This window comes from Puccinia triticina, chromosome 10A (assembly GCF_026914185.1).
Source record: "Puccinia triticina chromosome 10A, complete sequence".
Classification (NCBI taxonomy): domain Eukaryota; kingdom Fungi; phylum Basidiomycota; class Pucciniomycetes; order Pucciniales; family Pucciniaceae; genus Puccinia; species Puccinia triticina.
Window position 1 is genome coordinate 6,043,363 of NC_070567.1, and position 66,087 is coordinate 6,109,449.

At 46.7% G+C, this 66,087-nt stretch overlaps 5 protein-coding genes across 5 annotated transcripts in view; 2 read left to right on the forward strand and 3 right to left on the reverse strand.

Moving 5' to 3' along the window:
* Positions 1-20,849: 20,849 nt before the first annotated feature.
* Positions 20,850-21,340, reverse strand: PtA15_10A624 (uncharacterized protein; the record flags this gene model as incomplete). Its single annotated transcript, XM_053160819.1, has 2 exons — positions 20,850-21,224; positions 21,293-21,340. 2 exons carry the CDS (start codon positions 21,338-21,340, stop codon positions 20,850-20,852), a joined length of 423 nt encoding a protein of 140 aa, XP_053024755.1.
* Positions 21,341-29,913: 8,573 nt separating this feature from the next.
* Positions 29,914-31,013, reverse strand: PtA15_10A625 (uncharacterized protein; the record flags this gene model as incomplete). The annotated part of the gene is made up of 2 exons (XM_053160820.1): positions 29,914-29,964; positions 30,888-31,013. The coding sequence occupies 2 exons, from the start codon at positions 31,011-31,013 to the stop codon at positions 29,914-29,916; spliced, it is 177 nt and encodes a 58-aa protein (XP_053024756.1).
* Positions 31,014-48,711: 17,698 nt separating this feature from the next.
* Positions 48,712-49,867, reverse strand: PtA15_10A626 (uncharacterized protein; the record flags this gene model as incomplete). Its single annotated transcript, XM_053160821.1, has 3 exons — positions 48,712-48,845; positions 48,999-49,286; positions 49,438-49,867. The coding sequence occupies 3 exons, from the start codon at positions 49,865-49,867 to the stop codon at positions 48,712-48,714; spliced, it is 852 nt and encodes a 283-aa protein (XP_053024757.1).
* A 1,013-nt stretch (positions 49,868-50,880) lies between these two features.
* Positions 50,881-53,427, forward strand: PtA15_10A627 (uncharacterized protein; the record flags this gene model as incomplete). Its single annotated transcript, XM_053160822.1, has 13 exons — positions 50,881-51,204; positions 51,304-51,372; positions 51,445-51,542; positions 51,634-51,650; positions 51,731-51,747; positions 51,817-51,861; positions 51,972-52,181; positions 52,272-52,505; positions 52,596-52,619; positions 52,693-52,769; positions 52,872-53,042; positions 53,128-53,207; positions 53,354-53,427. 13 exons carry the CDS (start codon positions 50,881-50,883, stop codon positions 53,425-53,427), a joined length of 1,440 nt encoding a protein of 479 aa, XP_053024758.1.
* Positions 53,428-60,225: 6,798 nt separating this feature from the next.
* The window catches only part of PtA15_10A628 (uncharacterized protein), a gene marked incomplete at both ends in the record, with an annotated part of 7,267 nt that continues 1,405 nt past the window's right edge, over positions 60,226-66,087 (forward strand). Inside the window, 24 exons of the mRNA XM_053160823.1 lie at positions 60,226-60,785; positions 60,868-61,777; positions 61,845-61,985; positions 62,075-62,087; positions 62,153-62,415; positions 62,496-62,512; positions 62,592-62,664; positions 62,727-62,856; positions 62,923-62,999; positions 63,064-63,135; positions 63,193-63,375; positions 63,461-63,473; positions 63,679-63,755; positions 63,877-64,049; positions 64,114-64,148; positions 64,225-64,279; positions 64,349-64,487; positions 64,554-64,626; positions 64,695-64,787; positions 64,885-65,105; positions 65,187-65,316; positions 65,383-65,469; positions 65,536-65,660; positions 65,723-66,087. The exon at positions 65,723-66,087 is cut by the window's right edge and continues 169 nt beyond it. Of these exons, the coding sequence (XP_053024759.1) occupies positions 60,226-60,785; positions 60,868-61,777; positions 61,845-61,985; positions 62,075-62,087; positions 62,153-62,415; positions 62,496-62,512; positions 62,592-62,664; positions 62,727-62,856; positions 62,923-62,999; positions 63,064-63,135; positions 63,193-63,375; positions 63,461-63,473; positions 63,679-63,755; positions 63,877-64,049; positions 64,114-64,148; positions 64,225-64,279; positions 64,349-64,487; positions 64,554-64,626; positions 64,695-64,787; positions 64,885-65,105; positions 65,187-65,316; positions 65,383-65,469; positions 65,536-65,660; positions 65,723-66,087 (4,025 nt within the window). The remainder of the gene's footprint in view (positions 60,786-60,867; positions 61,778-61,844; positions 61,986-62,074; positions 62,088-62,152; positions 62,416-62,495; positions 62,513-62,591; positions 62,665-62,726; positions 62,857-62,922; positions 63,000-63,063; positions 63,136-63,192; positions 63,376-63,460; positions 63,474-63,678; positions 63,756-63,876; positions 64,050-64,113; positions 64,149-64,224; positions 64,280-64,348; positions 64,488-64,553; positions 64,627-64,694; positions 64,788-64,884; positions 65,106-65,186; positions 65,317-65,382; positions 65,470-65,535; positions 65,661-65,722) is intronic.

The window sequence follows — 66,087 nt, forward strand, 5'->3', positions numbered from 1 at the left end:
GGATGGAAGTAACAAGGCTCCTAAATGGGACGATTTACTGATAGCGGCAGAAACGGAAGTGCGAGTTGACGAGGGATACACGAATCTCTCAAATTTCTCGGAAGCAAACCGTACGATGCAGAAAGACTTGGACATAAAGAAAGGAGATGGGAAGCGACGAGATCAGATGTTAAAGGAAACACCAAACAATAAGATAGTGGAACAACGGATTCAAGACATGCAGCAAGAATTTGCAGCAATGAAACAGAAAATGCAGAGTATCTTACCAACAACATACAACCAACAAGGTGCCACAGATAGACAAGAATTTTCTCAAGAAGCGCCACGACCATCAACACCATTATACGAAACCATGGTCTGTTATTACTGCAAAAGAGAAGGGCACGCTACGGCAAGATGCCCAGAATTTCTGAAAGACGAGGAACAAGGATTGGTGAAACGAGTGGGGAAAGATTGGTTCTTACCCAATGGGGAACACATACCATGGATACCTTCAAGGCCAATTCGCTCGGTAGTTGCCACCTCATCAGCAAATCCTCAAATGCAGGACGCCATCAGAAGTTTGGCAGAATCTCGAAGAAATGGGAACGGGAATACTCCGCTTATGAAGTCTTCGGCGCAAACCATAGATTGGGACCCACCGTTGTTAGGAGCAGATAACTTTATGAAGAACCATGCTATTACGAGATCTGAAGGACAGAAGGGAAGTCGAAGCGTTAGGATTCAAGAACCAGAGAAGGATACTATGGATATTGACCAAGAAGACGGGGAGGAAGCTCCTGCTCCAAAAGAACTACCTAGGAGGACGTCTGAGAAAGTCTGGAGTAGGGAACGAATACCGACTATCAGCACGAAGGAATCCCCAGAGGAAGCTCTAATACATGACTTGGACAATGTTAAGATTCCTACAACTTTTGCGCAACTCACTGCAATATCACCTTCTTACACAGAACAGATCATAGCAAAGTTGCAGGGACGTCTTTCGGGGAAGAATACCTCAACCACCTACATTGCAACTAAAGAAGCTAAAGTAGCGGCGCCAATGACCACCCTACCAGAAGAAGAAGGTCCGTCTGACCCATGCTACTACAGTTGCGCCCTAGGATACATAACAGCGCAAATTGGCGGGGAAAAAGTCGACTTTATGGTGGATTCCGGTTCTATGGTCAATGTCATACCCCAATCAGTAGCCGAAGATTTGGAGCTAGAATCTGTGATAGTAAACATACCCATGCAAGGTGTTGGTGGGGCCAGATGCGACATAACCGGCGTAGTCGAAAATTGCCCAATACAGATTGGCCGATTTTCTGGGCCCGCTCACTTCTTTATATCACCAAAAGCTCAAGATTGCATTTTAGGACGGCCTTTCCTTTTCGACTACGACTGCACCTTGGAATACCACAAAACGGGGGAGACTCTCACGTTTGCAGGAACCAAGGGCCGGCGAATTTCAGTACCATTGGCTCAAACCGGGCAAGGTCAAGGATGGGATAATCGGAAGGACCTCAGCACCAATAGCGTGAAATCGGTTCCTGCATCAGAACATGTCCAGAGCGAAGAATATCGAATGTTCAAAAAGGCACCTAGTCAGCATTTTTTATAACTACCGGCATCCAGCTAGGGAGTAACTCGCTTCAGCTAGTCAAGCGGGTTATATCTCGGACGCCGGATTTCATCGACTGGCTCAAATCATTCCTCTTAAAACACTTCGGGAAAACATCAAAACAAATAAAAATATACCTCTTTAAATTTTTTTTGCTTAAAAAGAACATTCTTATCATTTTCCTTAAGCTATTAAAAATCTGTAACATAAAGAAGGACTCACCTACAAAACCAGATTCGGGCCCTTTCAATAAACCTAGGGGTCTTGGATTATCTCCTTCCGTCAACACCACGAGAATATTGCAAACAGACAACGACTTGCAACAGCCTATCAAATCTTTACTCTCTAATGGATTAGGGTCAACATTTCAAGACAGACTGTGCCAAAGCTGGAAAGACGGAAACCTATGGTGTATGACAAAATATAAACCAGTTGCCAAGAAGGTTCGACCAATCAACCAACCAATTCCGCAAACATTAAATCCTCCACTTCAGCGACCTCCACTTTCACAGGATCCATATAAAACACCACTCACGCCAAACCCTCCAGACTTCACCCCTACCTCCAGGATCACTGAAGAACGATTAAAGGTAGTTAACTTTGGGCCAGAAGGGTGGCTTTGGGAAGAAGAGTTGAAACTTTTTAAGCACCTGATTGTGATCCGGGAAAAAGCGGTCGCCTTCACGCCAGAAGAAAGAGGACTCTTGAAGCACTTGTATGGTTTACCTTATGTCATACCAGTAATCGACCACGTGCCGTGGCAGAAGAAACCCATTCCGATCCCAGCCGCCATTAAGGACGGATATGTGGAGCAAGTACGCGAACGGGTACAGAATAAACTCTATGAACAATTGACATCAAGTTATTCCAGTCCGGTGTTTTGCGTACTCAAGCATGACGGAAAGTTAAGGATAGTTCACGACCTGCAAGAAATGAATAAGGTTACCATTAAAGATGCAGGGTTACCACCCGCAACCGAAGAATTTGTCGAATCATTCGCCGGTCGTGCCTGTTATGGATTGGGGGATATTATGGGTGGTTACGACGAAAGAGAATTAGCTCCAGAATCCAGACCCCTTACCACCTTTGATACTCCTTTGGGCATATTTCAACTCACGAGACTTCCACAAGGCGCCACCAACTCGGTAGCAGTATATCAAGCACAAATGATGTGGATCCTTCAGGACGAAATACCAAAACACGCAGGAGTGTTTATCGACGATGGGGGTATTAAAGGACCAGGCACCACATACAATGACGAAGTTCTGGAAGAAAATTCAGGAATACGCCGTTTTATCTGGGAATACGCTCAAACACTGGAGCGAATATTATTTCGAATAGAAGAAGCAGGACTCACTATTTCAGGAAAGAAGTTTGCATGCTGTGTACCTGCTTTGGATATTGTGGGTCACGTGGTCTGTAAAGAAGGTCGGAGGGTATCGGATCAGAAAAAGAACAAAATAACAACATGGCCAACTCCCAACAACATTACGGAACTCCAAGGCTTCATGGGAATAGTAACTTACATCAGGATTTTTGTAAAAAATTTGTCTGAAATTGCGGCTCCCCTTTGAAAGTTAACTCGAAAAGACATAGAATGGCTCTGGGACGAAAGCTGTGACAATTCCTTCAACCAGTTGAGAAAGATAATTGGAGAAGACATCACCCTCAAGAATCTCGACTACTCTCCGGACGCAGGGCTGATCGTACTGGCTGTAGATTCCAGTTTCATTGCGGCTGGAGCAGTACTTTCACAACAGGAGCTTGAAACAGGACTAAACCGACCAGTATTATACGAATCAATAGTGTTTTCGCCGGTTGAGTCGAGATATTCGCAGGCGAAATTGGAACTCTGCGGTGTGGCGCGAATTTTGAAGAAATTACAGACACTTCTATGGGGCCAACACTTTGAACTCCAGGTAGACGCACAGTCCCTAATTCAGATGATCAACTCACCTTTGCTCCCAAATGCACCCATGACACGATGGGTAGCATTCATCCAACTCTTTTCGTTTGAGATGGCCCACAAGCCAGGAAAAACTTTCACAATGCCGGATGCACTTTCTAGACGACCAATAAGTGACGAAGAAGAAGAATTCTATAACAACACAGAGGATTTTGATGAAGATGGACCTGTAATCAAAGTCTGCTCACAATTTAATGGGACGTCCACCACCACAGAGGTCTTTGAATGGGAAGCCCCGGGATTCTGGACAGACTTGAAGGAATATCTCAGGACACTTCGTAAACCTCACTCTATGAACCCAGACAAATTCCAGAAACTCAAGCGAAAATCAGCAAACTATTTTATCCAAGAAGGACGACTCATGCGCAGGCACTCACCAATGTCACAACTAGTCATCTCCAAGACATCCTACCAATGTAAAATTTTACGAATGGTACATGAAGACCTTGGGCATCGTGGTCTTGAAGAGACATATCAGCAATTAGTGTGTAGATTCTGGTGGCCTAGTTTGAAGAAAAAAGTCAAGTTATGGGTACAGAGCTGCGAACCTTGTCAAAAGAGGGACCCACTAGTTCCACGAGAAATACGGCACCTGACAGGAGAGAGCAGCTTATTTGGGCGCGTAGCTTTGGATGTCTGTCATATCAAGGCTGGACGATATAAGTACTTACTAGTGGTGCGGGATGATTTATCCGGATGGGTCGAAGCGGCTCCTCTGGTGAAACTGACAGCCGCAACCATTGGAAAATTTCTCCTTGAAGAATGGGTCTATCGGTACGGCGTAATCAAGACGGTCACGGCAGACAATGGACCAGAATTCAAGAACGAGTTTATAAAGGCAGTAGAAAAGATTGGAGCTACTTTCAAACCACCTACACCCTACTACCCTGAGGCTAACAGCATGATTGAAAGAGGCCATCGACCCATTAAGGACACCCTGATCAAGATGTGCGGAGAATCTGGTGGTAAATGGCGAGAATATCTACCATTAGTTCTTTTTGCAGACAGAATCTCCACCAAGCGAACAACTGGATACTCACCATACGAGCTAGTATTTGGCCAAAAAGCAGTGCTACCCGTGGATATTGAGATGGACACTTTTCTTGGGATTGATTGGACCGAAATTCATACGACGGAGGAACTCCTGGAAGCCCAGACCAAGCAACTGGAGCGACGGGAAGAGATTCTGGGAATAGCTTATGAAAAATTGCTAAGAGCCAGGGAATCATCAGTCAGATATTGGGATCGGCGGATGGCGGCTAGGCTTAGGAGATCCTTGGATCCTGGTGAAATGGTTTTGGTTTACAACAAAAGCCTGGAGGACCAGTGGGGGAAACTTTTTGCGCACCGCTGGAATGGACCTTTTAGGATCAAGAAACAACTACCAAAACGAGCTTACATATTGGAAGAACTAGACGGGACGGAACTCAAGAGGGCCTATGCAGCTTCCCATATCAAACGGTTTTATCCTAGGGGAAGGGAGCTTTCTGAAATCAAAATCGACGAGGATCCCAATCAATCAGGTTCATCAGAAGAGCAGGAGTCAGAGGATGAGGAAGGAGAAGAGTTCTCCAGTGGTCACTCTTCTGATTCAGATTAGCCAGCAAAATTTTTAAGCTGGGGGAGGAAGACTTGCATTCATTTTTTTATTAGTCACTTCTTTTCCTCTACTACTTACCTTCCCCATTCTTAATTTTGGGATATGCATATTTTTTCAAAACCCCAGGAGGGTACACTCACTTAAAACATTCAGTCTGGGAACGTCACATTTTTCTTCAAGACCGCTCATCACGATGGACGGGTTTTTCTCACAAGTTCGCAACGGCTGAGGACAACCAAATAAGTTGGGGGAGGGGAGGAGGATAGATTGGCATCAAGACTAAAAAGATAAATAAAACAAACTAAAACATAAGTATAACAAGATAAAAGAACAAAAAAAAATCAGTTTTTTTTAGATTTAGGCAATTTTTTCAATTTTTTTTCGGATTTAGAAGTTATCTAGCAATTTTTCTTGTGGTTTTATGATTTCAAACCCCCGAATAGGCGTCGCTCAAGGACAGCCAAGTCCATCACACCATCAGCACAGCCGAGGGAACGAACAAGAAAACAAAAACTAAGGAAAATATATCAGCAAACAGTAAAAGAGGAAAATGAAGAAGAAAAATTGAGCTCACAGAAGCAAAGAAAGACTTGGTCGGATTCTGAAACAACATCAAAGAACAGGAAAGAAAGGCAATCAGTAATAATGAAAAAAAAAGAAGAAGTAGGAACGAAACACTTACCAGGAGGAGCGATCAGTAGGATGGGTTCGGACTCGAAGGCGGTGGTCGAGTTGCAGGTATCGACGGGTGACGAACTTGAAGAGGCGGACGCGTTCCATGTGTTGGAACGGATTGGAAGCCGGGCAAAGGTTGCAGTAATGAAAAAAGGCGTTCATGAAGCACTGGTACATCTGGTCGAGTTCAGCAGGGCCGGTGGCGTAGACATCAAATCGGTGAGGGTCGATATTGGCAGAAAGAAGATTTCCGATTTGACGGTCGTCAAGACGGTGGTATTCATCTGGGTCATAAAGGCCGGGTGGATTGGGTGAAGCAACACGCTCAAGATTCGCGTTCGGGTAGATATGAGCTCGACCGCTAGCCAAGAAAGGTGCACTGATAGAAGAACAACAAGATCGGGACTCATCAACACTGGTGGCGTTGGAAGCTGAAGACTTGGTAACAGGCGAGGAAGCTGGAGCAGCCGGGCTGGATATGGAAAGGAGACTAGCTGCGGTACTTGGAGTGTCCAGGTCACGAGGCCGAGGAGCAGCCGGAGGCGACCAGAATCCCGGGATGATAGCTCGGTTGGACTGGAGCATCTGTGGAATAAGCAACATCAAAGGTTTCATCAGTGGCAGCATACAAGAGAACGATCTACAAGGAAAACATACCTCATTCAAACGGTTCAGTGCAGGACTACTGACCACAAAGGGCCTGGACCCAGGCGATAACTGAGGACAGACAGGAGAGGAATGCTGAGTTCAATAGGCCGGGGATCAATCGAGTTCAGACTCAGGGTAAGCCTGATACATTGGGGATTGAAGATGCGGGCCTCCCAAACCGGGAGGAGTACGGGGACGAAGCGGGGTTGTCGGGGAATTAAACCCGGAAACCTCAGATGGGACGGCTGGCAAAGCATTCAGGATCGGGGTAAAGGAGCTCTCTCGAGAGGCTCCTCCATTCGGGCTGGTCGTCTAGAGAAGGAAAAAAGAATAAGTATTGAATCTAAGTACATATATATAACATAACTAGGAAGGCGCACTAAAAACGGGGAAGCAACGTTGGAAGGGCGCGAACGCAAAGCGTAGCGGACGGAGGGACGATTGGTTGGGCGATTTCGATGGGTACAACGGGTCATGATGAAGCTATGAGTGGGATAAAACTTGGGACTACGATGAATGAGGAGAAAACAGGCGGTGATTGGTCCACCTTTTAAAGTAAAGGAAGCAGCTACACAAGAATAAAAAGGGCTCGTAACTTCGGCACAAGAGTCAGGACGTGAATTCTTGAGGAAAAGAGGTTGCTTCCGGTTCTGACCAACCAGAAGACTTGACTCACCGATCTTCGGAACACCAAACAAGGCTAACTCATCAGCTCCAGGATCCTGACCAATGCGGTGGCAGGATCCAGGTTTACATGCAAGTGGTGGACCACGGTGGCTCGAGAATCGTACGAGGAATGATCGTTGGCTCCCCTATTTCGTCATCACACTAGAAAGAGAAGAGAAATGGAGAGTCAGCTGTCAAACATAAAAAAAAAGAAAGAAAAAAAAAAAAAAAGAGAGAAAAAGAAGAAAGAAGGAACTTACGTGCAATGGCGACCAATCTGCAAATCCAATCAAAGAACTCGGAAGACTGAGACCTAGGCGGCGAAAGAGATGTAGTGTTGACCGGCATATGTATATTGTAGGAGTGGGGCCGGTCGGGGAAACAATCAAGTCGAGTCCGGTTCGGATCAGCGCGCGCAACTAGGAAGCAGAGAGCTGCGCAAATCGCAGCGCAGGACCAGCGCGCTCTAGAATACTAGCACAACCACTGCGGACGCCATGGACACACGACGTCGACTGCTGCGCAACTGCGGGCTGCACGCAGCACCTCGACTCCCAGACATCAAATAAATTTAACCCCTCCAATAAAACCAAAAATAACAAAACCCACTGGTTTGAGTTCAATTTACCCCTCACTCAGCCTCTCAGGACACGCGCCGCAGAGACTCAAGGACAACTCTTCAAGTTTCAAACCTCTCAATTTGCAAGTTACCACACTTTTCACAGCAAAATTGTCTGGGGACAGACAATAAGTTGGGGGAGGATGTGGTAGATGGAAAGGTTCCACTACATCAAAAATAAAAAAATTCTCTGTTTTCTTTTATTTACATAGTATTCATCAGGAATCATGGACTATGGCGCAAGGACGGGACTTGACAGGACTAGAAGTTACATTCCAAGCTACATATACACCTCACCTCCTATTACAACCTCACGTTTACATACACAACCTAGCTGCTGGACAGCTACACATACTCATCTACACTGCATAGTATGTACATGCAGTCTAAATTAGTGGATCTTCACAACTGACAGCTGCAGGTGACATCATAGAAGTACCACATTAAATCCCTCATGTTCTGACCAATCATAGTCACTCATTCAGTTTCCCTGCAGCTAAAATCCCTCTTACATGGCCTCCTTGTAGCTAAATTCCCTCACATTTGTCTATATAAGGAGCTCTCTTCCCCCCCTCAGTGGTCTTTTCCTTAGTTCATTACTCACCAATTACAGTCAACCCAACATTTACATAAAAAACCTTACATACATTTAACAACCTACATACATAACAACCCTTACAATAACAATATCAACAAATTATTCAGTGTCATCAACAAGCTCATCTTGAACCAACCAACCCTATCACTTCATTAAAACTTGCCAAGCTTACCTTGGTGGGTCTTGTTTTCTGGTAGTATAGAAGGGCAGAGTTTGCACCTCCATCATCCCCTTCTCCATTCAGCAAAAGGTTCTCAGGAACACTTTTGAGTCGTACAGCGGTGGGCGCGGATGTGAATGGTGCAATTGGCGCAGGCACGGTTTTGGATTCTGGGGCGACCCACCACGTGAGCGGATCTTTTCACTTATTCTCATCTCTTCGTCCTATTCAACCGCCCATCAAACTGAATCTGGCATCTTCCACAGGTTCAATGTTGGCGACGCACAGTGGTCACCTGAAGATGGTCAATGGGGATGGTACCCTAACAATACCCCGGGTACTATTCAGCCCTGAAATGTTGGGCACCCTACTCAGCCTGGGACAACTCATTGACTCAGGTTTCCGGCCATTTTTCTTGCCTAACCACGACATCGTCTTAACCTCTTCCTTTGCTTCGATTACTGCCCACTACCACAATCGCACGTGGATTGTTCATCCCAACTCATTCAATTTCTTCCGTCCCAATGCATTCCAAGTATCCACTTGTTCTACTTCCAAAATTATCTCCCCGGCATACGAATGGCATTGCCGCCTAGGCCATGTGTCCAACAACATCGTAAAAGAATTTCTTCGCCGTTTTGTCCCGTCGTTCGACTTGAAGGCGTGGCAACCATTTTTGTGTGAAACATGCAAACAGACGAAAAGTGAACGCCGCCGTCAATCCCTACCGGAGGTTATTCCGCGCGAAAATCGACTGGATCTTCTTGTCACGGACGTCATGGGGCCCTTTGATCCTGACATATCCGGCCATTGTTTTCTTCTCACTGTTTGTGATCATGTGACCACTTATTCTTTCGTATTCCCGATGAAATCCCAGACGGAGGTCCCTCATATTCTCATTGCACTTGTCAAGAAAATAGTCTTGAATTTTGAAACGGCCCCAAAATTTATTCAATGCGACAACGCCAAGGAATACACCGTCCAACCACTATGTACTTATCTAGATTCTATTGGCAGCAAGTTAATTTTCACATCACCATACACTCCAGAACAAAACGGTGAAGCCAAGAGACTCAACAGAACCCTTGGCAACATTGCTAGATCCACTCTCGCACACTCAGAACTCCCGTCAAAATTATGGTCTTACGCATATCAATGCGCGTGTTTTCTCGTGAACCGGATCTCAAACCAACGTTGCAAAACCACACCTCTCAAGCTGTGGTCGGGCCGGTTCCCAGATGCGCAAACTTTCTATCCTTTCGGAGCTCGGGCGGCAGTTCATATCCCAAAGGAAAGACGCAGGAAACTGGACCAGAGGGGTTGGACAGGCTACCTGGTAGGGTACCAGGATGACGAGAGGGGCTGGTTTTTCTGGAACACAATATTGCAGAAGGTCGTTAACTCTGAGTGTGCAACGTTTCTTGACTTCCAGGGCAAACCTTTAATCCCTGTGCCATCTAATCTTGCTAACAACTCAATTGTTTGTAGAGTTCTGACCCTCGGACAAGAACGTACCAAGGAGATATGCAAAGAGCAAGACAGTCAAGTAGACACTATTCAAGCCATATCCAATGCAGAGGTACCAACAACTCTGAAGGCGGCACTCAAATCTCCAGCATCAGCCGAGTGGCGTGGAGCTTGCATGACAGAGTGGAAACAACTAGAAGAAATCAACACGTTTGAGGTAGAAGAGAAAGGTGATAAACATTTGATTGGCACACAATTTGTATTCGACATAAAACGGAACACAGATGGATCTATCAACAAACTCAAGGCTTGATTTGTGGTTCGTGGTTTCAAACAACAAATTGGGAAAGATTTTTGGTCAACATTTGCGCCAACGGCTTCGCTATTGACTCTGCGAATTCTACTCAATTTGTCCATCAGGAACGGCTGGGTTATCAATTCCTTCGATATTACAGGCGCCTTTGTACATAGTCCAATCGACGAAACCATTTACGTTGACCCACCGCTTGCACTTTTTCCCCACCTCTCCGGCAAAGTTCTTCGGCTCAAGAAAGCACTCTACGGTACTTGCCAGGCCAGTTGTTGCTGGTGGAAACACTTCAAGGGCTTATTACACGGATGGGGCTTTGATTGTGACGAGGTTGAGGAGTGTCTCTATCGGTACAGAAAGGGAGATTTGGTTATTATAGTCTGGATACATGTGGACGACGGGATTGTGTTTGGTAACCAACAATTGGACATTGACTTATTCCGGGGAAAGATGGAAGCAAGTCTCCGGGTGAAGTGGGACTCCAAACCTGAAAAACTAGTTGGTATCAAGCTCGACTATGAAGAAGACTTGATTTTCCTTAGACAACATGTGCTAATTGACCAGCTAGGAAAAAAATACAGGGATGAAGTAAACCCAAATTTGATACCGGTACACACGCCACTACCTGGCAAGACTCTTACAACGTCTTGGGGGGAGCCAGTATCACCGACGTTATATCAATCACTCATTGGTTCCATTAACTACCTCGCACTGGGGACTCGTCCTGACATCAGTCATGCGGTGAACTACTTGGCTTGATTCAGTTCCAATCCAAATGATTCACACTGGAATTCCTTGTTGCATTTGGTTCAATATATCAGCGCGACCAGATTGAAAAAACTTAGACTTCGTCCCGTTGGTGAACACTTGGACACCTGGGTAGACGCAAACTGGGGGGGAGAATTCCAGAGGTCAACTTCCGGTTTCATCATTACGCTGTTTGGCAGCCCGGTGGCTTGGGGATCACGTCGTCAGAAAGTGGTAGCCACATCAACATGTGCTGCGGAATTCATCTCGCTCGGCTCTTCGGTTGATTTTCTCCTGTTTCTCATTCCAATTCTACATTCTCTTGACATAAAACCTAAACTCAACATCAAGTGCAACAACCAAGCGGCAGTTCTTGTTTCCGATGACAACACTTCAAAAGGCCGCATGAAAAGTTTGGAGCGCAATTTCTTCTTTGTCAACGACGCAGTTAGGGAACACAACATCGAATTGCAATGGGTTGCAACATCAGACAACCTGGCAGATTTTTTCACCAAAACTCTCAGGGCAAATCTACATGCTATGGCGATGGGTAAAATATTTGGATAATTCAATTTTTCTTAATTTTTTTTTCTCCTTCAATTCTACGAGGCAATTTTTTTTCATCAATCTCTTTTTCTGTTTTCTTAAGTTTCTACGTGCTTGTATTTAGAGGCGTGGAGTTTGAGGGGGGATGTAGTGGAGTGCGGTGTACAAACTCCACAACTGGAGTACGGGGTAGTGATCAGGAGAGCGGGGAGGAGCAATACAACCTCAGAGATTCTAGTCACGTCAGAAAAGAGTATGTGTTTGGCTGGGGCTGAGTATGTGTATACCTGGGAAAGTTGATGACAACTCTGTTTATGAAGCTTAGGGCAAAAAACCCGTCAAAATAAGGGTTTTGGGCCCTAGCACTATAACTGTGCTGATGTAAACACTAGTAATGTAAATTGCTAAACTTGTTACGTGGTAATTTGGCCACTACAAGGGTTTTAAACACTCTTTAAAAAGAGGAAGATTTATTATGTAATTAATAATATATAATTATTAAGGGAATTGAAAAATCGACTCCCAGGAATTAATAAACGGACTTACTTCGCGCACTGTGCAGTGCGCGAAGTTTGCAAATACTTCGCGCACTGCGCGTGAAGGGCGCAACTTTTTCAAATTATTTTTTGACCAATCAATAGACAAGCTTATTATTGTCCTCTGTGAATTTATTTGGAGTTTTTTGAAGCTTCCTTGTATGCTTAAAAATCCCACCAATAAAAATAACAAGTACAGCCATTTGGGGACCTGGAATTCATATTCCCACAGGCCAAAAAATCCAATTAATTTATTGAATCATATTAAACATGTATTTAAAAGTTTTAGAACTTTTTGGCCACTTTGTACAAGGACAAGGCTTTCAAAAACCAGTAACTGTTTCTCAAGATATGCCAAAATGCGCCAGTAAGTGGTGAACTTTCCTAATTTTTGAAAGCCTTATTCTTGCACAAAGTGGCCAAAAAATTCTAAAAAGTTTGAATTCATATGTATCATTATTCACTAAATTATTTGGATTTTTTGACTGGTGGGAATATGAATTCCAGGTCCCCAAATGGCTGCACTTGTTTTTTTTATTGGTGGGATTTTTAAGCATACAAGGAAGCTTCAAAAAACTCCAAATAAATTCACAGAGGACAATAATAAGCTTTTCTATTGATTGGTCAAAAAATAATTTGAAAAAGTTGCGCCCTTCACGCGCAGTGCGCGAAGTGTTTGCAAACTTCGCGCACTGCACAGTGCGCGAAGAGCTTTTCGCAGTGCGCGAAGTAAGTCCGTTAATAAATCGACTCCCAAAAGTCGTTTAAGTCGCGCGGACCGTCTCGGGACGTCTCCCCTGGGTCCGCGCGACCTCGCGCGGCCCCAAAATCATTTTGGGAGTCGATTAATTAATTCCCCTCTCGAGGATGGGAGTCGATAAATTAATTTAACAAAAAATGACGGAATATACAAAAAAAATTATATCTTGTCACTGTTGTACCAAAACGCCCTAAAACCTTTACAGAAATATAAATACACTCTTTAGAGAATATTTTGAGCTTCACGGCATTAGTACTCCTCAGGGAGACCCTGTGTAGCCGGGGGCGTATTTGGCGGATTTCCTACTAAAGCAAACCCCCGAAACCTTATCTACAGTGCTCCAAATGGCCCCGAATTTTTTTGGCTATAGTTTTACACTCTTTAAAACATATGGTAAGCTTCAAGGAATTAGTACTCCTCAGGGAGACCCTGTGTAGCCGGGGGCGGATTTGGCGGATTTCCTACTAAGGCAAACCCCCGAAACCTTATCTACAGTGCTCCAAATGGCCCCAAATCGTTTTGGCTATAATTTTACACTCTTTAAAACATATGGTAAGCTTCAAGGCATTAGCACTCCTCAGGGAGACCCTGTGTAGCCGGGGGCGGATTTCCTACTAAGGCAAACCCACGAAACCTTATCTACGGTGCTCCAAATGGCCCCAAAATTTTTTATCTGTAAGATTACACTCTTTAAAACATATGGTAAGCTTCAAGGCATTAGTACTTCTCAGGAGGACCCTTTGTAGCTGGGGGCGGATTTGGCGGATTTCCTACTAAGGCAAACCCCCAAAACCTTATCTACGGTGCTAATATTTTTCTGCCATAAGAATACACTCCGTAGAAAAAATCATAAGCTCCAAGGAGGTATTACACATCAGGCACACCTTCTATCAGCCGTGGGTCAGCTACGCTAACCATAGCTGTCAGTGTAGCGCAGCGCTGTGCAAATGTGCTATTTTTTAGCGTAGTGTTAGTGCAATTGCGCAAATTGGCGCTCACGCTACGAGCACAGGGTGCAAAGCTATTCTAGGTCTTAGAGTAGCATTAGCGCAGATACGCGCAATTGCACTAACACCACAAAAGAGCGCGCGCTACGCTGCGCGAAAGCGCTTTTGGCGGCAAGAAAGACCTTTTTTTTTGCCAAAATAGCCTTAGCGCAAAAAGGAGCAAAGGAATAAACATTGTAAGAATGGAAAGTGATAAAATTTTTAATATTCATGTATGCATATGATGGGCAAAACCAAAAGACAACACAAACTAAAAATAATTAACTAAAAAAGATATAAAAATTGGATACAACTAGTAACGTGTAACAGGTTGCAAGAGCTTCCGGCCTACAGTACAATCAAAACAGACAGAAAACCTCTGCTCCCATCGCAGAGCATCAGGAGTAGCTTTGGGAGCCCAATCCTTACAAAGAAGCTGGGGAGCAGGAAAGAGGACGGCGGTTCGCATAACAAGGGGAACAAAATGATCGTTGACAAGAGCAATGAAGATGGGTGGGTTATTGTTTGGGGGGCAGAAATGTGGTAAGAAAGTCTGAGACCAGCCAGTGGAGAAGTAAAAAACCGCTGTCTCAAACGTGTTGGCCATCACATCACCCATTGTTGGAAAAGACATCCACTTACTCCTACCCACGGGGCCTTGAGTTGCAGTAAGTCGGTTCACTACGCTGTCGATATTGTGAAAAAATTTGTGGTTGATATACCATTGACAGCGGTTCTTGAGTTCGTCAATCATTTCTTCCCGGATCCGCATATAATCGCCCTGTCCACGTCCCAAAGCCCAAGCAACCGCTCGGAATCCACAGTGTCCATCCGCATCAACATTTAAGACCTTCAGGACACTTTGTTGAATTAAAATTGGAAGGGACAAAATGAACGAAGGAATTTCCGGAGGTTCTTGCTCAGCGGGGACTTCAGGAGCCGGTTCGACTGGCAGTGGAGGAGAGGTTACATCTGGCGTTGGAGGAGATGGAGATGGAGGGAGCCGGTGATCTTTCTTGATTGGGCGGAATTTCCTCTTGGGTACCGGTTGTTCTTCATCTTCAGAGACATCTTCCTGCTTTTTCGGTGGTGCGGGCTTTTGCTGGCGGGTTTTTGGCGGGGGCTGTTTTTCTAGAGGTTTCTTTGTTGGAAGCCGCGGCGATGGGTTGTCTAGAGGTTTTTTCTGGCGGGGGTGGGGATGATTCTGGCTCTTTTGGCGGGGCTGATTTGCTTTTGCGCGCGGGAAGTACCTTCTTCTTCAATGGTTCTTCTGCAACTGATTTTTTGATGGGGGGGCGTCCTCTCTTTGGTTTCTGATCTTCAATCATCTTTTCATCTTCTTTTTTCTTCGCGGCGGCCTTCTGTGGTTCAATCTTGGCTTTCTTGTTCTTCTGGACTTGTTTCTCTTCAATTTGTCGCTTTTTTTCGACATGTTCGAAGGCAGACGGGTCCCGGCGAGTTGTTTTGGGTTTGTTTGGCGCCCCTTTGGGTCTTCCGCGCGTTTTTTGGGCTTCAGTTGGCAGCTTGATGTCAATTACGGTCCCTGTGCCCTCAAGAATGCGGTTGATTGCGGCCAATTGAAGGTCAAGCTGGGCGGGGTTCATCGCAAGGAGTTTCTCTTTGATGGAGTCGATGGTTGAGAGGGCCTCTTCCTTTTTGTGTTTTGGGGTGGGGCGCATGCTCTAGATCAGAGGGAGGGACAGACAGTGAGAGTTAGCTCCAAAATATTCCCGACCCCCATGATTTTTCACCCGACTCCCAGGATTAATTTCCCGACTCCCATAATTAAATTCCCGACTCCCAGAATTAAAAATCCGACTCCCAGAATTAAAATGACGACGCCCAAGGCAAATGCGCGCTTCCGCGCGCCAAGACCGCAAATGACCAAAGAAGGAAAAAAGAGCGCAAGATTAAATAAGAAGCGTGGCTCACCTGAATATGCAATTGGGCATGAAACAACCCAGGGCTAAGCCTCTCGCCCGCGGCCATGATTTCAGCAATTTGGTGCTTGCAAGGGATCCCCATGCGATCCGAATAATCACCATGGCACCGATCCTTTTCTCCAAGGTTTTTGGCTTCCAAGAAATTGTTGAAGGCCTTGCGGAGTGCGTAATTTGTGATAACGCCTCGGCAGTCGTGGAACAACTTGGGAAGGTAGCGCAGCGTTGTGATCTTCTGCTGATGGAATTTTGCAGCTATTTCGTGGAATTGAGACTCCAGAGCGTTACTGATGAGCGTAATGACTGAGGAAAAGCTGTGCTGGGGGCCGAGAAGATGAGACTTGATGAATGCATGGGCCGATTCCATTCGAGATGTTGTTCGGTTGTCAAAATGCGCCAAATTTCGAGTCCAACCGTTTGAATAATGCTCCGCAACAGGGAGCCAGGTTTCTGTGACGTATTTTTGGAAAGCTGGACCGTATTTTGTTGAGAATCGGTTGAAAGACGAGCAGAAATCAGCCTGAGTTCGCAATTTTACCAAATTTGACCAATAACCAAGCATTTCCTTCTCTTGAGCTTGATCCTTGATTAATTTTGAGGCTTTGGCGAGGAGATTCTTCTGGATATGCCACGCGCAGAGCATGAGATCGGCGTTGGGGAAGGTAGCATGGAGGGAGTTCATCAGCGCTTGTTCTTGATCAGTAAGGACGACAGCCGGGAGAGGAATATTGTGGGATTGGAAGACCGCTAGCAAAGCTTTGAGAGCCCAATCGTAGAATATTTTGGTTTCCTCAGCCATGAAACAGAAAGCCACGCTGAAAGTCTTGTTCGCGCCGGTGATTCCTGACACATGCAGCAAGGGCATCCGGTATTTGTTTGTCTTGTACGTGCAATCAAGAAGGATGACGTGGTGGTAGGCCGTGAGCAATTCGACAGATTGTGCGTGACAAAAGAATAGCGCCTTGAGTGTGCCTTCATTGTTGACTTTTGTGTCCGTGGTGAAATCCGTGTTGCGTAAAGTTTGGTTGAGATGAGCCACGGGGCTGAGACCTTGGAGGAATTCTAGTTGAGCCTTCCTGCGGGCCGCGTAGATGGTACTGACAGTTGCTAGAATTTTTTCGTTGGGGTGAGTCTTCTTGAGTGCTTCTAGAATAGCTGCGGGTCTTAAGCCAGATTCACCAAGTTTCTTCATTTCTTTGTACAGTGACAGAGTCAGCTTTCTATTTGAAGTGTGGGCGGCAGCATACAAGGACGGCGGATGGTTGTGACACGGGTTCTTGATGGATAATTTCCAGACATTGGTCTTCTTCTGGAAGTAGGCCGCGGCGGCAAACGGGCAGTTGATTAATCTTGTTGATTCAGTCTTGGTGTGCGCTTCGCCAGGTTGTCTATTTTGATCTGGATGCCCGCCCCTAAAATTCAAAAAAATAGATGAATAATATCAGCCCACAGCTAAAGCCAATGGGAGTTGAAAAAAAATTGTGGGAGTTGGAAAATTAAACATGGGAGTTGGAAAATAAACTTTGGGAGTCGGGTAACAAAAAATGGGAGTCGGAAGATTAAAAATGGGAGTCGGGAAGTAAAAAACCGGAGTTGAGACAAAAATCGTGAAAAATTTGTAAGGTGAAGTTTTTTGCGGCAAAAGAAAGGTGCACACTGGCACAAGAGATCAAAAAATAACAAAAAAACTCACCTGTCACACTTCCAGGTCTTGCTTTTCCCCGCTACACTCCTCCTGGTAGCAATGCCATACCCGTGACGGACAGCGACATCTCTTAGCACAGCGGTTATCTCCTCCAGATTTGTGTAATCACCAGCAGGAGGCACGGGAAATGTGTAACGGGGATCGCCGGTCTCCGGATCAACCTCAAATTCGTCTTCATTGAAATTCACCACAAATTGTGCCGCAGGATCTTTGGCGTCTTCTTCTTCTGCATCCGTATGGTACTCCTCATTGTTGTCTCTCTTCTCAGTTTTCTCAGATATATCCTCAGAATTTTTTTGGGCTTTTTCTTTGTGATTTTTGATCTTTTTTTGGTTGATTTCTTCTTTTTCTTGATTTTTTTTTTGGTTTTTCTTCATTTTTCGCGGTTTTTTCATTTCTAGCAGGGGTTTCATCTAATGTAAAACTTTCACTAGTTTTTTCAAGGATATCTAAACAAGATTCTAACAATATTTCAGCTTTTAACTCATTATAAATTTGATCTTGAGTTTCTTCTTTCTCTTTGTTTTGATCATCATCTTCAGAGTCTTCTTTTTCTTCACTTTCTTTATCTTCATCGTCATTTTTTTGGGCTAGGAGTTCTTGGGTCAGTTTGAGCAGATCTGGGTCCAAGTTCGCGTCCGAGTGCGAGTGAGAGGCCGGGGAGGCTATTTCCGTGAGGGGGAGCGCGTTTTGCGACATTCTGAGCGTCTAGATCGTCTAGATAGGCGTGCGGTGAGCGTACGTTCGGGGGGATCAATCGATTGAGGCTAGTCGTCTCGTCTAGTCGGGTTGGCGGTTCGATCTGGGAGTCAGCGTGCACGGTTGTGGGTGCGCGAGATCCACGTCAACTCCCCCGGGATGGCTTTAGGGGGTCAACTCCCGCTTTGAAGCGGGGAATTAGTATTCCGACTCCCCGGTGGGGGGTCCGAAAAAATAATCTTGATTAATTAATCCAAGTTTAATAAATTCACAGAAACAAGCCAAGCAAGATCTAAGTTTTGGCATAAATTTTGCTAATTTACCATGCCAAGCCACTCAAAACTCCTTATGGGCCTGACACATCCACCTTTGACTCTCTCATACCCCCGAACACCATTGGTGCCATGGGTAGGCCCTCCAGCTTGTGCCACAGCAACAAGCAAAAAAGGACCGGCATTTTTTGTCTCAAGCAGGGGCCTAATCAAGCGAAGTAGGGGGCCTGCAGGGAGGGGCCGGGACGAAACCAGAACCCCTGGGGAAAAGTCGCTTCACCAGACCTACCCTCTATTTATGCCTCTCACAGGTTATTTCGGCCCACTACGCCTGCATTCGACATCGCCACGCCAACAAACAACCCGCCTAGGTACAGTCAACTATCCCCTGGCAACCTTCACCGCGCCGCCGCCCAGTCCAGCACACCTAATCAACCGCGCCCCCGCCACGTCTCCGCTGAATTGTGATAACAGTAACCTTGACCCTTCAGATATCCAGACGCCTCGTGCAGCTTCACCTCCCCTACAAGCCCAACCCGGCAAACAGGAACCATCCGTGTAGTACAATTCAACAGGCGCCACAGTCCCTTCCCCTTTTTCTTCCACAGCATGCGGCTTGACTCGAAATTCTGACTATTGACTTAGCCGCTCCAGCCCCCTTAATCCCCTTACCTTAACATCAGGCCTACACAGTGCTTGACAACGGAATTGCCTCCTTTGGGACCCTCGCCTCCGTGTTGATACCATAATATCGTCTCCGCGGCGCTGGTCAACTGATTGCTCTTACCTGAGCGCCCGATTTTTGGCCAGGTCAGTACGCTTGCGCATTCAACTGGCCGCACCCTTCCACAATACAAACTTTATACCGTTAGTCTTGTCCCTCTCGCCTGAATCCTCAGAAAACTTGAAACCAACTAGGCGTACTGACCTAATCATCTCGCTGCATTTGCCTGGATCTAGCAACCAACCCAGGCCACTTTGCTAATTACCTGAGCACCCGATTGTTGGCCGGGTCAGTACGCTCGCGCATTCAACTGGCCGCACCCTTCCACAATACAAACTTTATACCGTTAGTCTCGTCGCTCTTGCCCGAAGCCTCAGAAAACTCAAAACCAACTAGGCGCACTGACCTAATCATCTCGCTGCATTTGCCTGCGTACGTTTTGTCAAGTGTAATTGTAAGGTGTCTTGATTCCCCCTTGCGAACAATGCGCTCCATTGCAATGATAATCGGCGACTTTTGCTTTGGAGGGGGGGGGTTTTGGGGACTGAGGGTTTTGCCGGGGGGTGGCCTTGGCGGACGATGCAGGTGCTTAGTTGGGGCTGACGACTATCATAACTTGATTGGCGTGTGGGCTTATGAGATTTGATTTCAATACCCCACTGGCGAGTCGAAATCCGATGTCGGAGTCTACTCACCATGATAGGCCCTTGAGGTTAGTGACAATGAACACGCCGAGCGGACAATCGGCCCAGATTTTGGTTGAGGAGCTTCAACTACGGTACCGCGTACAAATCAACCATCTCGTCTTGGATGTCAGGACCGGAGTGGCAAAATCAAATGCATTCCTTGCCCTCAGCCCCAATGGTTCGTCACGTGGCGTCATGGCTTGGTGTATATTGCTTAGCCGTGACCCCACCGCACTACTGACATGTCACTGATTCAGGCGAGATTCCAGTGCTGATTGATAACAACGCGGATTACTTAAACAAGTCGGCGGCGCCCTTTGCTTTGTCGGGAGCGGGCGCGATTATGCTGGTAACAACAGTGGGTCACTACTTTACGGTTATCGGTAAAGTAGCGTTATCGTAGCGATTTTTGGTCACTCTACGATAACCGGACTGGTCACCACTGTGAAATCTGGTGTGATATTGATAAGGCACTCAGGGAGAGTTTTTTTTTCAAGGAAGCTACGATATCTATGTGCAGAGCAGCAGTTATCGAGCAAGATATTGAGCAATAAAAGGCCATATTAGGGCAAATTTGGCCTTTCATTGCTCATCAATGTGTTCATTTACCAGTAACAGCTGTATGAAAGGGCCATTCTAGGGCAAAATTGGCCTTTCATTACAATAACTCGTTAATTTACCAGTAACAGCCTTATGAAGAAAGGCCAGTTACGATAACCGTGACACTGCTATCTGCGCGCTAGCAATAACGATAACCGTGAAAAACATAACTGAAGGTCGCTACTTTACTCTCCTGGCCTGGTTATCGTAGAGTAAAGTAGCGACCCACCGTTGCTGGTAAGACGTGTCGTGTTGAACATCCGGATTAAACGTGCTGACCGCTTTTCTCAACAACGGCTAGCACTTGGCGAAACAGATTGACAAAGCTAACTTATTTTATGGCGCGGGTGAGCGTGAAGATTCCAACGTGGTCAACCTGATGGAGTACGGCTTGACAAATATTGCAGTTCCCACCAATGAATTGATCCATTTCGAGCGTGCGTTTGCGATCTGGCGCAATCTGGAGTCTTCAATGGTGTTGTTGATGCTGTCTGTGTCGCAGGTTCTGTCGACGGCGAGGCGCCATTGCTTAGAGATTACTGGAGGTCTCGTCTTATTGAGGGGTACGAGTATTTGGAGAAGCTGCTGGGCGGAGCAGGTGGCGGCACATCTAGGTGTTTTTTCGTGGGCGGAGGTGGTGGGGCCTATTCGTTGGCGGATATGATGATTTGGCCGTTTGTCGCCCTTGTTGTGCAAGTCTTGGCGTAGTTTCTAACTTGCTGGTCTCGTCAGCTGGTAAACGTATTGAAGGTCTGCCAAATCGAGATCGGCGAATTCACAAATGTCGAGCGTTGGCGTCTTTCCTTGTGCAACAGGCCGGCGGTCATGGCGGGAATTTCGGGGAAGTACAAGTGAGCGGCAGCAATGCTCTTCTCGGCAATAGTTGTGTGAGGTCGGGCGAACGCTGATGTGGTTGGCGGCTTCTAGGATGAATTCAAGCCGCGGGTAGGTGGTGAAATGGTGGGCGATGGGAGGATGGCTGTGTTTGGTGGGTTCGAGGGGCTCGTCGAGGTCCTTGGATTGCCGCGGCGGTTTTCACGGCGTGGATTATGATGGAGCAGCGAGCGATCTGTGTTTCGCGAATTTAACTGATATTAGGCGTGTATAGCTTGTTCAAAGCAATCAACTTGCCCCGTAGTTAAGCAGGGCTCAACTTTGTGATTTGCAAGGAAGATGGTGTCAACCTGGGTTTGGTCCGTTAGGTCTCTACCCATTTGAGCTCCTGTCAATTTTTGGTGCCGTTAGGGGCTGAAGGGGTGCCAGCGCCTTCATGCTGGAGAAATGCATCATTAATTCATGGGGGATGTGTTTTGCACCGCTTTGCCGGTGGCGGCGGGCGGCTCTCTTTGGGGGGAGCTCGGGGGCAAGGAGGCTTGGTGTGGGAATTTGGGCGGGGGGCCTGGCATTTATGATAATTCTCCGGGGGACGGGGTTGCTTGCGGCGGCGAAGCCGCTTTGGCCTCTAGTGAAATTAATTAATCGACTCCCAGCCTGGCCGTTGGAATTAATATTCCGACTCCCAAAATGCTTTTGGGGCCGCGCGAGGTCGCGCGGACCCAGGGGAGACGTCCCGGGTGTTGAGTTTTCTGTTAGTCTGCTACCATGATGTATCACCACAGTATGGAGGGCTGTCGGATCGACCCATGAGCACTACCAACCAACCACCCAGCTGGCAGCCACAAGCGTCTGTAGCCTAGTTGGTAAAGGCAGCACTCCAGTATGTGTCTCAGCATAGCTGAGGTCGTGAGTTCGACTCTCACCAGACACATCTTCATTTTACAGTCTCTACACTGGGAAGGTCCGCGCGATGTAAACGACTTTTGGGAGTCGATTTATTAATTCCTGGCAGTCGATTTTTCAACTCCCATTATTAATTACAGGGAATAAACCTGGCGTAGAAAAGTAGGTGGTAAGCGCTTAATCTGATTGGCTGCTTGTCAGAGGCGGAGGTCTTACGGCAACTACTTTTAAGGATAAAGCTTGTAAATATGCTAATAAGGGATTTTTGATATTTTTAAAGGTTTAATCCAGTGGATTTTATGTGCTGGGGATGGTTTAAAAGGGAAAAGGGGCTACAATAGTAGCAGGGGAGAATATTCACGGCAAACTTACAGTTTATGGGCGGTGAATGGTCTGGGGGATCTTTTCCTGAGGGCCAAACAGGCCTCTATTTATAGAGGGGACTTCAGTGGGCGTAAACACTAAGTCCTTTTCTCCCTATGGGAGTATCCTGGAGTGTAGCCGTGAAAAGGGCTTGGCTGTGGGCAATTTATTTGTATTGAAATAGACTAATTTCCCTGACTCTGTCACATGACATATTTATAACCAATTGTCATGTGAAAGAGCTTCAGTAGAAGTCTACATAACACTTTCACGGGGTATTTTTACACGAGTAATATTACTCATTATTGTACAACAGTTTATTTTTATGTACTTTAATTGTTTTACTAAATATTTGTATGTAATACTATTTTTGGGCGCTTTCTGTGGCCAATTCTTATTTATACAATTAGTACATGAAGGAATAGGAATAAGGGGCGTTTAAGTGGGTGACCCCCCTTAATTTATGATGAGGAATCTGATTCTGCAATAATAATTTAATAATTATAATTATTTACTAAGTTATTGCAGTCTTTTGGATACTTGATGTATCTCTAAGGCTGACAGGTGACTTGAGGGTTGTGACAGGTTGATGACTGGGGCTGGCCGTGTACATGCTGGCCATGTCCATGAGGGTCCAAGAGGGTGTAACTTACAATCTAGCGGGGTTCCAGTGACGCTTCCAGTGGTGAATAGGGGTAAAATTGGCTGTAGAATCCATTCCTGATGTACGTTTGGTGGTATCTTGATGTCTAGTATGAGTAAATCTGTAGAGAAGAAAAAACTTTTGATTTTTCACTTTTCCGTCTACCACACCACCCAACTTGCTGGATGCCATCTTTATCAACCCTTTACAACCAGCTATCCCATGCGGGATATCCGGTAAGCAGTCCAAGATATCCAGTAAACTTCTAAAGGCCTGCAGATCACACCAGATATTTGTGATCCAAGGGTCCCAAATCTGCAGATATGGGTGGATAACTGGATATCTGTGGATATCTTTGGATCCCACATTTCTATCATGGAGTGTGCTTTGGAACACTCCTATAGCAATTGCAATTGGTTGGGCCCAAGGTTCAGGCCAGGTTTGGTTTAGCTTTTTGGGGAAATTTTTAGTGTTGGCCTTACCTTATTTGGTGCAAGCTGCCTGTCAGGAACCCCCTGTATTCCCCTGGGCTAGAGATGGAAATCAGCACCCGCCAGCAGGTACCTTTTGCCCTTCAGCAGGTACCTTTCTGCCCCTGCGTTTATACTAAACTTTAAGACCCTGCAACCACCGGAAGGCACCTGAAAGGGCGGCAAAGCACCTGCTAAAGTGAAAAGGGCAACTGAAGGATTTTCAACCAAGGACAAGTGGAGGAAGCAAAGGGAAAAAAATAGCTTTAGCCAAAAGCAGAAACTTTCTGAAAAAGGGACTGTGTAACTCACTCAAAGGGGCTTAAGTGCCTTTGTAGATAAGACCGACTGCGGGCTCAACTGTGCACAAGGGAACAATTTTGTCAGGACAGATACTTTGATTCCTTGTATTCTAGCAGGTTTAAGTAGACTAAATAAAATATGGTTAACTTGTGGGCGCGGATTTAATCATAATGAATAAGAATAAAAAGGGAACAAGCATTACAGACAAACAAGAAAAAGGTGAAATGTTTGTGAAAGGGAGAAGAGAGAAGATTGAGATCAATTGAAATTCTAACAGTACCCACTGTTGGAATCATAAGAACCCTCTTAAGAGGATTACCCCGGTGAGTAGTACTTTTGTACACTCACCAAGACCAAAACATATTGAATATTCATTTACTCTTTATGTGTAAATCCTGTGACAGTTAAGCTGCACGGATCAGCCAGATCACAAGAAGCTTTGTGGTCTTGTTCCAATCAATGACATAATCATTGTCAAGACTTACAACCTAGGCAATAATCAATTACCAGGTACAATGTAAGTAAACATTCAGATCTCAGCTTTAGTTAGTCAAAGAGCTAATCACTTTTCTTCTTTCTTTATAAACAATCAGATCAAATAACGTTAGCATCAATCAAAGCTATTATAACGATAGTGAACACTTACCAAGATTATCGTAAGTAGTTCGCTATATGTTTGTTCTAGTCAAAACACTAAAGATTCTAACGTCTTTGTGAGCTCGCACCCCGCGACCTCACCGAAGGAGTCACAAGGGTGTCACCAAACCACCTCTGACCAAGTTCTTAGACCTCGCCGGCCCGCGCTGTGCCTGTGGTGGACAGATTGGTACACGCGTGGGATCAAGTTTTGTTGCGCATGGCGCGCGCCGGTGGCCGTCATTAGGTCCTGTGACTCAATGAATTATGATTAGGTAATCTGATTGGGTCCCGCGACTCAATGAATTATGATTAGGTAATCTGGTTGGGTCCCGCGACTCAATCAAAGTTATGGCAAAGCTCTCAGCCCTCAAGGCCTTCTCAAGTTCAACGGCGCAGCGCAGCGCATCCCCAAGGCGTTTCAGGATTTCTTCACTCTCCCTTCCTTTCCTTTGTTCCTGTGTCTGGTTGTTTTGTTTTCTGTTTCTTGTATTGTTTATAGCGCGCGCGTGCGCGCTAGGTTGTGATGAGATGTCTGCTAGATATCACGAACTCCAAGGTTTGAGTTCCGTTCAAACTCAGGCTTTGGAGCGGCATGGACCCACTCTGAACCAAAATTTTAGTGATCTATCAATTGAAAGGTTATTTTTCCTGGAATAGTTACACCAGTACTCCGACGTCTTTAAGGTTAATTTTTCCCCGCAGCGCCAATCTCCTCCAACTATCTGGTTTAGATCACAACCCCGCCGGCAGTATCCCCGGCTCTCTCTCTCTCTATCTCTCAAACAAAAATCGCCGACGCGCCACTCCAGCCGTCAGAAAATCATCCCCCCCCCCACGCTTACACGACTCACCACGCGCCACTCCAGCCGTCAGAAAATCATCCCCCCCCCCCCATGCTTACACGACTCACCGCGCTCATTCACGGCCAATCACCCCGGAGGGCATATACATCTTAGTTTTCTTTTCCATTCCCCTCCCCCAACTGCCGCCGGCTTAGCACTGGACGGAGTTCCTCAGCGCCCTCCTAGTCCAGCAGGGAAGTACTGACACTTCCCATGGACTAGGTGAGCACCCAACCCTTCCTCTTCTCTTTCTCCTCTCTGTTGTATATAGAGGGAAGTACTGACACTTCACCTGGACTAGTTGCAATGCATCCCTAGTTAGGTTCCAGAAGTGCTCCCCTCCAAGGTTAAGACCTTGTATCGTGCCCCACCTGAGCCTCGCTCCTGCCCTTGCGCCCCCCATTAGTGAAGCTCGCTCGCCGAGCTTACAGTCTTGATATAACTTAATACAGCTTGAGTCTTAAGGACCAAATAAGTTTATCAACTGTCAATAACTCAAAACAGCAAAACTAAGAAGTAACTCTTACTCAATCTTTTAATCAAGTAAAGTTTCTTTCTTAATATTGTTTACTTCAAAGATATGCTACCGTGATACTGATGCAACATGAGTCGCTTACTTTCATTAAGACAGATTTCATCTAGTCTTATTATAAGATTTGATCTTTGCTTAAACTTTGGTCATTAGCATAGTAATCAATCAGCAGATTTCATCTGCCTTTAGGTACAAAAATTCTTCTTTATTTTTATTAGAAGATTAAAAAGAAACATTGTAATTTCCTTATTTGTAAGAAATAATACTTTAGTTTTCACAATTCTTACACCCACCAGCAGTAGCCAATTGCCATCTCTACCCCAGGCAGCCACCAGTGGTATTCTAAATAGAAGTCACCCAGATTGGCTGGATGTTTGACTTTGACAACAGAGTTTTTTAAAACCAACCTTTAACTCAACTCTTGGAGTTGACTCAAGATGCTGGGTTCTGGTTCTCTTTCAAACAAAAACAAAATCAAGGCTCATCATGGGCCTGATCAGGATCAAGACAAGAATTTAAGCCAAGAGAAGGGAAACTTGGAGCCTCAGAATCCAGCACCTAGCCAACCCCAAGAAAAGAGTCAATCAAAGAAGCAAATCATAGGTTAGTACTTTTCTCCTTCTGAATCTTATATCTTCTTGCACAAGTAATCTAATGGTTAGCTATGTTTTGATTTGTAGATTTCAATTTCAAGGAAAAGGCTGAATGTAATGACTGCCAAGCCAATTTATCAGGTGCCTCAGTGTCTGGAACAAAACTCTGGAGACATTTGAAACAATGCATAATGTAAAAAGGAGGTGTGATGAGACTAAAGAATGCAATTTGCACCTGGTTACTTCCCACAAGTATGAGTAATTGCCCAAAAATTGTCAAATTCTAGACACCCACACCCGCATCCGCACCTGCAGGCGTGGGAGGGGGCAATTACGTGTGTAATTGTGGCAAGTACTCACAGGTGTGCACGCCTTTTTGCGGCAAAAGCAGCAAACATCTCCTGGAAGTAGATGACCAGCTCCTGGTAATCCTTTTGATTCTTGCAGTAGAACACCCGGTCATCCTATTGATGACCGGCCATGGTCATTTATAGGATGAACAATCATTATATTGACACCCGTTCATTGGTCTCAATGCCCATTCATTATATTGATGTAGAGATGGCCTATGGCACCCGGGTGCCTGTGGCGGGTGCGGGTACCCCCCTATTTTTTCACAAATTCCTCATACCCCCACCTGCCATGGGAGGTACCCGGGTGCAGAGGGGGAGGTACCTTGGTGCAGAGGGGGAGGTACCCAGGTGCAGAGGGGGAGGTACCCGGGTGCCAGGCACAGGTCCCCGGGTATCACCTTTGATGGCCGGCTGACCTGTCATCAAGAGGTTTTGTCCTCTTTGACAGCCAGTCAGCCGGTCATCAAGAGGTTGTAGGCTCTTCAATGACCAGCTTACTGGTCATTGAGAGGTTTTATCCTCTTTGATGACTGGCGGACCTGTCATCAAGAGGTTTTATCCTCTTTGATGGCCGGCGGACCTGTCATCAAGAGGTTTTATCCTCTTTGATGGCCGGCTGACCGGTCATCAAGAGGTTGTAGGCTCTTCAATGACCAGCTGACTGGTCATTGAGAGGTTTTATCTTCTTCAATGGCCGGCTGACTGGTCATCAAGAGGTTTTATCCTCTTCAATGACCAGTGTGGAACTACTCTCAGGGAAGAATGGAGCTTGAGAGGGATTTGGTGCTTGAAGGGCTGCATCTCAGGGGAACAAGAAAAAGAATATAAGAGTATGGACTCTTAAGGAAAGGTGTGGCTATGGAGATTCTTGAGGTATGTCTTAAAAGGTATTTACTTGTCTACTAATCTAATCTAATAGTTGTATACTGAATATCTAGCTTTTCCAATCTGATTTATTGGCATAAGAAAGGCTAATGAATGGTGACCAGTTATCTGAATTTCTGGGGCAGGATCTGATGGGGAAAAAATGACAAGGCCAAAGAGGGCAGACTATATACAAAATTTGGAAGGTGGGGACAAGTGCCAAGTGGAAGTGAGTGGGAAACTGAGCCCTGGAAACAATCAAGGAGGTGGAGAGACAATGAAACTGCCAAGGTGGCTGATGCAGAAGCAAGAAGGGAATAGGAAATACCAACAAGGGAAAATACAGCTCATATGGGGGGTTGTATAATGCCAAGGCGGATATATGATGTCATTAGAAAGGGCTGTGGCTTGTACCAAGGTGATGATGTAATGAAGGGTAAAGACAAGGAAAAAGAGGGAGGCTGAAACAGTAAAAACATGTGGATTAAACCATAGGAGGATTATTTCATATTCTAGAATAAAAAACAACAGAAGTGAGGTGGGGTGTCACATGGTTGGGAAAAGAGGGGGGAAGAGAAAGGGGGGCCTGTCCTTGGTGTCAGAGGTCCTGTGGCTTGATTCTTGAGGAAGTTGGGGCCTTGAGTATTCCAGAGTGTTTGATAGTGAGGGGAAAAGCCTTTGATTTTGGTGCCATATTCAGGATTGGCTTACCACACCGGTCAGCCGGTCATCAAGAGGTTGTATCCCTTTTGATGACCGGCTAACTGTGTTGGAATTTGTCTTATGACATAAAATCTTGAAGGAGAAAAATTCCTGATGAGCAACATGGGTTTCACATGTACTCATGGAAGTTACAAAATTGAAAGATTTTCTTTCATGTGCAGATTCAAACTGTCCTGTGATGGAACAGCTGATTGGCAAAAAAACAGTATGCTTGATGATCAAAGACTATGATGTCATTGATAGTAAAGATCGAGAATCATTGAACTCAAGGTGATTTAATGATTCTAATCCTGATCGACCAGCAACAAGGATCTAATCAATTCTTCTTGAAATCAATTATCAGAACAAAGCTATCTAAAACAGAAATCAACAAGAAGTTGATAACTCAAATAACCTCACCTGTGGGTGAGTTAAATAATTTTTAAAGAAATCTTCTATTGAGATGAAAGGAAACTGATAAACAGTTTATAATAAGCTGTCTGAACTATCAGCTATCAATCTCAAAGAAAAGGCCTAAAGATTTTCTTAAATCCTGTACAGCATTATTGAACAGAATCAATAACACTTCAAAGCTCATTCACAATCAAAATTGTTGTGTGCTAACAATTATCCAAGTTTATTAAAACCACAGTTTTCTGGAAAAACAAATCATGGGTTCCCCCTAAAATAGACAAAATTCACCAAAAAAATGACAGACTTTGCCTCATAAGACAGCAAAGTACGAAAAAATTGAAAGGGTTTCCCCACTACACAGATACAAAAAAATCATGAGACCTCTATTAAAATACATTGAAAATCAAAATTAAAATCTCAACCAGCAACCTAGCCCCCTAACACCAGCATAGCTGCTGCACCCAGGCTCACACTCCAGCCCATCTCAATTGGATGGGTCAAAAATTATGGGGTTGAAGGCCCCCAGCAAAGCCAATGGCAATCTGCATAATGGGGGGCCCACTCTTTAGCCCCCCAGACTGCGCAAGTGCAACAGTGAGGGGGCGTGAGGACATGCCACCAGCTGGAAGTACAGCAAAAACGGGCATGCCCGGGGGGATAAACAAAGCGGCCAGAGCTCCTCTTTAAATATGTAAGACTTGCCAGTCCGCCACCCCTGTTCACATTTCAGCCTGAATTCTCCATTGGATGACACTTATCATCCGCCATGCCACTGTAATACTGCCAATGGTCACCTCTCAACCAATTGGAACTACTCTTATCCTGATTGTTCCTATTGCTACCAACCAGCCCCAGCCAATCTCCTCCTCAACCACTACACCCTGTACACAATGTATTTGTTCTGCAGCAAGGAAGCCACACAGACCAACTCCTGCAAGTGTGTTACAAGTTGGTGGCTGCATTGACGCTATCAAAGTCAAGTGCCTGGCCCTCCTGACAACAGCAGCGCAGAGCTCATGCAAGAGAACAGTTTGGCCAGGACCCTAACTTAACACAAGTCCCCCCTGGTGGGAGGCTTGCTGTGGCTGGCCGCGAAGCGGCCCCTCCCGCAGGGAGGGACTTGCACGTAATGTCAAAATTTTGGCTGGGAAAGAAATCACAAATGTCTGGAGGGAAAATATTAAGCCTCAGCCAGCCTCCCCCTCAGGTTCTGTGGACCTGCCCCAGAGCCAAAAGATACTTCTGGACCTCAGCTTTCATTTGGCACAGGTCTCATCTCCTCAATCCAAACCATTTGCACTGTACTAATGGTTTAAAAATAAACAAAAACATGAAGAAATGTAAACTAAGGATGCGCAACCATCATGCCTGGTGGATCCTGGATCCGCAAACCCGCAGATCCTACACATTTAGTGTTGCATTTTGTTGCATATAGGAAACTCAATTGTGCATATTATCAGAAAATCCAAAAATGGATCTTCAGAGCAATGTAATATTCTTCAGGGTTCCTTTGACCTTCAAGACAGATTCCTTCAATCAGTTTTGGAGCTTTTTTCTCAAAATTTTGGGTGAGGGTGCGCATCAGCACTGCCAATGAAACTGTCTATTCAGTTTTTTTTGTACATATTTTGCTGATTTTTAAATAATTATTTAGTGGTTTTGGGGTTGAATATCCTTCCTTTCCCTGCCAGACTTCAGACATTAGGCGTAAGCCTCTCCTGCGGAGAGCCCTCCGGGCGGGGTCCCCTGGACCCTCCGTTCGAGAGGCTTAGTTAAGCTAGGCCAGGACCCCTTCACATGTGGCTTGCTGGCCAAGAAAGCCAGGCAGATCTTCGAGGTTGGGCGAGCTGATTGTAACACACTTGCAGGAGTTGGTCTGTGTGGCTTCCTTGCTGCAGAACAAATACATTGTTTACAGGGTGGAGTGGTTGAGGAGGGATTGGCTGGGGCTGGTTGGTAGCAATAGGAACAATCAGGATAAGAGTAGTTCCAATTGGTTGAGAAGTGACCTTTGGCAGTATTACGGTGGAATGGCGGGTCATGAGTGACATCCAATGGAGAATTCAGGCTGAAATGTGAACAGGGGTGGCGGACTGGCAAGTCTTACATATTTAAAGAGGAGCTCTGGCCGCTTTGTTTATCCCCCCGGGCATGCCCGCTTTTGCTGTACTTCCAGCTGGTGGCGTGTCCTCACGCCCCCTCACTGTTGCACTTGCGCAGTCTGGGGGGCTAAAGAGTGGGCCCCCCATTATGCAGATTGCCATTGGCTTTGCTGGGGGCCTTCAACCCCATACTTTTTGACCCATCCAATTGAGATGGGCTGGAGTGTGAGCCTGGGTGCAGCAGCTATGCTGGTGTTAGGGGGCTAGGTTGCTGGTTGAGATTTTAATTTTTGATTTTCAATGTACTTTAATAGAGGTCTCATGATTTTTTTGTATCTGTGTAGTGGGGAAACCCTTTCAATTTTTTTGTACTTTGCTGTCTTATGAGACAAAGTCTGTCATTTTTTGGTGAATTTTGTCTATTTTAGGGGGAAACCATGATTTGTTTTTCCAGAAACTTTTGGTTTTGATAAACTTGGATAATTAACCTTCCTCTGTTACAGAGTGTTTAAACCCTTGGAGTGGCCATATTTTCCATGTAACAAGATTGGCAATTTCATTACCAGTGTTTATTATGTAGAGACTGTAAAATGAAGATGTGTCTGGTGAGAGTCGAACTCACGACCTCAGCTATGCTGAGACACATACTAGAGTGCTGCCTTTACCAACTAGGCTACAGACGCTTGTGACTGCCAGCTGGGTGGTTGGTTGGTAGTGCTCATGGGTTGATCCAACAGCCCTCCATACTGTGGTGATACATCATGGTAGCAGACTAACAGACAACTCAACATATTATCAGCACAGTTATAGTGCTAGGGCCCAAAACCCTTATTTTGATGTGTTTTTAGCCCCAGGCTTCATAAACAGAGCTGTCAATTTCCCCTGCAGCTTGTATAATGGTCCAGTCCTTGGTTGGCCCCTCCGTTTGGGCAGAGGGTAGGTTCTGTTTACAACAATGGTGTGAAGGAGGGGGAAACATGCTTATCTGGTTCCAAATCTGAACTCAGCTTTTGCTGAAGTAGACTCCAAGAACATCTTTTGGAAGATGATGGCTCCGAGTTTAAATTTAGCCTTGGGTTAAATCTGACACTTGTCAAATCAAAACGAGGAGTGCATGTCAGATATATGTGATTTGCCAGGATCTGCCAAAACCAAAAGGTTTTGATTGGATCCAAGCTATGCAAAAAACACAATACTTCTGGAACATTGCAATAAAGAGTCCTTGGTCAGGGGGCTAAAAGTGCGCCGCAGTTGTGCAAGCTTGTTATTCAGTCTGTCAGATAGTCCTGCACGGTGGAGATTCTCTTAGAGCAACCCCACCATGGGAGCTTTCTGTTGTTATAAAAGCTCACCAAGTTTAGCTCCCAAGCTACTGGGTCTGCTGCGGCATCCACCACACGGAAGCTATCCTGAGAGCTAAACTCATCTTTCATGAAGCCCCAAGTGCAGTAGTGGAGCAGTGTTTGGGGGTGTGTGTGTTTGTGGTTGTGAGATGTCAAGAGAAATTGAGATGTGACAGGGGCTATTGGGGAGCTCGGGTGTTGCTATTTTTGGCACCACCTGAGCTCCCAAGGCTCCTAAAACCCCAGGTGGCCCTTGAATTTCTTATTGTGGGAGCCAAATGTCAGATAGCACCCACGGTGGAGTTTCTTGGGACCCTGGAAACAATGATTGGCCACTACGCTACGGGCCAATATCCGTTAGTGTATCCGTGGTTATTTGGCGAGACAAATGGGGTATTGTTATCCCCAATTATAGCCCAATACACTAACAGTTAGTGTATCCAAAGGTTTTCATTGAAGATCTTGGGTATTGTTATCCAGAATAAACTAACAGGTAGTGTATTTCTTTTGGATAACCAACATTTCCCTGAAAGCTAGTGTATCAAAGTTAGGATAACAATCTTCTGCACTACAGTATCTGTTATTTCATGGTTTTTAGCCTCTAGAAAATGATTCTCAAAACATCATGTCCCAGATTTATTTATTTTTTGTAACACAAAACCAACTTTACAACCAAAAATATCAATACACTGAAAGTAATTTTATCATTAATTGCAGAGATAAACTGACAGTTATTGTATTGGTTATCAGGAATAACAACAGATAACAATCATGAAACTAGGATTTGGTTATTGTTAACCTGGCATATTTCAGCTACACTACCAATACAATAACAGCCAAAAAGAATAACATCAAAAAGATGTATTAGGGGGTATCAAGTATGAGAAATGCACAATTAGAAACCAGTCAATTGGCCAAAAGTGAAATTTTTCACCAGTGGATCCCAAAATGGGGTAGAAGAAGGACCAGCATGTTTTCAAAATTGCAGGTTTTTTCAAACCCATCAATTACATAATGGTGGATTTTGTCATATTTGATACCACCTATTTTTATTGCAATAAAATCAAGGATAACAGTATTATTTGTGTAGTGCAGTGGAAAAAACTAACAATACAGTTAGTGTATCAGCCCAATGTTGCTGGAAACCCCCAAAGTAGGTGAGTAATTTAAATGTATGGATTTTTTTTTTTCAAAATGGTAGGCATGAAGTTGGTATGAATGGTCTTTGAGGTTAGGAATCAAAAATGGCAGAAATGTATGAAATTTGCCCCAAAATTTGGTTCAATCAGCTACTACCTGTAGACACTGGCTTTTGCCCGTGTTTTTGAGCACCCCGGTGCAAACTTAGCACAAGTCCCTTGCCTGCCGGGGGGCAGGGGCGCGAAGCGCCTCGCACGAAGTGCGACCTCCCGTCAGGGAGGGTCTTGTGTGCAATCCACGATTCCTGGTGTGAGAGCCCCGCGTGCAGTTGGTGTTTTTTGCAGGTGGCCAACTTTGTGCCCCCAAATCCCCCACTTCCCAGAGGGCATGTTGCCCGCCTCTTGAACCAGTGAAAGACCTGCATCTCCTCTTCAAATTGGTGGTAGGCATGCTACCATGGCCCTCCTCCCATGAGCTGGAGATTGGCTCAAAGGAGCTCACTTTCCGAGAATCCTTTGAGATGACTAATAGAGTTGTACAGTTCTGTACAGTAAATCTCACTCCCTACACGGCCACTTTTCCTCCATGATTGGAAATTTCAACCGGGAGGATCAGGCATTATATCAGCAGCTACAAGGCCCAAATTGCATCAGAAGAAGCGCACTCCCAAGCACTTCTTAAGTCCAGAAGGGTGACCTCAACGGGCCAATGGTTGATGTTTAAAAATGAAAAGAGTGAAAAAACCTGATACAGGCTGATATTCCTGGGGCTCTCAGGCCAGATACAGGTTTTTGCAGTTAAGCCTCTCTGTGAGACAGAGACCCTGCGGGGCTGCCCCTTTGGGGCTCTCACAGTGAGGCTTTGTTAAGCTCAACCCCGGTGTGGTAATCTAAAAGGTGCCACTATAAATAAAAATGAAAATTTCTTTGCTTTCTTTTCTTTACATACTATTCATCAAGAATCATTGCCCATGGCACAAGGACAGGACTCTAAAGGACTAGAAGTTACACTTACAAGCTACATATATTCCAACATCAAGAGTGACACACACAACTCCCACATTTACATACACAAACCAGCTGCAGGACAGCTACACATGATCCTCATCCAAGTTTATTAAAGCCTTGGAATCACAAAACAAAAATTCAAGGGTTTGCCCTAAAAATCACAAAAAATCACAGAAAAAATTCAAGGGTTTCCCCTCTACAACTTCCAGAAAAAAATAGAAGGGTTTTCCCTCTACAAATGCCTAAATCAACAAAAAAAACTACAATTAAAAAAACAAAAACAGAACAATAATCTGCACCCAGCCACCTAACATCAGCAAGCTGATGCACCGTGGCCCACCATCCATCCCTGTCTAGCAGGGTTAAAAAATGGTGAGAGGATGGCCGCCAGCGCGCCGCACTGAATAGGGCTGTGACCCAAACGGCTTCCCTGGGGCTACGACCTGGGGAACAGGGAACGAGACAGCCCTCTAGAATACCCCGATTCCCTTGGGAGTTATAGGACCGCGGAGAGGGGGGGAGGAACCCAAGTGATCACTTTATTTTATTTTATTTTGTGTGATTTTTATTTGATTTTATGACTATGTACACAGTATTAAAGTTGGAAGACAGGTTAAAGTGGTCCTTCAAAGGCTTTGAACCACCCCTTGAGGCACAATAAGTTCTCAATACTGCTTGGCTTGAGCGCAGATTGCTGCCAATATACTACTCGTTGGCCTTGTGAAAAAACCCGCTCAGAAGCTGCACTGGTGGCCGGAATCAAAAGGTATTGGCGAGCCATTTGGGAAAGGATTGGATATTTTTTTTGACGATTGACCCAATAGTTGAGGGGCTTTGTCCCTTCCGGCTCAGGATCCTCATGCAAGTAATGTTTTATTTCGGCATTAATGCCCTTGACAGGCTCGCTAGGAAGATACAAAGCCGCAGAAAAAAAAAACAATTGATGGGGCTTGGTTGAAGTACTAGGGGCCTGGCTCCTCTTTGCGTCCTCTTGAGCAGCTTCCACTGTTTCCTCAAACGATTTGGCGACAGTTTGGAAGGTGTCGAGGATGTCATCGACCGATAGCTGGTAATTTATATATAATGGTCAAGGATGAAGCTTGCATGCATTTTCCAAAAGTTGGTCTTGAAAGTTGGGTCTAGTATCATCGCACAGATGTAGGATGGTTTAGTTAATGCATCTTTGAGATAACCTTCTATTTTCCCAATCATCTGAGCAGCTGGGTTGACGCGTTGTTCTTGATTGTGGCGACCTTGCTTAGTCACATGAAGATGTTTGGTCAAAGTTATGTAGACGGGAAGCGCTGTGTTCAATGTTGGGTAGTTGGATGCACATAGAAAGTCAGTTGCCTTGCTGAGTGGTTTGAGGAGAGACATGAATTTTTTGGCTTGATTCCACTCATGAATGGTTAAACTGAAGGCTCAAGTCTCCGGTTGAGTTTGACAGAAATGTTCGACGGAGTCTTGGAGTAAGATAGCTCGCTTGAACATCGCAAAGGTTGAGTTCCATTGAGTTGAGACGTCTAGCTCAAGACACTTGATATTTTTATCATAGAGGTCCGGCTGAATCAAGCTGACCACCTTTGCGAAGCGTTCACAGCGCTCAGTGAATAACGAACCCATGTAGATAAGCCGTGTACTCTCTTGAGGATTGACTTTGCATCTACGTCAGTTCCGTTGGAGGTGGCTTGGCCCCGATGATCCTCCGAGGAGTCCATTTTGGCCGTTGAAAGCTCTTTGCCATCGCCGTCATCCTCTAAGGTTCCAAGGGCAGCTATTCCAGCTTTTGCGGCGAGATTGATAACATGAGCAACACACCCAAGAAGTTCTGTTGAGCTGTTGAAGTTGGGGATTTTCAGAGATAGATCTCGAGCCATCTTGTTGTTTGTTGAAGCATTATCTGCAGTAATTGTAGTTATTTTTTCAATACAGTTGTAATCTTTGAGGACATCATAGAATAACTCAGCAAACATCTTGCCTGTATGATTGCCTGCAGAATTTTCTTGGTCAGTTTCCCTTGGAGATACTTGCCAAGTAAATAGCCAAAGACTTACCCTGTATATGTGGCACTGCAAGTGTCAAGTCTTTCATCTCAAACTCTTTGTTGATGTGATGAGCGGTTACGGCCATGAAAGCCGTTGAGTTAGGAGCAGTCCAAGCATTGGTTGTAAAGGATATCAAATCTTGTTTTGCAAGGAAATTCAATTTGATTCTCTCTTTTGTTTGAATGTAAACTTGCTTGAGGTGGGTTGAAATCCCAGATCGGCTGATATCCGTGCGTGATGAAAGAGTATCCCAATCGTTGGGATGGATAAGGCTCAGAAGGCGCTCAGAGTGCACTGATAAGGTGATCGGTAAAATTTTTGATAGGAAAATTATGGTTCAGAGTCTTCCCATGCTGTCCCATCATCTGAGTTCGAACTGAACTCAGACTCCGGGCGCAGCACGCAGCGGGACCTTCATCATACACCCACGCACGCAACAAAACAAAAAAAAGAGAGAAAACAGACAAAAGGAAACAAAACCAAAACAAAAACCCACACATAAACAAAACACAAACCAAACCAACCCAGCACATAGCACAACCATCCAACACGCGCGTATGAGAAATGAAACAAACAACTGAGAGCAAAAAAATAAAAGAAAGAAAGGAAACAAAAGAAAAGATCCAAAACCAATTGTAGAAAGGGAACCAGCGCGCCAAAGATCCGGAAAGATTGAGTCCTGAAACGGGTTACATCCGGGAAAATTGATCCTCCACGCGTCTTGATGTCTTCCGCGCGCCGTCGCGAGTTTCGAAGTTGACCCCGCGTGTACAAGATTGAACACCACATCTCCTCCCCAAATGCAGTCTGTCCCTAGACTGCTGCGCGCCGGTCGCCAAGAATTGAATGAAATCCGCGCCTAAGAGGTCCAAAGAAAGTGGGGAAAGAAACCAAGGGCCACCGCGGTGCTCACAAACGTGGCATAAAGTAGATTTTTGACAACTTTAAAGAGCATCTTGCCCGGAGGTGCACAACTGGAGAGAACTTACTTTTGTTCTCCAGTGCCTCCGCGTGAAAAATAACGCTTCACCTGATCCGCCGAAAACCGCCGTTTAAGCTCAGTTCCATCCAACTCTGCCAGCACGTAAGATCCTCCCTGAACTTGCTTCACGACGCGATAGGGGCCGTTCCACCTATGCGCGAAAAGTTGACCCCACTGCACCTCGAGAGACCGATTGTACGCCAGAACTAACTCGCCCGTCTTGAGAGGTTCCCGCTGATGACCCGCGCGCTTCTCCTCCCAGTACCGCACTGACTTGTCCCTTGATTCCATCATCTTCTTGTACGCCTTGCCGCGCGTTTCCTCGCTGCGCTCCAATTGAAGAGAGCGTGCCGCCAACAGATCGCTAGTATTCTTCACAGACTCCCAATCAACGCCCAGGAAGGATTCCATCTCCAAATCCAAAGGAAGAACGGCTCGCTGCCCAAAAACAAGCTCGTATGGAGAGTAGCCGGTGGTCCGCTTGGTCGAGATTCTATCAGCAAAGAGCACCAAAGGAAGAAATTTACGGCAGTTCTTGCCACTTTCGCCAGCCAGTTTCACCAGCGCGGCTTTGAGTGGCCCGTGATCGCGCTCAACCATGCCCTGGCCTTCAGGGTAGTAAGGAGTAGAGACCCGATGCTGTCCGGGAAGTGCGCGCAGCATGTCGGCCAGCGCGCCTCCAAATTCAGATCCGCCATCAGTCGAGTATGATTGCGCCAGACCGTAGCGCATCGTCCAGTGTTCCTGCAGGAAAGTAGCAACAGCCTCTGAGGTTAAATTATTGAGGATTTTGGCTTCCACCCAACCAGAGAAATCATCACGCGCAACAATGAGATATTTAGCGCCACTAGCTTTCAAATGAACCGCGTCCATCGAGACGCGGCCAAAGACCGTGGACTCTCCAGTCGGATAATGAACTTCTTGAGGCCTGCGGAGGTCCCTCTTTTGACATGCGTCGCAACTCTGACACCATTTCGCGACAGCCTGCTTGAGAGAAGGCCACCAAAAGCGCTCCACCACGCGGCGATAAGTTTCCGTAGTGCCTCGGTGGCCCAGACCTTCATGGAGCTGAATGAGGATCTTGTCCTGTTTTGCGGGAATGGTGACGACAATCTTTGGCAGAGGGCTTCCTCTCTTCATGAGGCGTCCAGACTGTAGAAAGAATTCCGACGATCTGCGCTTTAGAGCGCGAAACTCCTTAGCATTTAACCCAGCTGGCTTCATAAGAGTGGCTAAAAAACTTTCCATTACGCGCCAATAGCCCTCCTGAAACCCCGTGTATTCTCGCGAACCAGCCGCGTGGGCGTATCGTGGTCGGATAAGCGGATCCTCCTCATCGAAATCAGACTCCGGGATGGATTCATCGTCCTCCATAGGGCGCCGCAACAAGCCATCGGGCATGGTGAACGATTTACCAGGCCTATGCACAATATCAAAAGAAAAGAGCTGGATGAACGCCACCCAACGCGTCATCGGAGCGTTGGGTAAACTCGGGGAATTGATCATCTGAATGAGTGAATGTGCGTCGACTTGAAGCTCAAAGTGCTGCCCCCAGAGGACAGTCTGCAACTTCTTGAGGATCCGCGCCACGCCGCACAACTCGAGCTTGGGCTGGGAATACCGCGACTCGACATCGGAAAAGAGAAGGGATTCATAAAGAGCCGGCCTGTCAAGTCCATTCGCGTCTTCTTGAGTCAGAACTGCGCCTGCCGCGTGAAAACTTGAGTCTACCGCCAATTTGATCTTGCCAGCCTCCGGTCCGTATTGAATTTTGACCAAGACAATATCGTGACCCACTATAAGCTTGAGCTTCTGAAACGCGGCGTCACACTCAGCCGACCATATCCAGTCGGTGTCTTTCCGCGTCAGGCGCCGTAACGGTAAACAGATTTCAGAGAGTGAAGGAATGAATATCCGGACGTAGACCACCACTCCTAGGAAACCACGAATTTCGGTTGCATTGGCTGGCGTGGGCCAGGAAAGGATCTTGTTGACCTTTGTCTTCGCCATCCGCCGACCTTCCTTGCACACGACGTGCCCCACAATCTCGAGGGCCAGAACGCAGGCTGCGAGCTTGGACGCAGAAACAGTGAGACCACTCTCTTCAATCCAAAAAAGAACCCGCTCCAGCGTTGTTGCATATTCCCAGATAAAACAACAAATTCCAGAGTGCCACGGAAGAACTTCATTGTCGTAGTCAGATACCGGGCCCTTGATGCCGCTGTCGTCAATGAAAATCCCAGCGTGATTGGGGATCTCCTCCTGGAGGATCCACATCATCTGGGCTTGATAAACGGCCACAGAGTTTGTGGCACCCTGAGGCAGACGGGTGAGTTGAAAGCGCCCCAAAGGCGTGTCGAAAGTGGTTAGGGGCCTAGAGATAGGGTCCAGCGCGCGCTCATCGTAGCCGCCCATGATATCACCCAGACCGTAACAAGCGCGTCCGGCGAAAGACTCCACGAAATCCTCCGTCGCCGGAGGCACTCCCGCGTCTTTGATGGTGACCTTGTTCAAAGGTTGAAGATCATGAACCACACGTAGCCTCCCATTGCTCTTGAGTACGCAAAATACGGGGGATGAATAGCTAGAAGTAGATTGCTCATAAAGACCCGTTTCGACGCGCTCGCGGATTAATCTGATGAATTCATCTAGCTTGGCCGCCGGTATAGGGATCCTTTTCTTCTGCCACGGCTCGTGCTCCACCACAGGGATAATGTAAGGGAGCCCGTATGAATCTTTCAAAAGACCACGCTCCTTTTCCGTGAAAGCGATCGCCAGGTTGCGTTCCGCCAGAACATTGCGGATCAAGTTCAGCTCGTCAGGCCACAGCCAGCCTGCGGGTCCGAAATTTACCACCTCAAGCCTCTCGGAAGTAACGCGGCCACGCGGCACAAAAGGTCCTGCCAGTGATCGCGGAAGGGGTCGATAAGGATCACGCGACAGAGGTGGTCGACTCAGAGGGGGGTTCAGACCTTGCGGTATGGCCTGATTGACGGGCTTAACCTTCCTTGAAACCGGCTTGTACTTCGTCGCGAACGTGAGAAACTCGCCGCGCGTCCACGTGTCCAGCAGCGCGACTTGCTCTTGAAACTTCAGGCCATGCTCCATCAACCTGTACGTGCGATGCTTGGCGCGATCTTCAAAGGGCGCCTTATCTGCGAAAGAAAAACGGGGCGAATGTCCTTTGCTCACAACTGTGGCACGCGGTAGGGTACGACAACTAGGTGTAGCATCACGCTCCGGAGGTGCACTTTGGTTGGAACTTACTTTCAGTCCAAAGTCCCTCCACGGTGCCCCAAATTCCACCTCACCGCCCTCACAAGATAAAGAAAATCGTAGATTCACCTCATTGCGGAGGATCTTTAGTTTTTCCTCGTTGCGGAGGCTCGGGAGTTTAGGCTCATCGCGGAGTCTATCTAGATTAATCTCATTGCGGAGAACGCCATAGGACGTATCTAGTTTATTCTCTTTGCAGAGACGGGATTGAGACGCTAGTTTATTCTCGTTGCGGAGACGAGTTTGAGAAGATGGGAAGTCGCCTAAAACGGAAGATAGAGACGAACATCCGGCGAGGCTCACAGACGTGGCATGTAATGCTAATGACGACGTAGTAGAACCCTGGGAGGTGCATAACTGGGAGGAACTTACTTCCTGTCTCCCAAACCTCCGCGAATTCCCCATATCCTCCATTCCACCCTGCTCCAATAAACCATCGCCGAAAGAAAACGCGCCAAGAGCCGCGCCAGAGAAAGGAAAAGAACCGTGAGAAAGAACGCCAAGAGAGCCGGAAAGAAGAAGTGACCTGAGATCTGAAGATATGTTTTTGAGAGGTTTAGTGTTTTCTTCATGTTTTTTCGATTTGATATTTTGATTATTGGACGAGAAAATAGAACAAGGCCGGTGAATCTCTTGATGATGAGTTGATCCAGCGGCGCGTGGGCGAGATCCTAGATTAACACGGCCGCTTGACAGATCAACTTTACTCATAAAAAATGACGCCCTTCGACAGGGTCGTCGCGCGCCGTGCTCGAGCGCGTCAGGACCGCCTTCTTCCCATTGCCAGGAAATTCGCGCTCCCATCGCCCAGAGTCCGTCGCGCAGAGGGAAACTTCAATGCGCCTTCCCGTCGAATCTGGGAGCAAAATCCTCTCGCCAACCTCCGCGGAAAAACTGAGGGTCGCGTCGAAATCCATGAGAAAGGGACGGCCAAGAATCATGGGTCCGGCCATCCTCGTGATCCAAAAGTGACAGGTGCCCACAATCGTTTTCCCGATGCGAAGCGGAACATCCTCCGCGACGCCGACCAACTCGCAGGCCTGATTGCCTATGCCATACACAGCAGAAGTGAAATTTACACGCGGGCTAATGTTGAATTTGTTAGCCATCGCGTCCGAGATTAGATTCAATTGAGAACCAGAATCTACAAGAGGGGAAGCGGTACTCTCCTCGTCTCCTACCAAGCACGGCAAGTAACCTAGCGGGCACGAGTAGAGCCGCGGCTCGAATCCGTTCGCCTTGAAATCCACGCCCTCAGCCAACGTACCGGAGGAAACCTTCAGCTCCTCGGATCCAACCTCGACGCGCTTGCGCGATACCCATCGCTTCATGCCTTCTGCAACAGAAGGCGCCACCGCTAAAAGCTCCGAAACTGACAGGTCTGGAACCTTGAGGCCGGAAATCTTCTTGAGCACGCCCTCGACTGCGTTAGGATGATCCTTGGAGATACCACGCTCGAAGCGCACCTTGGGCGCAGCACTAGCAGGCTTGGCTGGCTGCTCAGAAGCGGGCTGCTCGACGGGAGAAGGGTCCACGACTGGAGAGGCAGGCACCCTCTCAAACAGTTCAGCTTCCATGTCTGAATCATCTCCATCAGAGGTGGAGTTACGCGCCAGGGATTTTTTTACAGGCTTCCGTGCAGCAGAAAGGGGAACTACAGGCGCCTTATAAGGCTTCGGCGCCTCGTGTTTCTTTCGCGCCGGGTCCGCCTCGTAGGATCCGGAAAAAGATTGAGAGGTGACAGCTGGGGGATACCAGGGATCGAGAGAGCCGCATGTAGCGCGAAACTCTGGCGTCACTACGCTAGCGGTTGGAGGAGGTTGAAAGGAGGCGACCACGTGTCGTATGGGCCGAGAAGAATCGAAAGGAATGAGTGCCCCATTGGGCAGGAAGAAATTGTTGCCTTTCTGTTCCACCAGATTGGCCTCTTTATCCTTCTTGAGCTCAAAACAACGCCCAGTGCCGTGTCCTTCGCGATGGCAGTAGTAACAAACCAAAGGGCCGCGCTCCGAGGGCAGTACCTTTCCAGAGGGTTGAGAAGACTGAGCCGTGAATTTCTGCTCAAGGCGCTGTTCAAATGACTGCAGCATCTGCGAAATCTCGTCGACGGTGGCTGGAGCTTTTACGGGCACAATTGAACCTGTGGGGCGTCGGTCTTGCTCCATCTTCTGCATGACATCATTACCCTGCTTGAAAGGGCCAACGGGAACCGACGTTGAGGTCTTGGGATCTTCAAAAGTGAGAGCCGTCTGACCCTTCATCACATCCGCGACCGCTTCCTTCAGGATTTCAAAGGAGGGCAGCTTGTGCCTGTTGTCGAGGGTGGTGATCATGGTCTTCGCCTTGATGAGGTGATCGCGGACGCGCTCCTGAACGCCAGCAGAGAAGGACCGGTAGTAGAGCGTCCTCACTTCCTCCACGGAGTCGATGTGAGATTTGCGCAACAAGTAAGATTGGATCGGCTCCCAGACACGCCGAAAGTCTTGATAATCGACAACGGAGGAGACGCCTCCTTTCGTGGCCCACGAATGAGTCAAAGCCTCCAAATCCGGCAGCGTAAAGCGCGCCGTGTCGACCTGACCCCAGTACGCAAGCATGGAAGCCTTGAGAGAGGACCAAACCGGAGGATCGTAACCGTCTAGGGTTTCCAACACGTCCTTGACTTCGGCCTTGCGCACGAAAAACCTCACTTGTTGCGCCATGTCGAATTCTGACGCGCCATCCAAATCCGCGGCCAACTGATAGTCCGACAAGAAACGTTCGACATGTGTACCATTGAAACCCAAAGCCTTATCCTGTGGCTTGATTTTCACGCGTCTCACACCACCTCCTGCATCGGCCATCGCGACTGACTGAAAAATGCGGCCTGGAATCGAGAGAGAAAGCGCTTCCGAGGGGCTCACAATTGTGGCAATGTAATGCTTTGACACGAGCGTAGAAAAACCCTAGGAGGTGCACAATTGGGAGGACTTACTTTTAGTCTCCTGTGCCTCCGCGACTGAACACTAAAAAAAAAGAAAAGAAAAGAAATCGAAGTTTGAAGAGTTGACCGCCAAGCGTCTCGAAACCGTGAAAATCGGCGAGACTGTAAATCTTGAGGTCGCTGGTTCGATCCCGGCTCGGGGGACCAAATGTGGAACTCCGTCCGTGCCAAGCGGCGGCAGTTGTTGGAGGGGAAAAGTTTGGGGGAATGCCCTCCGGGAATTGGTCGCTGAAAAAGTGGGGGAATCTATGAGCAATGGGGTATGGGGGTGTTTGATTTACGACGGCGTTGAGCGCGCGTCGGCGGGGTTGTGAGTTGAAAAGGGGAGGAGGAGAAAACTGGGAAGAATGAGGGAAGTTTGGGGATGTCGGGGTCGTCGAAGTGCGCCGGAAAGCGGGGTCAGGAAGAATGAGGATCGACAAGAAAACGCCACGTGCGTGATGAAAGAGTATCCCAATCGTTGGGATGGATAAGGCTCAGAAGGCGCTCAGAGTGCACTGATAAGGTGATCGGTAAAATTTTTGATAGGAAAATTATGGTTCAGAGTCTTCCCATGCTGTCCCATCATCTGAGTTCAAACTGAACTCAGACTCCGGGCGCAGCACGCAGCGGGACCTTCATCATACACCCACGCACGCAACAAAACAAAAAAAAGAGAGAAAACAGACAAAAGGAAACAAAACCAAAACAAAAACCCACACATAAACAAAACACAAACCAAACCAACCCAGCACATAGCACAACCATCCAACACGCGCGTATGAGAAATGAAACAAACAACTGAGAGCAAAAAAATAAAAGAAAGAAAGGAAACAAAAGAAAAGATCCAAAACCAATTGTAGAAAGGGAACCAGCGCGCCAAAGATCAGGAAAGATTGAGTCCTGAAACGGGTTACATCCGGGAAAATTGATCCTCCACGCGTCTTGATGTCTTCCGCGCGCCGTCGCGAGTTTCGAAGTTGACCCCGCTTGTACAAGATTGAACACCACAACGCCCTCGGGATTATCCGACCACAAGGGCACCCCCTTTTATATGTGTTCCACCAGCAAGCTGGCCTCAAGCCCTTGACTCTGCCCTGATACATACATGTATCCTTGACAACAATCGTACCGCCACGCCGCCCATGGATGTTTCACCTACGCGGCACCAACTACAACTCAACAGCATGAACTTTTCTTCTTCAACCAATACCTCAAAAAATCTCCCCATCCGTCCAGATCACCAGCCACACCAATTAGAAAATCAACCAGCTCCAAACCCTCACTATTTCTTGCCGTCAAACCAGCAACCCCAAGGCCTCAGCCTTCTCACACTCCCTGCCCCCCTCGCCCAGGCTCAGAGATCTTGGCCAATTGCGGGCCCAGTTTGTCAGCATCAAGGCCAACGTCACCAGCGGCTGTCGATGAAGCAACGCACATTGATCCCCCGTCTCTCCCTAGGCTCAAGGCCAATGTCACCGGCGGCCGTCAATGAAGAGACGCACATCAATTCCCCTTCTCTTGCTGGACGGGATCAGCTCAATGGACACCTTGTGCGTCTACGACCCGGTCCGTCTTATCAGCCGGAACAACAAGAGCGTGATGAAAACACCCGTCAAACTGCACTTTGACCCGGTGGGTGCGGGGGAGGACCGGAAGGAGCTGATGAGCTCGCAGGCCGGGGTGGGCGGGAAGGGCCACATCAAGGTGCCGAGTGAGCTGATGGAGATGTTCCTGTACAAATACGGGCCCAGGAAGATGCTCTTGGATGTCTGCCTGGGCTCGGAGCAGAACACACACAACAGGAATCTGCTCTCCAGTGGGCTTTGGTCTCATAATCAATGTGACAAAGGAGGTCGAGTGTCCCTGAGAGCCCACCTCCTCCCCCACCCCCCTCAAGCACCTCTGGACGGCCCTGCAGCAGCCACACAAGAAACAAAGCTCATCAATCACCAACTTTGGCTTTGCCAAACGCTTTGAGGATCACACCAATGGTTTATGGCCACCACATGTTATGATGTTACTCGCCCTGCTACTCCGCACCCAAACTGGTTTTCCAGGGCCCTTCTAATGTTTAGAGCAATGTTGTCAACAACCTGTTATGTCAGCGAGTTTAAGATGACATTACCCGTTGTTTCAAATGGTAGAATTGTTTCAGCCACCTTTTGTCTTCAGGCACTGGGAGTAGTTCAACAAGCAAAGATCAACCGGGTCAGTTGCCCTGAAATCTTCTGATGGCCGGCCGCGCGCTTGCGCCTACTGGATTGCCAACTTCAAGGCCGCGCGCAAAGAAGCCTGCAAAGCCCTTGCCAGTTGCAGATTAAAACAAGAGTTGTAGATTGCTCCATCCTGATCCCCCACCTATTGATGTGATGTATTACTATTTTTATTTTATGTATGTATGCATGGGCTATATGGCAACAGAATGAAATAAAGCATCATGGTTCATGAGTCTATCTCCTTACGTAATCTGGTATTTTCCTGAAACAAAGGTGGTTCTACAATTAGCAGCATGGCACAATCATGTCTCCTTATGTAATCTGGTATTTTCCTGAAACAAAGGTGGTTCTACAATTAGCAGCATGGCACAATCATGTGATATGTTTTTATGCTTTTAACTTTAAGGATCCCAAGTGACAACAGTAGCACATTCAGCTATTAGGGAGGTTTGTGTTGGCCAAAATGGACTGTTGAAGCAGTCTGCACGTGCAACTTCCAGCAAGGTTGATGAATTGTAAATTGCTCCTAAAGTGGAGCTTCCCACCAACACCTTGCTGCTTTCTCAGGTTAAACCAAAGCTGTAGCTGATGGTTTTGGATTAAAATACTTTCATGAGCAGTACATGAACCCCCTAATTCCATGAAGAGTTTGTTTGAAAGGTGAGGCGTAAAAATTGAGTTGATGCAAACAACAACATAAATAATTCATGCAGCCTAAAAAATGAAAACAGGCTCTGGGGTGCTGCAGCGGCGCAGCCGCCTTGGCCTCTAGTATATATTAAATAGAATTTTCATACAGTATTGTTGTTGGTGCCACTTTTGAAAAAGTGAGTGCCAGCCGGCGCCTCAAAAATGCCAGAAGCTGGCGCCTTTGGCTTGGGGCACCAAGGGGCACCAGGGCACCTGGTTTTTCTTGGTAAAATTGTAAAATGGCTTTTTTTTGCAGTTTTCACACTTGGAGTCTTCTTTTCTAGTTTTTTTGCCGTAACTTTTCCTTTTTCATTGAGCTAGTAATGGGTCTCCTTGAAGATGTAGTTCTATTTGAGACATCATTTTCAACTTTTTTGGCAAAATTCAATTTAGATTTTTGGTCTTCATTGTGGCCAGCATTTAAAACAGTCCCAAAACTCCAGCAGCATGAGGAACAATCTGCAGGAGACCAATAGCAAGTTTGTTCAGCAATTCTGAATCTACCGTGTGAGCCAGTACTGTAGTGGGTTGTTAGAGGTATTTGAGTTGAAATGATAAAGCAAATTGTAGTAGCAATCAATAACATATTTAAGAAGAGGGCCATCAGTGATTAAGATCCCATCATTGATGGTCCTGGGACTTTAAAACTTGATTCAATCCGTTTTTAACAAGTGATACTCTTTCCCAGCACTTGGCCTTCCTGAGTGTGTGCCAACCCCTACTTTGACAAAAAGTGTGAACCTTGGTGCGGGGCGGGCACTACATTAAATCCCTCACGTTCTGACCAATCATAGTCACTCATTCAGATGTTATCTTCTACATGTGACCAACCACATTCACTCATTCAACTTCTCCTGTAGATAAAATCCCTCATCCAGGGGCTTCCTTGTAGCTGAATTCCCTCACATTTTTCTATATAAGGGGCACTCTTCTCCCTCAGTTGTCAGCTCCTCAGCTCAGTACTCACCAGTTATTTACATACCACCCTCACCATCACCACAAGTTGCAACCCTTATATTTGCAAATAACCACTCAACTCACTCTCAACTCTTACATACCCGTAACAGAAGGAGTTCTTTACTCACCCATTACAGTACACCCAACATACACAAGAACAACAACCCTTACACATACATAACAAACTTACATACATTTAACAACCCTTATATTAGCAATCACAACTCATTATATGGTGTCATCAACACATTCATCTTGAACCAACCACTCCTATCACTTGATTAAAAATTGCCAAGCTTACCTTGGTGGGTCTTGTTATCTGATAGTCAGAAGGGCAGAGCTTGCAACTCCTTCATCCCCTTCTCCATTCAGCAAAAGGGTTTCACAACCACTTTTGAGTCTTACACCGCGGTGATTATGTCTCAAGCAATACATGAAAATGTATGAATTGGCCCAAAAAGGCCATTCCCTGGTGCCCTTCAACACTGCAAAAAAAAACTGTGTCAACTGTGAGCAGTTGACATGCGGTAACTCTGAGGAAGCTTGTGGTGTTACACCAGCCTTACCCAAGGTTTGACTCAACCAAAGCGTCAATGCACAGTGAAGTCACTGTGCACCTTGCACAGTGAAGTCACTGTGCACCTTGCACAGTGACTGTGCCAACAAAGGCACTTGTGCATTCAGGTGGAGTTACAATGGTAGCTTGGCTTGAGTATCCTGCATGTCAACTGCAAGCAGTTGACCAAGTTTTTTTTGCAGTGCAATGTATGAATTTAGCCAAAATTCCAGATTTTACATTACCCACATTTATAGGGGCTTTCCAGGGTCCTAGTTGCTCTCATGCTTGATAATTGTGTGTTTTTATGAAATTGAGTTGAACAGGTGGTTTATCAATTGGATTACAATCAAGAGCTGTAGGAGCTATCATTTAGCAGAGAAGGAGCTCTTTTAATGTGATGAGATTAAAGGGACGGGACATCCGTTGTGCCGCTTTCGGGAATATCGTGAATTCCAATGTTATAGGTCAGGGTTGAGGTCCAGATCGAATAGATCATCATCAGCTTCAGGCGGTGGAGGTGGAGGTGGCCGCCTCGGAGGCATCGTGGGATAAGCAGCCAGATTGGGATTAGGTATAGTCTGAGTCGGTCGGGCTAAGATAGCAAAAGAGGGGAAAACAATAAAATGGTCAGGTCGTCATCATCTTCATGTTTCATTAGTGTCCCGTGCGTTATTATGTTGTTTGTCGCTGGGTTTTAAAGATTGATTCCGGGATGAGAATACGTGATCAGGTTCATTGAAATTACCTCCATCTGCCGTCCTGATCTCCCCAAGCAGGGCACCAATCTCCGTCACACTATTTACAGCATCATTTGCGCCATTGACGGGGGCCGACATCTCTTGACCCATCCTGCCGCGTCTGATGACATCTTCGGTGGGAAATGGCATCAAGAATCGTAAGCTTGGATCCTGTAGATCTAACCCGCTACAAGGATTGATCGGTTGGTCTGGATCTGTCGAAGGAGCTGGCGGAGCTGAGGTATACGGTGCAATCAATCGTGCGTATGACATGATGTGACCGGGTGTCAAAGCCACTGTTAACAAAATCGGTGGAAATTCGGATTAGCCCAGATGTGCCCTTTCTGCAAAATCAACTAAGATACTGAAGCTCTTTGGTCGAGCCGGCAGGCAATCCAGCGGTGAAAATTCTGAGGGAGAAGGGGTGAAAGGAGGGGTCAGAATCACAATCATTCAGCTTTTCAAAGCGCGTCTTCTCATTTTGGCCATCCGAGCAAATGATGTCGAGTTTATTTTTGATAGCAAAGATCTGATCTAAATTTTTTTTGAAATGATTTGAATTTAGCTCGGTTAAGGTGAGATATAGGTTTTGGATTTTTTTGGAATTCCGATCATGTTGGGAGTGAATTTCTAGCAGATTGTACAGATAGGTTTCCAGCTGAACGATTTCTTGTAGCATTGATATATTATTCAACTGATTCGAGCTGGTTGTTGATGAGGATGACGACAGTGATGATTGAGAGGAAGAAGCAATCTGGTTGAAGACGGTCTGCGTGATCCGGTTGAATTGGTTTAAGAACACTTCGAATTGGTTTGCCAATGGTTTCTGGTCGTTAGGTTCCGGGATGGCGAGCAGGTTGTTCGGGTCTTGGTTCATCTTGGTCGTGGCCTGTGGCTCGACCGGCGGCGGCACGAGAGGGAACCAAGGGCGGTGTGTCCAATCCGGCACGGGTCCCCGGCTGGGCGGGCCCAGGCGGGCCCGGGCCTAATGTCCTTTTGAAGCCTATCCCGAAGCTGCAAATAAAATGAGCAGGAGCAGGCCAGCTGAAAATCAAGTCTGGATGAGATCTCTCGGCCGAAGTGGCTGGAATTTCACCAACAATGAGCTGAAAAGACCCTTCATAGCATTCTTGTGGAGCATTTCCTCTTTTCCATGCCATTATGAGCCTTGGCTCTGGAACCGGGTATGGATTTGAATTGATAGTCGGGGACCTCCCAGATCTTGACACTTGTGCGAGCTCCCGACGTGCCGCCCGGCGTGATTCCGCCGGGTGGCAATCAGGAATTTGTACACCTTATCAAAAGCTGAAATGGAACACAATCATCAATCAGCTGATAAGGACCAAGTGAAGTGATGATGGTTTCAGAAAAAGCACCTGCTTCCGCTCAATCAAATACAGGCTATCCGTCTTGTAGCTGTGACCATGTCCTTCAATGTTTGTAGCTGTTGGTATCTATTTCCCTATCGAATGCAACAGCAAGCTGGTGATTCCTGCCGCCATAGTTGCGGGCGAACTTACCTAGGTCCCCTCGGGAGCTGCCTTGCAAATGCACTACTTGTTCCGGAACTATCAGCTTGATCATGTGTAGTAAAAAAAAACTATCCTTCTAGGCGTTTCAAGCTTGGGTCTTATCAAACAGTTCACTCCGCCTTCGGGTTTCACCTCCAGCACTTCATCACAGGTAGCATTGGGGAAGGATCAGGAATACAAGTCCGACATCTCTCCACCCCAACAGGCGGTACATAACTTGACCGTCATACGCCGTTCCTTTGCAAGAATCCGTCCCAACATCACAACTGAGAAGAACAAGACTGATTGGATAACTCTCCGCTTGACTCTGATCCGAATGATCCGCTCCCCTTCTAGGCCGCTGGGCAGATCATCGACGATGTACTTTGTGATCTCAGTGTTTCTACTGGCGCTCGCACAAAGCTTGGTATCAACCGTCACCCCTTCTGCAACCCATGTTCGATCAAAGGATCAAAGACTTCGGCCTCGTTCCTCTCCTTCTGAATCCGGAATGCCAACCACCCTCTCCAACTCAATTGCCATTCATCCAAAGCTGAATATTCACCAGGATCTGAACACAACTACCCATAATTATTCACACTCATTATGTCAAAGTCGTCCCCTGACACCGTCACTTTGGAAAAAATTAGATATGAACTCCTACTTGGATAATTATCCCAACGGGAAAGACTTGAACTTGGAGGTCAGAGATTCATATTTATTAGCTAACTCGTGTTTTGTGCTTGATTATGCCCAAGCTGAAGATGAAATGTCGGATTCGGAACAATTCTTCTGGTCCCAGGCGTACGCCTCACGAGCTGGCGGGTTAGATTTCCAATGTGGGATTGGTCGAATTTGTAATCCTGGTCAAGTATGTGATGAATGATTGGAGAAGGTCGCAGTTTCTTTATTTCGGTTGCTGATGCGGTAACACATTATGTAGCTGTGCGAGAGTATTTATGGCCAGGACTGGTACGCACTAGTTGCCGCGCAAAATTGGAACAATTTTGTGAATATGCTTTATCAAGCCATCGGAGACGCGTCAGTGTAGTCCATTCATTCCCCATCTCTTCAAAAGCTTTCCTCGTAAGCATGACAAGGGTCGCTCACATTCGGGGTTGAAACTTTCTAGGTTTGACCAGGCTGCAGGTATATTTCCTGATTTCAATCAACGGTCCCAAAAAAACGGTAAGGAAAAACTGAACCGCTGGCCTTATTTTTGAACGCAGATGTGCTTCCGACGATGGTGAGTCTACTGGATAGAAAGCGCGTTTCGTTGGTCCAGTAAATCAAATTATGCATGCCTTTGCTCTAGTTGGTAGATTTCGAAAATGATTTCAACAGAGCTCCTCGGCACTTTGTGAGTCCAGTTTCGTTTGATTCTTCTCCAGGATTTTTGTGCAATATAGACAGCCATAAAAACGACCCACTGATCTGTTTCTCTGTGTATTAAATACACTGAAATATTAGACAGCGTGGTCGGGATTGATTTCGAATTGGATAGGCTCTTTTCCTGCCTCTCTGTTCAAGTCTATTGGCCCTATCGCAGGTTCAATTTGGGGTTCATGGGGAACAATCTCGTGGCTAGGGCTCGCAATGATCTCCTACCAGGTCACCGCCATGGGATGGTTGGAGACATGGGTCATCATAGGAGGAGAGGGAGAAACTCGTTTCAAGCGGGCAAGTCAACACGTTCATCCTAGGAATCTTTTGGACTTAGGTGTCTTCTGTTACGTCCATCTAATCTTTTATATTTTGCTGTGAAAATAGTCGGCCTCCATCAATTTGATGCTGGGGGAAGCACAGCATACGGTGCAGGGAATCATCTCCAATATTACCCAGGAGGTTTTGGAAGCTGGCGTGAGTACCAAGAAAGGGTTAGCGGGTTTAAATCGTGACGGGATTTTCCTCTCGGCGACGCCATTCACCGACCGACTAACTGTACAAAGAGAGTATGAAAAAGTGTTGAAGTTGAAAACTTTGGTCAAGATCTGGAGAATTCAGGTGCGCGATTTTGTATTGCAGTTTCATCTCAACCGAAGACAAAATATGATGAATTAACCGCTCTCTTGAACTTATTCGTTTGGCATTTAGAACGTGTTCATCGTGCGCGGTGCTGTGAGTATCAAGCTGCCGGGCGTCTGTTGTTACATGTTCTTGAACCGAGACTAATTGAAGACGCTCATGACAGGACCCATGCACGCAAGGAGGCAAGAATGGCGCATTTGATGATCCCAAAAGACTGTCATACTGTGGAGAGGATGCCACGTACGTTGGTTTCTGATGTAATGCTTTGAGGTGGACAACTCGAAAGTCAACTCTCACACTTCATATCTCTATTCCTTGGACCATGGCTCAACTTGAACGAAGTATGATGAGCATTGTGAGAGCAGAGGGTAAAGGACATGAATTTGACCCCACCATCCACCATGCCTTCCTGGTTGAAGCCAAGTACGGGTTTACAACGGAGTACCTTACAACTGCATCATGGGAATGCCAGCAGAAATATGGAGCTTTTGACTTTGAGCCCCAGCTTTGTCGGTGCGTCCACCCCTTTCCACCATCCCGATCTAACTCGAATCAAGTCCAGCTTGGAACATGTGAAGCTGACAATATTGGTCTATAGGAATATGACCGATATCCGTAACTTGCACGAGCTAGAGGACTGCATCGTTAATCTTCCAGTGTGCGACTGCACTCGACCAGGTAAATAATCGTTAATGACTAGTCTGTATACTGGCGGCTGGAGATTGGCCTGTTGGCATCCTCAACTAGTTAGGATAGCCAGAGCGGATGATCATGATGAAAACTGATTCCATCTCTCCGTTTATTTATTCACCTACTACATCTAGATATCAAGGAAGCTTTGAAAAAAGGTCTCTCCCTTACAAAGGCTTGCCGACAGATTGGCGGATTACCGATCTAAAACTGAATGAAACTAAGAAACGCAGACTCTTCCACTTCACCTCCGCTCCAAGGCACTGGAACTGCTCGGTTATATTCAACTTTTCCCCGGCGCGTTACGCCCGACTACCACACGCCTCTGGAAACCGCTGATCGGGTCGCGCGGAAAACACCCCACCTTCTCATCTATGGACGTCAATTCACTTCCACTCTTTGAACCTTTTGCGATCCACTTCTCCCACTCCCATCATTACAGAAGAATGTGCGAAGAATGATGCACTAGGGGTGGCAAAACTCGCCGGATTTGTGACTGTAATAGGATCAACGGTGTAACCAATACAATACATGTATCTGTATTGGTCATGTATTGTATCTGATAAGGGCCAAAAGTATCGTATCTGTATTGTATCTGTTTTACAGATACAATACAAATTGTATTTTAGTTTTGTATCATCATTTCAGATACAATACATGATATCACATTTCATGTATCTGACTGATCAATACAATACAGATGAATTACAGATACATGCACACATGTATTCAAATTCCAGCAGACAGGCCCAGCTGTCACAGCCTACTCACTTCGACTCAGGGCAGAGACCGGTTGGACTTGTTTGTAGTCATAGACGGTGACCACATATATACAATATCACATCCTCCACGGCCAGTATCGTTCAGTCTCTGTTTCTGTTGCAACCATCACCATCGCCGTTTCAGTCCGTCTGAATGCCTCGATCATCCGCATCTCCAGCTCGCGTACGGCCTCCCTCCCGCCAATCAACCCGGGCGATCACTCCTGCTCTTACCAATCCAAACTTTATCCAACCAAACCGAGATGGCCGTAAATCGCTTGCTTCAACTCCAATTTCAGCTGCAAAACACGCCCAAGCAAGATCGATCTTGACAGCGGAAAGCCCCCAAACCTCAAGAAATGCGAAGAGGAAGCGAAGTTCACGAGTGGTTGAATCTGATCTAGAGAGTGGCTCCCTCGCTGAGCATCCCCAAAATGCAATCAATATCCAACAAGATTCAGAAGACGAAAACTCCAAAGTTAAAACCGCCCGAAAAAAGCGAAAGAAGAGGGATGATGATCTTAACTTGGATGATGTCGAGGATTTCTTCCATAAGCCCACATTAGCTGATGGTCAGGTAGGCCTCTTTATGATCTGGCCTTCAAGGCATCCGTTTGCTCAATTTGTTTTGTTTGAAAAGAAATCAGGCCCTCCTGTGCTGTACAAATGTCGATGGTGCGGGAATAGCTACAAACAGACATTGGGAACTCGCGCAAACCTATACAAACATCGAGACGGGGACAAAAACCGAGCACCATGCCCATCACGAGCGGATGCAATCAAAAACGGGGCCAAGCTACCGTTAACTCCTAAAGAGATCGAGAAAAAATCGGCCCAGAAAGAGAAGGATCCTATTGAGATCATGCTGGAATCTGGAAGCTATGACACCAAGGTATTCAACCACTTGATGCTTTTTTGGTTAGTTCGACATTTGCTTCCGTGGAGTCGTTTTGAAGACTTTGGACTCGGGGTTGCTTTAAGCTACCATCGGAAGGGCGGCGGTCTATTCTCTCGCGCATGGGTTGCAAAGGAAGCCCACAAGCTTTACTTGAATTTGCAGACCAAAGCCATCGACCAGATCAAGGTAACATTATTTTCTTTTGTTGATTGAAATCTATCGATCCCTTTTATCTTGCACCTCAACATGCAGAAACTGATCTGCTGATTTAATTACATTAGGAATTGAGCTCGAAGATAACTATTATACACGACGTTTGGACGACTAAGGGGAACCGACAAGCTTTCATGGGAATCTCAGCAGCTTATGTTTCGGACGACTGGAATTTCCGCATTGTCCATTTAGCGTTGAAGTATATTGCATGGACACATGCAGGGAAGTATTTAGCTATTCCTTTTGCGCATATTTTGAAAAAGTCGGGCATTCATACTAAGATAAGTTGTTCTAACCTCTATTCTTCTCTCTGATCTTTCATGAAGTTAATTTGAACGCCACAAACTGATGCCTACTTTGCTTTTTTTTGGAATATATACATATTAGCTCACACGACTGATTCTGGGTCAAACAACCAAACCCTTGCTGCGGAGGTTGATCGTATCATCCTCAGGGATACTTCGGAGAGTCTCAAATTATCCAAAAACCACATACAATGCTTTTGTCACAAGATCGCTCTCATTGTTAACGCTGGTCTCCGGGCCCTTTCGCTTTCTTCTGCTGGACTGACCAAGGCCAAAAAATCGACTCTCGGATTTGTACCGGCACTTTTCAATATTGAAGAAAAGAACAAGAATGAAAATCAAGACTCTGATGGCTTAGAGGTTCAAGTTGGTCGGTTCCGAGAGAAAATACCAGACATTGGACCTTCAAACAGCGATGATGAAGTGGACGATGAAGATTTCAATATTGAAGGCAAACCAGTTGCGACAACATTGGAGAAGGTTAGCAATAATCAATCCAATGAACTGATTGTTTTTTTTGTGAAGCAGCTAACATACCCATTTTGCTGTTGTAGGTTGACTTCATTATTTCGAAAATCACTTCGTCGGCGGCACGACGATCCGAGTTTGACACGTGGTGCAAGAAACTCGACTACTCGGGGCCTGGCTTGATTGCGGGCCATGGGATTCAATGGAATATTAAATTCCAAAGCCGCGAACGGGCTTATAATGCTCGCCACGTGATCAACAAGCTTATCGACAACGAGAAGGACCGGCAAGAGAAAGAAAATGACTCGAATTACTTTGACAATGTAGAGCTCGCTCGCTCCGATTGGGAAGTGGTGAGGAAGCTAAATGATACACTTTCTGTTGGTATTTTCATTTTGAATACATGATAGAGCGATCAAAACTGATTTCTGATTTGCTTGGCAGGAGTTTTATTTTATTACCAAAAGGATGGAAGGAGATATCTCCTCTGGTAGTATGATGCTAGGCGAATACTGGGGCATAACCTCGTTCCTCAAGAAAAAACTTGCCTCCAAAAATGAAGAGGAATTCCATCCTATGTTCGTCAAGATGCTTGAAAAAACAAGAACTTATGTCGATGAGGCTATCAAGTGCGACACAATTGTTCTTGCAACAATTTTAAATCCAAGTTACCGGCTTTCGATCTTCCGAGCGTGGTACCCATCCGATCACTCACATGCCGAGTCCCTAATTACCGAACACTTCAACATGAGAAAGATCGAATACGAAGCCAATCTGGTGATCAGTGAGCCACCTGCCTCGCTTGAACATTCCGAGTCAGACAAACAAAATCTTAGAAAGCGGGAACTTGAAGAGGTTGACTTGTTTCCGGAGACTGTTGAAACGACCCCCACCGACGAGCTATCGCTATACCTTTCGGGGAAATTCAAGCAGCCTACGTCTCAAGCACATGAGGCACTACAATGGTGGAAGGTTTGTAAAGCATATTCATACATTGTTCCACCGTCATAGTCAATTTCGTACTGACCTCAATCTTAATCTTAATAGGCCCACAGCCGTGATTTTCCTATCCTGGCACTCCTTGCGCGTGATTTTTTAGCTACCTGCTCAACCTCAGCAAGCGTTGAGAGGTGTTTCTCGGCAGCATCAGACACTTGTGGACGTGATCGTGGAAGTCTTTCTGTCCGAACCATTGAGAGGTGTGTGAGCTCCCACCAATGGTTGCTTCAAGGATTCAATCCAGATGGTGAATTTGAGCTTCCCAACAGTATATTTGTGCATGCCGAGCAAGAGCATGATCACATGAAAAAAATATGTCTCCCAGAAGAGTTGTAGTTTTCTTTGACATATATTACCTTTTTATTTATCCTATTTCTTCCACGCAGACCAAGAGTTTCCCAAAGAAACATAGTTTTTTTTATTTGTTTCTTTTTCTGTTTTCAGCAGGTATGACAGATACAGTACCAATAATGTATTGGTATTGTATTGCCTAAGAAATACATTACACAGTATTGCTTATCCATGTATTGGCTTTCCAATACAATGTATCTGTATTGTATTGGTTAGCCAATACATGACCAATGTATTGTATTGCCATGTATTGGCTAACAAATACAATACAGATACATTGACCATTATTGTATTGTATTGTATTGGTTTCACCGTTGATAGGATAGTCTTGGGCACTATTTTCTTTTATCTCTTCATGTCTTGTAACTAGCATTCTTATAAAAATTAGTTCTGATAGAACACATCTGTTGAGTAAGCATCTTTTATGGACATTGATGGCAAAGGCAACCAGAGGTTTTGGGAAATCAGCATTATATTTTAACTGGCCTGTGGCGGGCTTAATCTGCAGTGCTATGCACTCCGAATTACCTTTCCCTGGATATTTTCAAGATCAAATGCTCTTGTGGCGGATAGGAAACCTCTCTTCCTAAAAGAATGCCCGTCCTGAAAATTCTCACAGTTCACAGTTATGCAGGTTTACAAACGTGATCAACAAGTGAGGAAAGTGGTGGCGACTTGCTTGGAGAATGCATAATCCTGGGGCCAAAAAGCCGCCCTTCCTTGCTACGAGCGTGATCGGCCCACAAGTGTTGGTCTGACGTTGAGGATTCTATAAGACAGTTGGTGGCCCACATGCTAAAAAAGCGGATTCCGGTGGAACATGCGAGGAACGGAGGAAGCAAGATGATCTGGTTCATGGGGGGCGAACATCGACAGGCAAGAGCTGATGTTGATCAGTTGTTTGTCCGATTGAAATTCTCCTGGCGATGAACCCCGATAACTCGGTTGCTACAACATGTATCGCTACTCGTGCATGATTAAGGAATTCTTTGCAGTGCTCTGATGAAGGCAGTGGCACTGGCATGCACTGAGGCAGCTCAGCAGACATATGGTCGCTTGGACCCTCGCGCACAATCCGTCGGCCCAGCTGATGATGGTGAGCTCGGAGTACACCAAGTGGGTTGTCCTGATGATGATGGTGCCAATGCCATCCCGGGTGGCGGACAGTCGCGGACCCCCGATCGTCCACGTGGAAGGCGATGGGAGCTTTGTCTTGGGCCGGTCGTTCGGAGTATGTAGTCAGTAGTGTGCTCGTTCTGGAGCGTGAAGGTCGGAGCTACATGTGCTCTTGTCCAAAGCCAAGGATGATGATGATGATGATGGTGGTGGTGGTGACGATAACGATGATTGCTTGCGGCTCCCGTGAGCGTATCTTTCTCCGGAGAGGCTCGGGGAATGCACCGTCGCATGTGGAGTCCTCATAGCCTTGCTGCATAGTGGCCGTCCCACTGTTCTACAAAAGGGCTGCTGGCAGAAGCTGCAGCTTGTAAGGAACACGCCCGTTAACACATTCGGATTTCAAATGACAACTAACCCATCCCCAATTCAGAAATAGTGGGCATCGCCCCTTCCCCAAACTCCACTCGGGACGTGCACCCGTGCCTGTCGCGAAAAATCTACAAAACAGCTTGCAGAAAACGGCCAACACCCACCTCTTCTCCATTTCCTCCACCCCCATCCCAAATTAACCCACCAGCCTTCTACTCGAGCCCTCCTCCATACTTCTCCACCAGATCCATCGCTCGTTAATCTTCTTCATCCATAATCATCCACAATCTTGCAAGCTCTTCTTCTGCCCCGGGCACTTCGACCCGCTGTTTCTCTGGTCAATACATTTCCTTGATCCTCTCTGCCCGAGTTCTTTTCTCCAAAGACACCCAAGTTCATACGTCTCTTGCCTTTTCTGGATCATCGCCTCTGCCCACCCAGTTTCCAAATTCTTCCGAGAGACCACCACATATTCCACTGCTACCAGGCTGTCATCACCATCCCCCAGATCTCACTCGAGCCTCGCACGACTTTTCCAACCACCCCGCCTGTATACGTGCTCGCTCGACCGACGGTGCTTCTGTTTCCATTACTCTGCACGATCCTCTCTTGGCCTTGTCGGCAGATCTTCGTCAGTAGTGCTTGCTTTTTGCCCTTTTTTTCTTTGATTGGTTACCACTGGTGTTGTTGCTGTTGCAAGCACCGCGTACATCAATACAGGATACCAATCCATCCTCCACCGCAGTGCTTTCCCAATTAAAAAAGACACGCCTCATGACCATCTTACATATTTACATATACATACTTACACCTCAGCTAGCTGCAGCATCAGCGGGCCCCTTCTTGTGTTTTCATTGCACTGGTTCTCTGCAGGCCTCTTGATCTCGTGACCCATTTAGACCCGCTCCTCCACTCGACTCCAACTGACGATGAGCTTCTTGTTAATACTCCCTTGCTTGCCGAATGGTCCCTAAACACCTTTCGATCCCCTCAAATTCTGACTGACTCGTACCACTCCACTGCGTTCTTGGAATCTTGGCTCATCGCCACCCGTAATATCCGCCCCTGTCGCCGATTGGCTTGACCTCGTAAACTTCATCAAACCAAACAAATCCTCGGAACCGCAATTGAATCTGCTCCGACCGGCTCGTTCGAACCGAACTCATCAATCATCGCAATCTCATCGAAATATCCCCGGCTTCGGCTGGTCTCGCTCCCAACTCCTCACAATACCTCAAACATCCCTGCAATCAACTTCATTCGTCCACCCCCCCGAAATACAAATAAATCCAATCCGCAATCGCCAATTGAACAACGCATCCGAAATTCACTGCATCAACTGTTACCCACGAATTCTCACACATTCTCAAACACCCTGATCATCCTCCGGGCTCGACTTACAATTGTAGGTCCTACATATAGGACTGAATTCGCCCAATTGTACTTCTTTAACTCTCAACAGCGACCCACCTGAACATTCCTCCGTTATTGCCCAATCGTAACTCAGCTGGATATACATCATCATGTCGGTCTACTTCAAAGGCGCCACACAGAACTCCGACTGTGACTCTCCTCCTCAGAATCACCCATCGCCACCGAACCTTCTTGCATCTCAATCATCTGCCGCGGCTCAAGCCTCATTATCGAACAAGGCTTCTGATCACAACATTGAAGCAAAGAAAATAGTCGACCCCACCTCTCGCCAGCCGATATGCCACAACCAATTTCTAGGCCTTGGTTGCATACCGAATCCTCTGCTCATCAAGCAATACCACTCGTCTATTATAGTCGACATTCACTCCGGCTCCCCCTCACCTCCCGAATCTCACATTGCCTGTGCAGGGAGCTCCAGCCCTGACAATCCCAACATCAATGGTAGTCAATCCTCCGAACAGGGCCTACAATCCTTCAGTCGCCAGCCCTCACCCTGTGGACCGGAGGACCCAGCCTTGCTAGATAATGCGCCCAGTCTGGATACGATATCGCCTCCTCCATCTGCCCCACCAATGCGCTTCTCAACTACAGCCAGGCCTCTGATTGATCCTTCCGGTCTCTTGGCGGACTCATCCTCTCATCAATCTCAGTAAGTAACTTCCCACTTGAATAATGGCCCTCCCAAGAAACACTCTTACAAACTAACTTAGCTTGCTGCATCTGACCCGAAGCTGCCGCATCACTGAGTCAGCCGCCTCCGCTCTCTTCAGTGGGAAAGTGTCATCCAGGAACTCACATTTGAACATGACCTTGCCCTGCAACCTGCGCACTCTATCAACCGCCTCGACCTCTACAACCGACTCAAGTCCGTGTTCTGACCTGGGATTCAGCCAATCTCTCGCCCACCAGTCAATCTCCGCCCCGGTTATGCACTATTCCGATGGCGAAGAGTACCTCTCGACGCCACTCACCCCACCCTCTGTCCTGTTCCCCTCCTCCATCCTACTTACCTCGCATCCTTTGTCACAATCGGTCCCCTCAGGGCCTCGACCGCAGTGCGCCCACAGCACTTCTGTACAAACCAACCCCTCGCCACCGTCAGTCTCGCCCTTGAGCTATCTTCCCTCGGTATATCACTCACCCCACAAGGCCAACTTCACCGATTTCCTTGCAGAGCAATTCCTCAAGATTCAGTCTCTTTCTCCCATTTCCACGTCCTCAGGTGTCTGTCAAAGTCAAGCCGAAGCAGCCGACCAATGTCGCCAAATCAAGTTGGAACTCAACGAGTACATCCTCAAGAATTCGTTCAACCATCATTCGTATCACTCCCCCGCGCACACTGATAATCTTCAGCAGAACGAAATCATCATCCTCAACGGCTTGATTCATCTCTTGGACGACAAGTTGGTCAATTTGCAAAATGGTCTCACATCTGCCGATACACATTCAAATGTTGAACGGGCAGAACCTCAGAGCAAATATGAGATTGACGAGGCTCCGGTTGTTGATTACATCACCACTGAAACTAAGCAGGAAACTTTGAAACCTTACAAAATTGTCGTTAATAACAAAGAGCTTACCGCGGAGGAAGAGTTGAAATTACTGAAGGCACAAGTTAGCGACTTTGCCCGGGTCTGCAAGGTCAGTCACACAATTATCTCCTAAAAAGACACGGACCAGTCCTCATTAAACATTCCCTCACTTGCAGGCCGTTGCCAGGGGAGATTTATCGCAAACTGTCACCATCAATGTTCAAGGTCATGATTTGACAGAGCTGAAAGCTGTCGTCAACGGAATGGTCCAACAGCTGAGGTGTTTCGCCGGGGAAGTGACAAGGGTGTCTATTGAGGTAAGTGTGCAAGTTCGGTTTCCATTTTCCACGACTGCTGCACAGTGAATAGGAAATCTCACTTTCTTCCCAATCAACATCGATTATAGGTCGGAACAGAAGGTAAATCTTTTATCCGCATACCCAACCGTGACGCTTCGACTGACTCTTTTTCTCCCGATCATTAGGTAGGTTAGGCGGGCAGGCAGTCGTCGAAGGTGCCGAGGGTGCTTGGCGACAACTCACCGACGTCGTCAATACCCTCGCCGCCAATCTCTCCGAACAGGTACGCGCCATCGCAGGCGTGACTAAGTCAATCTCCAGAGGCGACCTCAGCCAAAAGATCCAAGTTGAGGCCAAGGGCGAGGTTCAGGAACTGGCAATTACTATCAATGACATGACCGACCAGCTGAGATCGTTCGCAGAGGAAGTCAGTCGGGTAGCATTAGATGTACGCTTGTTTTCCCATTAATCGAGTAGGCACGCATTTGGTTTACTAATCAACTTGACATTCACTACGCGCTCATGAAGGTGGGAACTAAAGGACGGTAAGCTTGGATTTCACCGCACATCCTCACGGATGTCTCGTCGATCTTTTATATCTACTGAGCTGTCTTTGCTTCATAGACTTGGCGGGCAGGCTGTGGTGCACGGCGTTGAAGGCACATGGAAAACGCTTCGAGACAACGTGAATCAAATGGTAAGTGACAAAGAAGCAAGAGTACAACACGCAACTAGTATTAATTAGGGAGAATCTTGCAGGCATCCAACCTAACCAGTCAAGTCAGGAGTATAGCCACTGTCACTTCTGCAATCGCGGCTGGGGATCTGAATCACAAGATCGAAGTCGAGGTGATGGGCGAGATGGCCGAGCTGAAGCAGACTGTCAACGGTAGGGTTTCTTTCCCTCTTGGATAGGACGAGTAAGGCTCTAACATGCCGTGTTTCTTTCATTCAGGAATGGTCGACAAGCTCAAAGTTTTCTCAACCGAAGTGACTAGAGTAGCGCTCGAAACAGGAGTACATGGGAACCTCGTAAGTAAGATTCTACTAGCATATTAAATCAAATCATAATCTAAAATTCTCTATTCGATCACAGGGTGGTCAAGCCGTCGTTGAAGGTGTCCAAGGTGTCTGGCTCGACTTGACCTCGAACGTGAATCGGATGGCTGTGAGTGCCTTTGCGAATGCTGTAATTTGGGGCAGCTGGGCTGATCCTTCTCTTCAGAAAAACCTGACCGACCAAGTCCGAGAAATCGCAATCGTTACCACATGTGTGGCCAAGGGGGACCTCACCCGTCTGATCACCGTGTCGGCTCAGGGGGAGATTCTCGAGCTCAAGTCGACGGTCAACTCGATGGTTTCCACGCTCAGATCATTCGCTGAGGAAGTCAGCAGGGTTGCACTCGAGGTCAGTCATCGGCTCATGGGCTCTTCCACACTGTTTAATCAAGCCTTGTTGGATCTTCCATTCTCTAATCTTTTGTTTTGAACAGGTTGGAACTGAGGGTCAGCTTGAGATTCCTACCAATTTGGAGACACATTTCACTCTCTGTGCCAGCATTTAACACCTAACAAGTTCCCCGAAGAACTCGACCGTCATCCACTCTGATTGCAAACAAAAATCATTAAATGAATATTTAGTGGTGTTGAATGCTGACAATAGACAGTATTCTCGTTGTTGGTGCTGTGCTGACAACATCTCTTTACACAGGCAAACTGGGAGGAAAAGCCCAAGTCCAAGATGTTTTCGGAACATGGAGAACGCTGACTGACAACGTCAATACGATGGCAAGTCAATTCTTTCAAGCCTTACGATACTGCTACTCTTTCAGATTTCCAGTTTACAAACCACTCGGCCGCCCACCTTCACCAGCCACAAACTAATTCCTTCTATCCTCGTCAATTTTAGGCCCACAACTTAACCACCCAGGTCCGAGGGATCGCCAAGGTCACAACAGCGGTCGCGAAGGGAGATCTCAGTCAGAAGATCGAGGTGGACGTCAAAGGGGAAGTGCTCGAGCTGAAGTCTACCGTCAATGGAATGGTAGATTCCTTGCGGCTCTTCGCTTCGGAGGTCACCAGGTATGTAAATCCAGCACAAGTCTTAAGCTCCGTCTTCTAACCTTCATTTTCTTTCATCATGCAGGGTTGCGCGAGAAGTCGGATTTGATGGCAAGCTTGGTGAGGATTTCTTGAAATATTTTGATCTCCCCAGTGATCAGTAATCTGATTGAAACAATATTTCTGGTGTACTCAGGAGGTCGTGCAAATGTGGAAGGGGTCAATGGCGAATGGAGAAACCTGACTGATTGGTGAGTGGACCAATGAGCTGGCCAAGTTTACTCCAGGCACACCTCACACCAGTTTCCTTGACTGCACAGTGTGAATACCATGGTCGACCGCTTGACCAGTCAAGTTCGATCAATTGCAATCACCACCACGGCTGTCGCCCAAGGAGATCTAACCATGAAGGTAGATATTGAGGCCGCGGGAGAAATCGCCGAATTGAGAGACACGGTTGTACGCGAATTTTTTCGACTTTCAACCTTTCTGTCATCCCATTACTGACCATGGTTTCCTTCGTAGAATACTATGATTGACCGACTGAACATCTTTGCGTCAGAAGTAGGAAAAGTCTGCCTGGAAGTCGGAAAAAATGGTATGTCTTGTCTCTGAGGGCATCATACACCCTAGAATGCGACTCTCAACATCATTGGATCTTTCTAGGAAATCTCGGTGTTACTGCTCATGTGACTGACATCGATGGGACATGGAAAGACCTCACGAAGCAGGTTAATCAGATGGCTATGAACTTAACCGGCAAGTTGTCACCAATATCCTCCAACACCGCGGGTTAACGCGTTACTTACCTCTTCATTTTTTACATTCCTTGTACAATTTTGCTTACCCCATACAGCTCAAGTGAGAGCATTTGCACAGATATCATCTGCAGCTACGAATGGGGACTTCAGCGCCTTCGTGACTGTTGAAGCATCGGGTGAGATGAACAGTCTGAAGAACCAGATCAATTCAATGGTGTTCAGCTTGCGCGACGCCCTCCAGAAAAATACCGCGGCTAGAGAAGCCGCTGAGATGGCCAACCGGAGCAAGTCGGAATTTCTGGCGAACATGAGTCACGTCAGTCCCCTTCCGATCGTCACAGCCCCACATTCGGCCTTTTCCCTGACTCTGCGTATTTGGTCCCCTTGCAACTTGTAGGAGATTCGCACACCTATGAATGGAATCATCGGGATGACCCAAATCACCCTCGCCACCGAGCTCACTCGCCAACAACGAGAAAACTTGACAATTGTCTACGCAATGGCCAACAATCTGCTGTTGATTATTGGTGAGTCAGGAAAATTCATAGTCAAATATTGGTTCGCTCATTTTTGATCGTTCATTTGCTTGACAGATGATGTCTTGGATCTAAGCAAAATTGAAGCTGGTCGAATGACGATTGAGAAAGTCCCATTCGCCCTCCGAACCTCAATCTTCGATGGTGAGAAAACACTTCGCCTTACCTCCTCGATGATTTTAACTGACCCCCCAAACAACCCTTCCATAGTACTTAAATCGCTGGCTGTGAAGGCTCTGACCAGCAACTTACAGCTAGTTTTTGAGATTGCCCCCGATGTACCCGACTTTGTTGTTGGTGACCCATTCAGAATGCGACAGGTCATCACGAACCTGGTTAGTGGATTCTTCATTTATTTGCCCAATTCCAGGGGACTAACCTTCACACATCTTTAAAGATTGGGAATGCCATCAAGTTCACCTCTCGCGGACATGTTGGCCTAAGCTGTAAAGTATCTACACTGGATCCAGCCACCCGCGAACATCGGCTTGAATTTTGTGTCTTCGACACTGGGATCGGAATCAAACCCGACAAACTGAACCTAATCTTTGACACTTTCTGTCAAGCTGACGGCTCAACCACCAGGAAATACGGAGGCACCGGTTTAGGGCTCACGATCTCGAAACGCTTGGTCAATCTCATGGAAGGCACTCTGTGGGTCGAGAGTGAATACAACCATGGCTCCCGGTTCTACTTCACCACCTCGGTTCAATCGGACGATGATAAACCTTTCGAGAAGTGGGCCAAGAAGGCTGTCTACCC